Source organism: Pararge aegeria, chromosome 10 (genome assembly GCF_905163445.1).
Source record: "Pararge aegeria chromosome 10, ilParAegt1.1, whole genome shotgun sequence".
NCBI classification, from domain to species: domain Eukaryota; kingdom Metazoa; phylum Arthropoda; class Insecta; order Lepidoptera; family Nymphalidae; genus Pararge; species Pararge aegeria.
This window is the reverse complement of record NC_053189.1, coordinates 1753857-1825945: the sequence shown is the minus strand read 5'-3', so window position 1 is coordinate 1825945 and position 72089 is coordinate 1753857. Positions and strand designations below refer to the sequence as shown.

At 36.5% G+C, this 72089-nt stretch overlaps 1 protein-coding gene across 1 annotated transcript; it reads left to right on the top strand.

The window, feature by feature from the left end:
• Positions 1-24413: 24413 nt before the first annotated feature.
• On the top strand, positions 24414-30066 carry LOC120627007. The gene is made up of 2 exons (XM_039894845.1): positions 24414-26168; positions 30001-30066. Exons 1-2 carry the CDS (start codon positions 24414-24416, stop codon positions 30064-30066), a joined length of 1821 nt encoding a protein of 606 aa, XP_039750779.1.
• Positions 30067-72089: the final 42023 nt, after the last annotated feature.

Genomic DNA, 72089 nt, shown 5'->3' with positions numbered 1-72089 from the left:
ACAACAAGGGATGTGCTTACGTGCGGAAACGGCCAAGAAAGAAAAAGAAGAAGTTATGCTGTATTTTTCACAGTTCAAGTAACAACCCGTCTTCCTCACATCTCATTAGTGAATGCACGATGATCTGTTCAAATTTGGAACATTGATTAGCAACGTACAGCGGAAACCATTTGCTTGCGTTTAGTCGTTTCGTTAAACACGGTAAGTAGGCATTATGTGCCGGCTTTGTGTTAACAATTTGCCTGCTACCGTAACTTCCGGCTTTATCCTATCAAAGGATTGCATATTTACTAGGAGCCTAGCATTTAAATATGGCATTAAATAGAAAATATTTGTGCAGTGATTTTTCACTCTCTGTCATTCAAACAATCCTTACTCCACCATCATCATTACCGGACATTCATTGTGGAAGTAGACCTGAGTTATGTAGCGACACTGGTCTCCTTCCACAATGAGAAGGAGTAAAGCCCGTTGTCCACTAGGCTGGCCCGGATTGCTGGACTCCATTATGGAGATCTCTCAGGCTTGTAGATTTCCTCACGATGTTTTCCTTCACCGTTGAAGCTAGTGATATTTTAATTTCTTAACCTGAAACTGTTTTACTTATTACTTAACTCATATTATTAATGCGAAAGTGTGTTTCTTCACTTTTTGTTTGTTTGTTTGTCCCTTTTCAAATACGCAACCAATCAATATGAATTTTGGCACAGAGTAAGTTGAAAGAACGGGCTACTTTTTATCCCAGGAAAATAATCGGTTCTCAAGGAATTTAAAAAAAAAACGTAATAAAAGCATGCGAAGAACGCTAGTAAAGTATAAAAATAGAATATTTTCTTGCAAAGGCCTTCCGTCCATCAATTAAATTCACAAAGAAAAATTAACGAATCTCTCTAAGCAATAATTGAAAGCGTAAATAATAATATCACAAACGTTTAAAATGCTCTAATTAGATTCCTTTTGGGCTTGTCTTACTTTTTCCGTTCGTTTACTTACCTTTCGGAAAAGGCTCTTGAGTGTGATGAGAAAAGTTTGAATGCTTCAAAGCGTTTGCGTTTTTTACGTTCAGGAATTTCAAATCCCTAATTTTTAACCCCCGACGTCAAAAGAGGGGTGTTATTTCTATAATCCATAATAGTCGCACCTATTTGAATTGGTTGTTACATTTTAATGGGGTTCAAGAAGGTTATCATATATATATTTCCAACCGACTTAAAAAAGAGGAGAAGGTTCGAACAGGAAACAGGAAAAGGTCGTAAAAATTCGACCAGTTATATTGATGATATATTTTTTTGATTTCGTAAAAGTGGTTCCATTTTAATTTGATGAAGATCTATTGCCGGAAAAAGCTTAAGTTACATGAGAATTATTCAAATTGGTGTGCCTTTAAAACTTGAAAAGTTTCCGTCGATTTTACCTGTATCCTTCCAACAGATATTCACCAAACCAAATGGCACCACCTCGAGGTATATCATACCAAACAATCATCAAAATCTCCTTATTCAGTCGTTTAAAAAAAAAAAAGAAACTCAACTCAAACTTGATTATAAGTTCATAGATCCAATAAGCTTTAATGGCGATTTAACTCTAATTGATAATCCTCGCTAGTTGCGGTAATACCGAATAACCGTTTAACACGTTTCACATCTTACAACCCAGGAACTGTGGATACAATTACGGAGAGCTTAACACTTGTAATATAGACGATGATTCTGTGAAAGCGGCTACACACAGCCACACAAATCTGTGTTTCCGATGTAGCTCTTATGAAGCTCTAAAATATATATATTTTCAGAATCTTTCTTTAAAAAAGGAGGAGGTTCTCAATTCGACCGTATATATGCTTTTTTTTAGCGGATAACTTCGACGTTTATGAAACATTTTTTATGATTCTTTTTTTGTTGGAAAGAAGATATTTCAAAGGAGGTCCCATGATAAGGAAATCAGGGTTTGATGATGGCAGACCAGAGAAATCGAGGGGAACTTCCAAAAATCGTAGAGGTGACTAGCGCGGTAAGTTTTTCATTAAGTGTTTTATTCAGATGAGAACTTTGCACCATGTGGGTTATAATAAAGCTCTGCAGTAGATCTGATGATGGAGCCCATAGGCAGTTTAAGGAATTCCTCAAAAATTGAAGGCATGGAGCTGTGAATCGGTAATTATGAGCAGTTGACATTCAGTTACAGAACTTAGCTTTTATTAATTAGTGATTGCAAACCTAGCCACTAAAAAGCGTTAATTTTTTTTTTCTACAAATAATACCCGACTTTGTTATACAACTAAAAAGCAAGAAATAAATATTTTCTACATTTTTAAGTCGGTGCCACTAAAATAAAGAAGGTTCTTTTTTGTAAAAAAAAAAATAGGTCTTAATTTATTTACTATAGCTCGTTACGCCGTCGAAAATCGTATTGATTCATTCTTAATATCAAAGCGATTTTAAATGAGTAAAGAGTCTAGTTTCAAAACAGCATGCCTAAGATATTTTCTTCAACTATTTATATAACCTTCTGAAGTCGTGTGTAGCCACGCTTATGATCAAAGGCAATTATCGCTATTAAAGAGTCTAGTTTCAAAACAGCATGCCTAAGATATTTTCTTCAACTATTTATATAACCTTCTGAAGTCGTGTGTAGCCACGCTTATGATCAAATGCAATTATCGCTATTAAAGAAAATTACACCTGTTCAGTTACACTGTGTTACTCCAATTACTTAACTGAGTTAGTCCCGACCGGGGCAAGGGCATGTGACATTGATATAGCTTATTCTTAACGTTCATTATCATCAGCCTAGCTATTAACCCTAGAGTAGGCGTGTCTTGCTTTGAAATGTCAATGGGCGCGTGAAGAGCATTTTACCGGTCCTTTTCACTGACCATTTCAAATAGGAATCATTATCATCATCATATCAACAGATTACCTGCCCTGGATTGGTGGACTCCACACACCTTTGAGAACATTATAAAAAACCCTCAGGCTTGCAGGTTTCCAATTTTTTTTTTTTATATAAATGTACTACGACAATACACACATCACCACCTAGCCCCAAAGTAAGCGTAGCTTGTTGTTATAGTTACTAAGTTGACTGATGAATATTTTTATGAATAATATAGGTACATAAATAAACATCAATATACACATAAACACCCAGACACTGAAAAACATTCATACTCATCACACAAACATTTTAGAGTAGTGGGAATCGAACCCACAGACTTGGACTTAGAAAGCAGGGTCGCTGCAAACTGCGCCAATCGGCCGTCTCGAGTTCAAACCTATGCGTCTATACGACGTCCGATGTAGCGTTCAAATTTATGACCAATCACAAAACGCGATGGCTTTCTCGCTTGGTCGTGATTGGCCGCAAGTAGAACGCAACATTCACGGCAGCCAGACCCGGATTGAACGGGTTTGTTTGGCCTTACTTGTTAAAGTTTTACTGCCTTAGTATCTACTAGCTGTTGCCCACGTTTTTTTACTACAAGTTAGCCCTTGACTGCAATATGGATTAAAAGTAGGTAATATACCGCGCATGCAGCGATATGGTCTGCCATAGTTATTGTATACTTCAATTATTGATAAATAACAAAATAATCGAGTCAGTTTTGAGTCTATAATGTGTACGAGGCCTTTAAGTTGTAAGTAGAAGCCAGTTTAGCTCCAGATATACATGGAACAACAGTGAATATGTCAGCTAAGTTGAGTCCCGCCAACTATTACAACGTTGCAAGATAAACAGCACTGAAATTACTCGGCGTGCTGTGCAAACTATGAAGGCTCTCAATTATATGTACTAAAGTATGAGTATATCCGACGACATAGAAATAAAGCTTTAAAAAAAAAAAAAAATTACTTCAAGTAGGCCTAATACAAGCATTTTTGAAATGTCAAGTCTGACAGAGATTGTCCTTGGAAGTACTACTGCCGCTAAGCAGCTGTTATTTCTGCTGCCAAACAGCATTTCTGTGTTCCGGTGTGAAGGGTGTGGTGGCCGGTGTAAAAGTCAAAGTCAAAGTCAAAAATATCTTTATTCAAATAGGCCCACAGGTGGCACTTTTGATGCGTACATAAGAATTACACGGTAGTGTAATTACGGAAAGATGAGGCCTACTCCTCAGCAGCAACACACAGAGCGGCAATTAGCAGGAATTGTTCCTCCCTTATCTTGTAAAGTGTTGCTCTGTTGCGATAAGTTTCGACTTACGATAGGTAAGGTGCATGAAGAAGAAAAACATATGCTTTGTCTGCTACCAAAAATATAATATGACTAACAGCTGTTGTCCAAGACTCCATATGCGTTTATTTTAGGTTCATAAAAACCATTTTATTCCGCGGAAACAGAATATTATGGAGCTCTCAGTATGCATGTTTCCTCATTATGTTTTCTGCGAGCAATATTTTAATTTCATAAAACGCATATTACTCAGAAAATTTATAAGTGTTCGTTTAACTTTATATGCATGAAATGTTTTTTATCAGTTTCCTATTAAAATTGTTACTATTTCTTTATTTTATGCTTTTATTTAATCATGTTATTTTAGTTATACTATCTAATAATTTCAAATGCATTGATCAAAAATTTAATTTAACAAATATAACCTAAAATAAACTATTTAAAACTAAATAAAATCTAAAGCATTGCCCCTTTGGATGGCCAAAAAAATAAACATAGTATGATATATGCCTTTTTAGTTATTATTAATTTGATATAATGATTTAATGTTAGCTTTTTATGGTTACATAAAATAGCAGTGCCACATCTAGATTTGATGGCCTGAATGAAATTTTACACATTGCCTACACTGTATATACTTTTAACTTGTTTGTGTAGTTGTAAGCAAGTTTAATACTATTTCTTTGCATGCTTTGTTTACCTATATGTAGTTGAACATGTTTTCTTCAAATGTATAAGCTAGTTTATATTATTATTTTTGAAATGAAAACCTGTTAAAAAAAAATTAAAAAATTTCGTAATCCGGATCGAACTGGATCTTCCCGAAAGCAACAGAAGTTAACCACTTGGCTATAATCACTTCTTTATTAGGCACTAGCAAAAGTGCCTACTGTTGTATAAGAAATAAACTTTAACTTTAAACGTAGTCGGTCGAGCATTTCGGCGCAAAACTTTTCTATCCCAAAATCCACTTTGTGAATTATTTTACAGCCTTTCGATAAATTCATCCATTCGAAAGCTTTTTTCTACTTTTTGAATAAATTCAAAAGCCTCCATTACCACTTAGCGGATCGGAGACATGCATGAAAAGAACGATCAGGTTGTTGAACGGCGTGGACCGATCAATTATAAGGGATTCGTGGGAGGGGCTACTAACCCCCCCCCCCCCCCCCCCCCCCCACCATGTTCTTTCAAGCAATGAAAGGGCAATAGTTTTCACGCTTACATTATGGTAGAATAGAGATAAATAGGGTTTTCCGAAACGAGTGGTAGAATCTTTTTCTTCTTGCAGTGCTGACTCCTATCAAAGGTTGGCAACCGTTAACGCTATATGAACTTGTGACGCAGTTGCACGGAATAACGATCGGTTACCTTCCGGAACCATTCGCGTAAATTTTTTAGCCAAGACTTCTCCGGCCAGGTGGTCTTTTGCCGGCTATTTTCCACTGAATAAAGCTGCAGGATGTCATATTTACTGTTTTTCATAATATAACAAAAATACTCTGACTATCTATATGTTTAATAGTTTTAAGTATTTCCAGATTCTTTTCTGACAGCCGGTTAGCCTGTTTTCTGCATCCAAAGCCGTGAGTTCGATTCTCACGACTGGTAAAAATGTTTGTGTGATGAACATGAATGTTTTACAGTGTCTGGGTATTTATCTGTATGTTATGATTATTTATGTGTATTCATAAAAAAATATTCATTAGCTATCTTGGTCCCCATAACACAAGCTACGCTTACTTTGAGGCTGAAGGCGATGTGTGTATTGTCGTAATGTATTTATTTATTAATTTAATACAGTGGCGTTCCTTACATTCTCTACCCATAAAATTCTCAGCATTCTTCTATATGCTCAAATTTCCTATTTTCTTGCATAGGGCTTCCGTAAGTGTCCAGGTTTCTACCCCATATAGGAGGACTGAGAAGACGTTGCATCGAAGGACTCTTATACGTGGTGGAATGGTTTAGACCAAATGAACTGTTTTGTAATTTAACAAGACAATAAAACAAAGATTTATTGTCTCCACCAAACAACTAAACGGTTATTAATACTTAAATCTTTAAATCCAAACACCGCACTGGTGGCTTCTTAGGTGCTGCAGAAACGCTTTTAGTTTGTCCACATCTGTGTCTTCCTAAAAACAGAAAAACCTTTTAATTTTATCTGTATATTATAAGTATTTATGTATATCATTCATAAAAATATTCATCAGTCATCTTAGTACCCGCAACACAAGCTACGCTTACTTTAGGGGTAGATGGCGATCTGTGTATTGACGTAGTATATTTTTTTTTTTTTTTTTTATATTTCTATTAGCAGCATGACTTTTTTTAAACAAGTGTGGTTAAAATTTACCAAATCAATAACTTTAAGTGAGCGAAGCCGCGGGCAAAAGCTAGTTCCACATAAACTAGTAAGCAAACCAAATCTACTTTTTGCGTTACGAAATCGCCATCTTGAATCGTTGAATATTAATTGTTAACAGAAACAAAGGGAACTAACTAATGAATAGCTGTTTTTATCATTCGCCCTTTTATAGCAATATCACTCCCGGAACATTGTTTGCTCCTTGGGAGATGATTCGCTAATTACGACAAAAATGAGTTTCATTGTTGCGCGCCTTTTGTCTGACCCTGGCACAAAGGAACGGAGCTATTATTCTTTTTCTTAATAAACTAGGAAATAGATAGTTTTTTTATGCCTCGTGATAGACCTTTTATGTGATAGGTATAGTGTTCAAAATTCAAATACAAATACAATTTTAAGAATAATTCAGCTTTATATTAGCAGTTGTGGGAATAGAACCCACGGCCTTGGACTCAAAAAGCAGCGTCGCTGCCCACTGCGCTAGTCGGCCGTCAAAATTTATGAACGTAAATAACTTAAAAATCAGAAACTTTCAAATTTTCATTCCCTATTTGATGCCTTTGAAGTTGGAATTTTTAAAATTTGTGAAACACGTATGTATTTCTTTATTTTTAATCAAAACCTAAAATCAAAGTTTCATGGATGTAACTTGAAAAATAAAATGTTAATGAAGGATTTTATACAAACTAACATTTATCCCTCTAAGGGTAGGAATTTTCCTTTCTTAGCGGATGCCTCCGTTGTAATAACTATCTGTGTGCAAAATTTCGGCCCGATACGTCAAGTGATTAGAGTTGTGCGTTGATACATCAGCCAGTTCGTTTGTCAACTGTTTTTATCTCTAGGCACTGCGCCTATTTTATTTATTTTCTTTTATTTATTAATAAACTTACGATACCTACCTGGATTTAGGATACTTGTTATCCCAGAAAAGCACCCGAGTAACCCAGGGTTTTAAAAATAATAATACTAATAATAAATCTTTATTTGGAACAGTTACCATGGCCCTTAAAATATGAGCATGGCACAGCAATAATAAAAAAAGTGCTACATGTACTACCTTTGAGTAATGGTACACTAATTATGTTGTTCCACTAGATTTAGAGTATGTAAGTATGTGTCTCTGTGTGTGCGAGTGTGGGTGTGTGTGTGTGTGTGTGTGTGTGTGTGTGTGGTTATATTTATATTATAGATACGTACCTACTACGGGATGGCTATGGATGTCATATATTTGATTTTACCTACGCGTGTAGCAAACGTGAAAGTCCATGTGTTTGTTTGTTTTCTTGTTTGCTAACTATATATCGCTCAGCCGCAGCATGTAATGCCGAAGATTTAATAAAGCATACAATATGGAGATGGACATAGAGTACTTTTTATCTCAGCAATGCGTTAGGATAACATCTCAAGGAATTAAAAAACAATAGCTTTAGTTACCTCATGTTTCCGCTACATCAAAATTGTAAAAATTGGACAGACAATAACGAGTCGAAGGGAGTTACTAAAAACAAGCTACCCAAAACCGTGGATTTTGGAACTTCCTACAAAAGACCTATGGCCAGTAGTGGGCTTCAATCGGTTGAAGTTATGATGATGATGATTGCTAGCATCCTGATAACTGACATAAAATACTTCTTAGAACGCCAAGCATGTTTCTTATAGGCTTATTCGTAGCCCAGGAAGCTTTGGAACACTCATAGCTTTAGTTTCATATTTATGAATGTAGTTATCTGCATTCCTTCGTACATATTTTTATGTAACATACGCACCAAAAGTTGCAATCTATGGGCCCATTATGAATATAGACATATTTGACTTTGACTTTGACTTAGCCGCGGGATATTTAAAGAAACGTTTCTTTCATTTTTTTATTCTAGAAAATGTCTGACGCATACAACTCCGTTAGGGAAGTATTTAAAGATACCTAAAACGTGGGCTGGTAAAGGGTTTTGAAGGAGACAAAACCTGAGCTAAGTCGCGTGTGTATAGTATATGTATATAGGCATAAATTATTGTATTTCTAGGTTTATATTTAGGTTTACTTTACATTATTTAATTTTAAGTTGGCATTGTAATTTAATTTCACAATTTTTGATACCTTAATTTTCTGAAATTTTGTATAAATTGGAAAAAAAAAATTATAATTAAGGTGTTATTATAAATTGCATGCCATATAATGGCACGTAACTTGTTATGTTTTATTATAAGGTCAAATTTTTTAACCTGCAATCACGCAAATAAAGATTTGAATTTGTATAACCAGTAAAAGGCTTTTAAAGACGAAGGAAGCTAGACGGTAAGACCTTGTAGCTGTAACGTTATAAACAAGTTGCAAGCAAAAGTTAGTTAGCAATATCGCAGCAATGCAATCTGTATGGTAATACTCGTGGTCTGGCAAAGTGCTTATATCTTTATTCCCTTGCGACTAAACAGTTCCTGGCTTCTTGCATTACAGACTATTATGTACTTCTTGCAGCATCGCTGATACAGCAGTTTAAAAAAAAATACAGCAGGCTGTGCTATTTTTTTATCTATTGCAGAAAAACCCCCTTTTGCATAATCAGTTTAAATTACTAGAGCTTTTTTTGGCAAAGCTCATCTAGGGCAGTACATGCTTATTTCTAGCGAAGAAGAAATGCTGCAATCTGGTCTAAAGGGGATAGTTTCCGGTGTTAATACAGGCAGCGGTGATTGCCCAGTGGTTAGGAGCTCGACTACACTTTCGGGGCGCCGAGTTCGAATCCCGCACCTCTAACTTTTCTAAGTTATGAGCGTGTTAAGCAATTAAAAAAAAGCAATTGTTTTGTGAGAGATGAGAGCAGAGCGGCCTGCTTCCAAGCAGCCTTGTCCAATTTATTAAATGTGTTTTAATATATTGCTTAAACTTAGGTAAAGGTAGATCTAATATTACCTTCGGTATTATGTTATAAAAGCATATACCCAATAGAAAAACTTTATTGCAACATAACACAATAGGAAAAAAAAGGAAAACAGTAGTACTTAGTGCTAGGTTATATATGCTATAGTGTCATTTATAACAATATATATAAACACTTTATTAGATCACGTAGGTAAGCATGAAATCATAAAACATGTCTTGCCAAATCGTATAAAATATTTGACGTGTATTACCCGGGGGTGTCTCGACCCACCCACGTGCCCTATCCGAACCCAGCGTAATAAAAACCTGACGTACTTCAAGACGTGGATTGTAAAATAAGATTGAAGTGAACTATCTGCGCTGTGGAACATTTTCACACGGTGTGGGCTAAGTTAGAAGCGGATCAATATAATCAACTTCAGCCTATGTACATATCTCATATCTCACAACGTCTTACTCCAGGGCTGGTACAACGAATTTCTTGGCGAAAAATCCAAATTTCTAAAAGCTTTTGAGCTAACTCGGATAGCTATCCGTTCCCTATTGTTTCCTGTAGATAAGGATAGCAATGCTAAATTCAATCTGCCAACTGAAGATTTTAGATTACATTGATTATTCATATCTGGCGTACATAACAAGGCAGTTTGACGTCTCTCTAGGCACAACGTCTCACTCCAGGGCTGGTACAATGAATTTCCTGGTGAAAAACCCCAATATCCAAAAGCTTTTGAGCTGACTCGGATAGCTATCCGTTCCCTATTATTTCCTGTACATAAGGATAGCAATAATAAATTCAATCTGCCAACTGAAGATTTTAGATTACATTAATTATTAATATCAGGCGTACATAACAAGGCAGTTTGAGACAGCAGGTATAGTTGTATTTTATAATATAAATATATGAGAACACATGAGTATGAATAGTACATGATTAGTAACGTAGATATTTTTAAGAACTACAAAGAACGGACGGTACGGAGGAATAAAAAATCAAATCAATAAAATATTTAGGCTTCGAACTACGTGCACGGTCACCAGCTAACCTTAGGGTTTCAGAGGAATATGTTAATAAACCATTAAATTGTGATATCTACAAAGGTTGCCTGTAATTGATTGCTTGCAGCAATAAGGCCGCCTTTGCATGTCTACATTATGTACTGTGTACTCATCACTCTTTCTTTTCCTGTATGTTATACGTGCAATAAAGTGTTTATTCTTCTTCTTCTTCTTCTAAATATATCCAGCAGACTATGTCAATACACCTTTATCGAAACCCGCCGCCAACCCGCTATTTTTAATATACAATTGGTTCATTATATTTTTATATAATGTATAAGGATGTCAATGTGTAGCAAAGCATTAAGTGACCTCGTAGGCATAAAATAATTTGATCTAGATACTCATTACCACAAAGTCACAGTGAAACTATCGGAAACATTCTTATAAGTTTTAACGCGAAATGGACTAGAAAAACGCTTCAGCTTATCCCTTGTACCACAGTAAACCCTGGACGTGAACACAATATAATGAGGATGGGAGTAAAGAGAGTTTTCAGCGGACGCAAAAGTGCTCAAGTAATTTTTCCTGCTTGATTTAAAACGATCGCTTCGAAACCCAGTTTCGGCTCTTTGCGGTACTTTTCAATTGCGCTTCGGTGCTTATTTTTAATTATGTTAAATTTTACCAACTCGAAATGTTAGTTACACAATACCTTCGAACGGTAAACAAACAATGAGGTATTTTACACCTGAAGAGGTAGAGTTTATGCAGTTTTTAATAGTTTTTTGGTGAGAGGCTTCGGCCGTGGCTAGTAACCACCCTACCGACACTGACTACCCAACGTGTCACTAATCGATTTAGCGTTCCGAGACGAGTTCGAAGGTCCAATTAAGGGGTATGGCTGCCGATAAGCGGTTCAGCATTCTGGTACGATGACGCGTAGAATCCAAGTAAGGGGTACGGATTTAATATAACTGCCCGCCCCTAACAGGTTAGTTCGTTAATACTATCTATCTATCTTAGACTGCATTGTCACTAACCAGCAGAAGAGAATAAAAATAAACAACTAAAAAATATTAATATTCCTTCAGTGCTTTCAATAATTATTTGTGACTCCTAAACACTGAACTAATTTAATAAATAAATAAATAAAAATAAAAAAAAACAATAAAAAAAAATTAAAAAAATAAAATAAAATAAAAAGAAATAAGTATATGCATTTAATATTAGTCTTATAGCGACTGTAGCGCCATCTAGTAGGAAACATTGATTCGATCTATTTTTACAAAGGTTTTTATTGCAATGCGACACGTTTAAAACAAGAGATATCTACGTTTGAACCATAGAATAACTGCTTCTGTAGCTTTGCTTTGCGTTCGACAGCACCACCTGCCTTCCAAAAATTATAAAATCCTTTGTTATGCTGTTTAAGTCACCGGTATACGTAACAAGCAATTTGAATTTTCCGTGATAACAACCTGCAAAGTGATTTTCTGCTAGCATAATTCCTGCATAATCCGAACGAGTTTAAAACAAAGCGGACGGAGTTTGTATTTTGTTAGCTTTTACCTCGCTTGGTCTCATCCTCAGCATCTCCTCAATATCATATAGACGGCCGACTGGCGCAGTGGGCAGCGACCCTGCTTTCTGAGTCCAAGGCCGTGGGTTCGATTCCCACAACTGGAAAATGTTTGTGTGATGAGCATAAGTGTTTTTCAGTGTCTGGGTGTTTATATGTATTTTCTAAGTATTTATGTATATATAATTCATAAAAATATTCATCAGTCATCTTAGTACCCATAACACAAGCTACGCTTACTTTGGGGCTAGGTGGCGATGTGTGTATTGTCGTTGTATATTTATTATTATAATAATTATTATTATTATTATTATTAAACGCAGGCCACCCCTTTCATCAACATCTATAGCATATAACAGTCCACGGCTGGGCTAAAGGCCTTCCCAACGGGACAGATTGGTGATCGTAATAAATGGTGGTAGTAGAACAGCGAGCATCTGTTCGTTCTCCTTTACATTCCTGTAGTAGCATTTCAGTCCGAGTCACATCCAAACAAAACTTTGACGATCTCCCTGGCGCAAAAAAATACCGACTTTGACCAGTGGCATTCCATGTTGAATTTCAATTTCTAGGAGTTTGTTATTAAAGTTTTATCTCCGCGCGGTGCAATTAGTCGCCGTGCTGAAAGCGAGCGTCTATTTAGCCCGGTCTCAACATTGGTTCATCTTCTAATGTTAAAGATACTATTACTACTGTCCCAATGATAATTTAACTCGCAGCATTCAAAATTCATTAACTTCAAGTAGGCGTTATACAAGATAGATGATATGTATTTGATATAAGATTGTACAAATTATCAAGTACATACTACTATACTCATGGAATATACTTACCATGTCAATATGTTGTATGCCAGAAATGGTTGGATGCATGTCTAATGTATTCACAAAAATAAAAAAATAAACAAATTAGGACTTTTGAAACGTCAAGTATGTCCGTTTGTAGTGACTCTACACTGGTTCGGAAGGCAGATTCTTTCGTTCGTTTCGTTCGAAAGCTACGAGTGTTCCCAACGCGCCCTGGTCTAAGAAGAGCCCACAACAAACTTAGCCGGGTATTTTTTTTTTTGTTATAACCATCTTCCAGTAAATTTATATTAAGCTATGAAGCTAGAGCAATTCACACCCAAGCTTTTTTATCGTTTAAGTAATCCTTAAAATTATAATAGGATTTTTCTGTAAGCTTACGTTTTATATAAACTTTGAACTTATTGAGATAAATCTCAAAGATTTCATTCGGTAATTTGTTATAAAATAATATACAAATGCCCTTGAATGAATTTGCAATTTTGTGTAGGTAAACTGCACAACGAGTTTATTTTTGCTTCTAATATTAATATTGTAACAGTCCATTTTCTTTTTAAATTTTGACATATTTTTATGGACGTAAATTAAATTTTCATACATGTACTTCTGTAATGATACCTATATCTTTAAATTTTGCACGTGATTAAGAGATTCACGTGAGATTAGTTTGTATAGTGATCGGACAGTTCTTTTAAACTCATGATCACTGGCAATATAGAGGATACCTCTTTGGTCCGCTGACTTATATGATGGTTTTCAAGCTCAACATAATCAATTTTCTATCGCCCCACTAGAGGGCATGGGTCTCCTTCCTGATAGAGAGGTGTTTAGGCCATAGTCCACTACGCTGCAAAGTGCAGACGGGAAGACTTCTTAACACACTTTGAGACACACAACACAGACTATATTTAGACGGCCCATTGGCGCAGTTTGCAGCGACCCTGCTTTCTGAGTCAAAGGCCGTGGGTTCGATTCCCACGACTGGAAAATGTTTGTGTGATGAATATGAACGTTTTTCAGTGTCTGGGTGTCTATCTATATATTATAAGTATTTTATGTATATTATTCATAAAAATATTCATCAGTCATCGTAGTAGGTACCCATAACACAAGCTACGCTTACTTTGGGGCTTGATGGCGATGTGATGTCGTAGTATATTTATTATTATTTTTTTTTTTTTTATTTTTCCATAGTTACTGGGCTTCCTTCACCATTACCTGCCTATCATACCTGCAACGCTGTAGAACGTTCTCCCTGACGAAATTCAGAGTAGAAATATTTCGTACCTACTATAATTTATGCAATAAAATTATTATTATAAATAACTCCCAGTCTTGAAGGTTCCCTAACGATTTTCCTTTTACCATTGTAACGCGTAATTAAATTCCAAAAACTTTATAAATAAACAATATACAAAAATATGTAAAATGTAAATTATTTATTGATATTGGAAAAGAGCAACTGCTGAGATTCTTGCCGGCTTCTTCTCGGTAGAATCTGCCTTCCGAACCGGTGGTAGAGTCACTACACACAGACAGACTTGACATTTCAAAAGTGCTTTTATTAGGCCTACTTGAAATAAATGAAGTTTGAATTTTTGAATAAATATCTATACTCGGCAATACACACATCGCCAACTAGCCCCAAAGTAGGCGTAGCTTGTGCTATGGGTACTAAGATGACTGATGAATATTTTTATGAATAATAACAGTGAAAACCGTTCATAAAACAAACATTTTTCAGTTGCCACTCAGAAAGCAGGGACGTTTCTCACCGTGCCAGTCGGCCATTAAACTGACTAACTTAGTCGTGCATGTGATCGAATTCGGTCCCACGAAATGAAAGCCGAAACCTTTCCCACTAGGCTACCACCGCTTCCTCCTTTCAATATGGTTCAATAGACAAATTCCTAACATAGTCCACCCAACAAAATACCTATCAGCCTTTTGTAAACCATACCACAACATGTAAAAGCTTTTCTACTTCCAAACATGACACATAGGGATTCAATCCCGACAACTGTTAGATACATTACGCACTTCGTATAACAACAAAAGACGCGGCGGAGCAGAAGTGGAACATGGTCACATTGCGATGCGGGCAGGCGATCGGTCAGCCACTAATGACTACCAACAGGGCCAATCGTGATTTATTCCCTGCCGCCGACAAACGCTGCTTGGGCCCAAACTTGGCCCAAACTATACGATGTGGCGATTGCTTTATCCCTACCTGTCTTCATCATAATCAATTACGACTACAGTGTTTGAGTCTCCTTTTAGAATGAGAAGGCCGCTTTGATTGAGAATTGTTCTTCTTAGTCGTGCACTCTTGACAGAGTGGTCGTGGCTGCTGAGATGAATGATGTGAATGATGAAATCATGGCGTTAGGATTTATATATTGGATTACACGGCGAGTCTTCTCCACTTTTGGCAGATGGTAGCGTGTCACAAGCATTCCACCGCAGTTGTCTGGGTCAACGATTTCACCGTATCCGTCCAACGAGTAGGTAACCGCCTTCTTGCCCTTTTTCCTTCAACCTGTCCTTGCACCACCAATCGTTCAGTCGACCCCTCATTCCTTGAGATGTGGCTTAAAAACTTGAATATTCGTAACTGCACCGTCGACAAAGTCGTTCCTTGATATTCAGTTCTTTTAAAATGGAATATTGATATTTATTGATAATAGTATATAGACTAATTATCCTTATCAACCCATTCAGCAGCATTCGCAGACTTATACAAGCGTGAAGTAACATGCAGAAGGAATGCGCGATGCCAATCGATTCACAAATTCTTACGATGCATCGCACAAGCTCATATATTTCCAAGATGACACGTAAAATCTTAGATGTGTTTTTAACCTGCGACATATTTTTCGAATAGATTTTTTTGTGTCTTACGACTATATCGGTAAATAACTTTCTATATCGTTAGACCTACAACCAGAAAGCAGATTCTGTATCTCAGTTGTCACCAAGTTAAGCTAGCCATTGTGAAAGCTACCTAGTAAATCCATGGTTTGCATTCTAAAACCAAAGCTTCCAACTGTGACTGATTTCAACTCGTATGAAAGAAAGAAAGAAAAGCATTTATTCATATGAAATGTTACAAAATCTCTTATTAATATAGTAGCAGAATATCTGCCTATAGCACCAGACAGAAATGGTGTACAGCTCAGCTTTTGCTATGCATTATAGGTGCATGCATGACGCTGAGTGCCAGATACAATTCACAGCATTCAGAGCAATTCTGTGACATAATTACGTAATATATAATACTCGTTAATGCGTTTTCGATGACAACTTTCTACAGCGACTGGCTAAATTTGGTATTAACTGAGATACCGAATAACCCTACAGATGGCTAAAGCAAATTGATTCAGCTGAAACTTTGGTCTTATAAAGTCCGAAAATCTTAATAAAAATGTTATGTATTTTTACTTTATTTTACTTATTTCTTATTAAATTCTAAAACATTTAACCAATCGTGGTTACTTCACGATTGATGAACTCCTTAACGATAAGGCTGGAAGCAGGCCACTACGCTCTCATCTCTCGTAAAAAAGAAAAATTATAAAAAATTATAATGGAAAAGAGCAATCTGCCTAGTTTCTTGCCGGCTCTTCTTGGTGGAATCTGACTTCCGAACCGGTGGAAGAGTCACTACCAACAGACTGATTTGACGTTTCAAAACGGATTTTAAACTAGGCTTACTAGAAATAACAAGTTGGATTTCTGTTGGTTTCAGCATTTTTGATATAGTATAAATTAAATCTAAAAATATTAATTGAAGCGATCGCATGAAATATGAAAATTGTCTGAAACTTTTCCTGATTAATTTCTCTCATTAGTCATAAGCAAGACAAATCGCTCCCTCCCACATCTTGAGCGGCCCTGTTATTCACACCTGCTACAAACTTTCGATATCCGTGAAAACGATAATTGGTTTCGATTCCAGTTGTTTTCGTGAATTGGCTCACCAATTAAATTTTGTTTCAATGAGAATCTGTGACAAGGTCGTTTAAAAGTGTTCGGTGGAGTTTTAATGGAGTCTACGTACCGAAACACACTGCGCGTATCCTGTGCGATTCATTTCGCGCATATATTATATACAATAAACTACCGTTAGATCTCATTAAGACAAATAATTTTAATATATTTAAAAATAAATTGAAAGAGCATCCTCTGAATCAATGTTATTATGATGTAAATGAATATTTAGGTTAATTTAGAAATCATATAACATTAAGAAGAGTAATCAACTTGACTAAACATTTTGGTATTGGCTGACATTTGAGGACATGCTTTAATATTATGATATTAAATTTAGTAATAACTTTGGGAACCAAATTGTGTAATTGCGTTATCATTGTAATGTTATAATTATTATTAGTTTTAAAATAATGTTAATGATTTTGCACGCCAATTTTGGCTGAATATGAAGATCATGAATTATGCATAACATCTATTTTTTTTGTACCATGTTCAAGCAAAAATTTAATTAATAAATAAATAAACACATTAGCCTCCTGGCCCCAAAGTAAGCGTAGCTTGTGTTATGGGTACTAAGATGACTGATGAATATTTTTATGAATAATATACATCAAAGCTTATAATATACATTATACATATAAACGCCTAGGCACTGAAAAACATTTATGTTCATCACATAAAAAAATTCTAGTTGTGGGAATCGAACACACGGCCTTTGACTTAGAAAGCAGGGTCGCTGCCAACTGCGTCAATGGGCCGAATTAAAATAAATAGTTTGTACGCCGCACTAGGAGACCCGTATAGCGGCAACTAACTTTCATGTCTCTGTGTGTGTGTGTGTGTGTGTGTGAGTGTGTGTGTGTGTGTGTGTGTGTGAGTGTGTGTTTGTGTGTGTGTGTGTGTGTGGGTGGGTGTGTGTAATAAGTGTGCATACAATTTATATATTTTATCAATAAATCTGTTTCATCATGAATCTTGGCGATTTACCGTTTCACTTGTTTATCATCTCTTTTAATATTATCTTACTAATAGTATTGAATCGATTAGTGATTATGCAGCTAGAGGTCGAATACCTACGCTACGAAGATGCTTATTTAACTCTTGATTTGAAATTACTTTGATAACATTATGGAGAATTCTCAAGTATGTAGGTTTTCCTTCACCGTTGAAGCAAGTGATATTTAAATTGCTTAAATTAAAAACGCACATAACTCAAGAAAATCTGTTGTGCTTGCCGGGGCTTGAACTCTGTCTCAACGAAAGGAAAACCGAAGACTTACCCACTAGGCTATCACCGCTTCCTAACAATAACACCATTATAAATGTTATGAAGAGTCATTTCCAAACACAACAATTGCTTGTAAATAACTATAAACAAAAAACACTGTAATCATGGTCGTTAACTATGGGCCTCGTAAGAAGGCTCAGAGTCACTCAGCGGGCGATGGAGAGAGATATGCTCGGAGTATCTCTACGCGATCAAATCAGAAATGTAGAGATTCGTAGAAGAACGAGAGTTAGCTCAACGAGTCGCGAAGCTGAAGTGGCAATGGGCCGGGCACATAGTTCGCAGAAAGGACGGACGTTGGGGTCCCAAGGTGCTGGAATGTTTTAGTACCTACTTCTCCGGATATTGAAACACATGAGCACACATTGAGCTTATATCAGAAACGTCGTCCGCGTTTGTTTAGCTTCTTAAAAATTGCCTAGGAACAGTGTATTTACCCGGGCTTGAAGTTATACAATGTCTATCTCTAGCTAGCTATATACATGCCAAATTTTCTCAAGATAGGTTTTACTGTTAAGCCGTTTAAAGATAACACTTTTTTAATCATCCCAAACTCTGTGATTTACGGGACATAAATTACCCTTTGTTATGAGGATAAGGTTTACAAGTATATTTGTGCCAAATTCTATCAAGATCTGCGAACATTGATAGTATAGAGGCAAATCAACTTTTTGTACTACACAAAAAAAGTGGGCCTAATTTTAGATCGATAAAAATATTGCCCTGCCTTGCATATACATACTAGAACCATGCAAATTTGTAAGAAACATCCTAAATATATAAATTATAAAAAAAAAACTCCAAGACATGCCCCGGCAGGTTACGTTTGCGCATGCGCAAACACAACTTGGTCCTAGCGCCATCTTAATTAAAAGTCCACAGCCCTAAAATTTGATTAAAATGGTTTAATCCCAGTTAGCCTAGCACACCATCTAAGGCAATTGGGGATCCGTGGCAGCTCACTGGCAGCCAATATGCAGAAAGTGGTGTTGCTGGGGTCGGCTAGGATAGTCCGCCGATTTCTTAGCCTGTCGCCCTGACCCCCGGCCGTCTGGTCTCCCCTGCCGGGGTGTAATCCTCCGCCCGGTACAAATATGTATTTATGTACAAATATGTAATATGTATTTATCTCTATGTACCTAACTAAGTATATTAATGTTGTTTTGGCTCATTGTATGTATTTATTTTGTACACGGCAGTGAGAGTAAATCTCAAATAATATCATTTATTTTTCTAAAAAACAATGTAAACTGGCAATCAAAGGATTGACATTCTCTTTAATTAAAAAATAATTATTATTTAATCTATACGACATTGTAATTGAATAAATAAATAAACAAACAAATAACAAACCGCATAACTCACATACCTTCACCTGGGTGAAAAATAATGCTTGATAGATGAAATGAACAAGCTTCTATAAACTTGAACGACATACATTGCTTCACAAATCTGAAACTAGGTGACTCTCAATAGAACCCCTACAACAAGTCAAGCTATTGTAGGCTTGATCGAATGTATTTGTGCGGACGACAGACCACTATCTCTCTAACCTGTCCACAGCGCCACTTCCAATATCCGTAAACGAACAAACAGTACAACTACTTGACGAATTCAATAAAATCTACACTAAAAACCAGATGTTTCAAGAACAGTTCATTTTAGGGGGAATTTTTAGTATCTGTAAAATGACCTGACTTATTATGTTACCAATTAATAATATAATAATTGCCTAAATGTTTTATAAACGTGACAGTTTGTTTGTTTATTTGTCCTTTCTTATCTCAGCAACCACTCTCTCTCTCTCGACTCTATTTTTGGTTTAAAGTTACTTGAAAAGACGGAGAGTAAAATAGGCTACTTTTGACCCTGGAATAACATCAAATTCCTAAGGAAGGTTTAGAGGAACATTCATATTTATACAACAAATATCGTCATTCCTTCTGAGGTATTATTATAAATTGATAGAGTGTTGAAATAGGGTGACCAAGGTATATAATAATAAATACCTTGCTCACATGGGACTGAGGAAGTATCTCATAAATTAATGTCAATTAAATCTATTATTTTCATTCTTTGTACATACATAGAAGTACTAAAAAACAAATCCTCAGGTTTTTTCATATACTTATTGATATAATCGTATATTAGATATATATATACATATATACTTTTATATATATGTACAAGAACCCTGAACACATAACCTGACAATGAAAAATTTGAGCTCAATAATTATTTTAACTTGAAATAAAAACTTGTTTCGGTATATATCATGATAAATTACTGTCTACTGTCTTACGATCTTTACATAACAGCTAAGTAAAAACAAAGAGAAGCTCTCAAAAGCGAAGTGGGCCTGGAAAAGTGGACAGTCATTATTGGATCATAATATTACAATGGAGAAGGTATATTATGGACAATTATGGACCAATATGTAACAAATACATTTTGAGTTAGGCTGTGTGACATTTTGGAAACATCATCATCATCATTTCAACCAATTGACGTCCACTGCTGGACATAGGTCTTCTGTGGGGAGTTCCACAATTCACGGTCCTGGGCCGCTTGCTTCCAGCGGCTCCCCGCGTCTCGCCTGATGTCCATTGGGTCGCCATTCCAGCAGCTTAAGACACCAACGTCCATCAGTTCTTTGAGCTATGTGCCCTGCCCATTACCACTTTAGCTTCGCAACTCGCTGAGCCTCAATTTTGGAATAACTGGGATCACGAGGTTCTCAGTTCGGTTCTAGGGTCAGGGCTAAGAATTGGATTTCTTTTAGAAGTGAGTTTCTCTCAGTACCAGCTCGGAGTTAGGAAATGTAGGATTTTGATTTCGGTCGTTATGGTTTAAACGTGATAATCGTTATAGCCCACCAAACCGCAATGGAACAGCACGGTGGGTTTATTCTCTAAAAACCAATGTCCTATGAGAGAGGAAGCCTGTGCCCACCAGTGGGACGAAAATAGGCTAATAGTGACTTGGCTTGGGTTTACTCACTTAGGGAGTAAAAGAGTGACTGGTTTTAGCTTTTAGCAATTTTAGCTTACTCACTGATTAAATTTAGAAACCAGTCATAAAAATATAAAAGTTATAATGCATTAAAATATTAAACTCATCTCATATAGAAATTGGACTATATAAGAAATTGAAACGACTTCAGTCTAGACTTTTAACGATCAAACGTGACCTGAGAGACATCTGTTGACGTTGAAAAATCACGTGTGTTGAATCGTGCATACCATACACTGCTGGTTTCAGCTCGATTAGTATTATTTTCTTGAAGAAACTGAGCAATGTACGTAATGTATTGTTCGAGGGTAGTTTATTAGGTTAACATAGTGAGAGTTGCTAATGGAACACAGGAAGCGGCAGTCACGAAGGCTCAATTAGATAGGGACTGACTTTAGAATAGGGTGGCCAAAACATTCCTTATTTCTTGGGATACTTTCTACTTTCGGAATGCATGTGTACTTTATGCGCTTGTTCAATCGGTATATGTGGATTATTTATTCTTTTTAAAGCGATTTCTCCTCGATTTCGATTTGTGTGTAGCTGATTACCTGTCGGTTGTAAAAGAATAACCGGGAGGAATTAAAATCTGAAAGCATTTCATTTGAGGTTTGAAGAAGCAAGGGGATCTTCAGATTAAGTGTGAAGCTGAACCACAGCTTAGATGAATATGGGAATGACAGGGGTCGGGCCTCCGAGGCTGTTGTGTGAACCCTATTCCGCATGACATTATGTTGCGGGGACCTCGTCTTCGCTGGCAAAGAAGCTGGCAAGGGTGATTTGCCAGAAGTTACCTTTTCGTTAGGGTAGTGAGAATTGTACTTAAGTCACCTATTGTTGAGAGAGCCTGAGATACGGCGAGTAGAACGAAGCCTATATAGACTTATAGTCTTAGTAGCTTGTAGCGGAATTTCCATCTGATATCGCTATCAGATAGGAATTTCGATGTTTAAACAAAAAGCGACCAAGCTTACTAAACTAAGTTTACCTAAAGTGTATTGCAGGGTACCAAAGCGTTATTTTTTTAACGCTTTAACCTCCAGATTTCCGGCTACATTATTGTATTTTTTTCTTGTGTTTTTCGATTGTGTTTGATCGAGAGATAAATGTAACAACATTGCATTATACTGAGCATAAATTCATGAATTACGAAAACTCAAATAGACTAGAAATTGCGTTATATTTCACAAATATTGGAATAAACCATATTTCGGAAGAGTCCGAGAAAATCCAGTGATGTGGCCACCATGATTCGAAACCCTTTGCCGGCAATTTCATGTGGTTAGCGTAAAATGTAAGAACATTGAACCTCTAGAATAACTTCATTAGGAATTATGAGTGCAGTCTGTTTTCACGGGACCGTGTCAAAAGAGTTTTGTTAATTCGATGAAAAGCATGATCTTATTTAATGGTATGGACCTTGCTCCCCAAACTTTTACCCCTTAATCTCATAGGGGACAAAAGTTTGTAGGAAAGTCGTAAATTTTTCAACTTATATCAATGATAACAATTGTTATTTAAGCCAACAATTACCAGTTACCAGTAAGGCTATCATTTATTACAAAATTTATCATATGAATTTTGCTTCTCTTATACCAAATTTAAATTCAAATTCAAATTCAAATCTTTATTTGCGTGATTGCAGGTTAACAAATTTGATCTTATAACAAATTTATTTTTGCATTTTATACGTACAAAATGTCAGAAAATTAAGGTATCAAAACTGTGAAATTAAAATGTGTGTCAACTTAAAATTAATTAATATAAAGTCAACTTAAAATTAATTTATATAAAGTAAACCAAAAGCTGCCAAAAACAGGCTGAAAAGTGGTTCATGTTGTACACGCCCCCGAAGGTAACTATGTCCAGTCCAGTAACTAAACCAGTCAATTGCTGATGGAGATAGTTTAAGAGAATGCAACATAATAAAGGATTATTATTATAATATGACTATATTCAATTTATTTCATAATGCAGATGTTATAATCATGTTGAAAGCACTTTTGGCTCAACAACCCGCGCGGATTTGAATCCCGCCTCGTTTCGCAAATGAAGTTTGAATAATTAAGCGTTCTCGATAGGCTCTTCAGTGCGGCTTTGGTATACACGCAAAGGAAATTTTTTCATCAATACTTTATATGAAAGGATGTGCTTCAAATGGGAAATGGAATCGTATTACAGCTTATTCAGTTTTAATTTATTTCGTAATATTTTATTTTTATTCATACGGATCCAAACAGTTAATTAGACCTTCTTCTACATTTATACCCAACATCTATGTATATAAAAATCAATGCCACTTTTCGTTGTAATTTTATAACTCAAGAACGGGCTTACCTATCCAAACCAAATGTTTAGGCTTTGTTTGGGCTATTGAGTAGATGGTTTATGTGAAGTTTGCACAAAATCGGTTAAGTGGTTCTTCATTTAACACATTTTTTGTAACTAATATATTCAATAAATGGCGGATCATTTTGTTAATGGGGGCAAATTGACAAATTTAAATTTCAGATGGGGATTGTGCTGTCAAATTGGAACTTTTTTCAGTGTTGACAGTATCAGCATGTTGTTATGTCATTCATGCGGTCATTTAATTATTGACATGCTTCGATTAAAGCAAATTGTTTTTAATATGATTTCAATAAGAAATTCATCAAATGTAACCTCGCTGTATTGATGATGATGTTGATGCGTTTTTACATATTTTTAAAATTATGCATCGCTAGGTCTAGAATTACCTTAAGAATCATGTTGTAAAAGCGTATACTCACCATACTCGCAGATATCACTAATTTATGTCCGTTTCTGTTAAGTTGATTCTTAATATCAGCTTTTTGTTTATAAAGAGAATATTATTTTGTCTCACAAAGACTATCTATACCTACTTATAATAAATCTGTAGCAAATATATTAAATGTACAGAAATACATTCTGTACATTTAATATATTTTGAATTTTTGAAATTTTTGGGGATGTTTTTTAATCGATACTGAGTCCAAAACAGATTTTTATTGAACTTTTTCCGTCTGTCTGTCTGCCTATCTGTCTGTTCGGGCATCACGTGAAAACTACTGAACGGATTTAAATAAACGTAAAAAGACCATAACCAAACAAAGGTGGTAGGTTTGGTCCGTGGCTTGAAATACCACCCTGCGAGCAAAGCCGCGCCGCTAAATGATTTGCCATGTGTCACGATTTACTGTGTCATACGACTGGTCGTGTTCCGGAGCGATGCTCGTAGTAGCTAATTGAGGGGAAATGGGTTTGTACAGTTGTGCTGCATTTGATGATAGGTTTTGATCCGTGTTGTCATGGCGCCGGGCGTCTCGATTTGGAGAGCAGCGGGATCCGAAGCACGGTGCACCGCTGGCCGACCGCAGGTAGTAGGGGGCCCAATTAGTAGGTTAGCCACCTATGAAAGGCTGCCCCGCCACCTCGCGAAAAATCCTGGGATGGCCTTCATCGTGCCGGTTGGCGACCGGAGAGAGGTCCCGATGGCGATTCCCAGGGGGGTTCGGGCGTCCCCGCGGTCTCCAGTCGAGTCTACCATCAGCGTTGCGGTGACGAAGGTCATGGTATCTAAAATGCTGCATCTCGTACAACTTCCAATTCCCCTACCTATCCACTACCCCCACATAATAATGAAGCGTAACAGAAAAAGAAGTAAGGTTACACAGCGGCTGCACTACCTCTCATTCACAGTGCACCTCTCTAACATTCGAGGACTGCACTCCAATCTCTACGCGGTTCATCACCATCTTGAGACCTCTAAGCCGCATATGCTTTTCCTTACGGAGACGCAAATAGTCAGTCCTGCAGATGTAGGATACCTGCAGTACCCCGGGTACTCGCTTGAGCACAATTTTAAACCTCGCGCAGGGGTCTGCATGTACGTTCGAGACAACATCTGCTGCCAACGTCTCCGTAATTTGGAGGTACCAAACTTCTCTGTTCTGTGGTGCTTGGTAGATACGGGTTTGGAGCGTACGATTTATGCGTGCGTCTATCGTTCGCATAGCGGCGACCAGGAGACCACAAAGCTGTTCAACTATCTCTGCGAAAGGGCAGATACCGTTCAGCGTCGGTATCCGACTGCTAGGCTTGTATTTCTGGGGGATTTTAATGCCCACCACCAAGAGTGGCTATACCCGTACCAGAAAACCGATCATGCTGGGAGAGAGGCGCGCAAATTTGCATTATCGTTAGATCTCTCTCAGCTCGTTCACGTAGCCACGCGGATACCTGATGTTAACGGTCATACGCCCAATTGTTTGGACCTTCTGCTAACAACCGACCCAGACAGTTTTTCGGTGTCAGTTTCAGCTCCCTTAGGTACTTCCGACCACTGTCTGGTGAAGTCTGTATCTAACTACTACCCTCCCGCCTCTGATTCCACTGTTAAGAGACGAGTGTGGCGATACAGGTTGGCAGATTGGGATGAGATGCGTCATTTCTTTGCATCCTATCCTTGGCGGCAAATTTGTTTCTCTTCCAAAGACCCTTCGAGCTGTGAGAAAGCTATATCAGGCGTGATACGTCAGGCAATGGAGTTCTTCATACCATTCTCTGACGTATCACTAGCTGGCAAAACTCCCCCGTGGTACAACGCTGAATGTGCCAGTGCAGAGGCACGAAAACAGTCTGCGTTTGTAGCTTGGGCGGATGCTCGTGCTCATAAGGCTTTGGACGTCAGGGATAAGAAAAAAGAATTCAATATTGCCGCCAAATCCTACAAGCGGGTCCTCAAAAAGTCTCGCTTCGGCCGCACCAATCGCATTGGACGTAAACTAGCTGCTCTTCCCAGTGGTAGTAAAGCTTTCTGGTCACTCGCGAAGTCGGTCGAGGCAAACTTTTGTCGTTCTTCGCTGCCGCCCTTGCAGAAACCTGACGGGTCATTGGCAGTGTCTGCAGCAGAAAAAGCAAATCTCCTTGCATCTCTGTTTGCGGAAAACTCGCGTCTGGATGCTGGAAGTACCCCCCCACCGCGCCTTCTACCGTGCGACTCAGTCATGTCTGAGGTCCATATACACCAGCACGAGGTCTTAAAAGCACTTCGCAACCTTGACGTGAGTAAAGCCAGTGGCCCAGATGGTATATCTGCAGTTGTCCTGCGGAACTGTGCTCCTGAGTTGTCTCCTGTGCTGACACGCTTGTTTCGACTCTCTCTAAATTCTGCTCAAGTCCCAAAATCTTGGAAGATTGCGAATGTGCAGCCAGTACCCAAGAAAGGTAGTCGTGCGGACCCGGCCAATTACAGACCTATTGCCATCACGTCCTTACTCTGTAAAACTATGGAACGTGTACTCAATAACAAGCTCCTCTCATACCTAGAAGGAAACGATCTTATATCAGACCGACAGTATGGTTTCCGTAAGAACCGGTCTACTGGTGATCTTCTAGTGTATGCCACTCATACATGGGGCGAAGCCATTGAGAAACACGGTGAGGCACTTGCTGTCTCTCTGGATATCTCCAAGGCTTTTGATCGGGTCTGGCACGGCGGCCTTCTCAGTAAGCTTTCTGCTTACGGAATACCTGCTGGCCTTTGCAGCTGGATATCTGATTTTTTGAGGGAACGGTCTTTTCGAGTGGTTGTTGATGGCCACTCTTCTGACCTCATGGCTGTCAATGCCGGTGTTCCTCAGGGATCTGTCCTCTCCGCTACTCTCTTTCTGCTACACATCAACGATCTTTTGAATCCCAATCTTTTTGGGTACGCTGATGACAGCACCGTTACGGAGAGGTACTTGTCCAGCCCTAGGGCCAGTGCTAATGATATCCTTGAGCATAGAGAGTCCTTGGTGGAGCGTATTAACTTGACTCTAAAAGAGGTGTCTGATTGGGGCGACGCCAATTTGTTTAAGTTCAATGCTGCCAAGACGCAGTCGTGTTTATTTTCCGCAAAAAAGAGCCCTTTCACCTTGGCTCCCACTTTCCGGGGTGTATCCGTACCAATTAGCGACCATATTGAGCTCTTGGGTGTCAACATCTCATCCAATCTCAATTTTGGCAAATGCATCGAGTCCAAAGCCAAAGTGGCAGCTAAAAAACTTGGTATCCTCAATAAGGTTAGGCGGTACTTCACGCCAGGTCAACGCCTCGCACTGTACCAGGCTCAAGTGCGAACCTGCATGGAGTACTGTAGTCACCTGTGGGGTGGCTCTGCCAAGTACCAACTTGAAGCTTTGGATTCGGTGGATCGTCGCGCCAGGAGAATTATAGGCGACAATTCGTTAACGCAGGCGAAACTACATAGTCTCCAGCACCGACGCAATGTTGCCTGTTTATCGGTTTTTTACCGGATATACTTCGGTGAGTGTGCTCAGGAACTTCACAATCTTGTTCCCCCTTCCCCGTTTTACCACAGAACAGCGAGACACCGAGAGCGGTGGCATCCTTATGTGGTTGATATCCCATCAACACGCACGAAACGTTTTTTATCCACGTTTCTGATACGTGCCGCTAAGATGTGGAACGCCCTCCCGGTAACTGTGTTTCCTGCCACGTATAATTTAAGTACCTTCAAGGCTAGAGTGAATAGGCTTTTTCTAGGCAAGCGTGCTCCAACCTAGACCTCATCATTGCTTTCTAACGGGCATGATTGTCGTCAAACGCTGGCCTATCGTTAATAAAAAAAAAAAAAAAACCCCTTCTTATTGTAGGGGGAGACCCGTGCCCTGTAGTTGGCCAGTATTGGGTTGATATGATGATAATTAAAGAATCCCATATCCCTACTAATATTATAAATGTCAATGTAAGTTTGTTTGTAACGCTTTCACGCAAAAACTGCTTAACCGATCCTCATGAAACTTTGTAAAAATATTCTTGAAATGTTAAAATTAAAATAGGATACTTTTTATCCCGACATTAAGCTCAGTTCCTTTGGGAGAGGGGATGAGTGTTTGACGATTTTACACCATAACTCGGACAAATTATAACCGATTTAAATAATTATTTTTGTACTATAGAGGTTATAATATGTGTTTAATTTTGCCCAAACTATAGTTGGTAGAGGTCAGAACTCCTCACCGGACAGCAGTAAACCCCTCATTTAAGGCTTACCGATACTATTTTAGATCTACAACTAAATTTAATGCCACATCAAAAAACCAAATCAAACGCAGACGAAGTCGCGGGCAACAGCTAGTATAAAATAAAGAGATGGCTATAATGCAAGCGGGCATTGACAATTAAAAGTTATTAGCTCTGCAGGGCTCGAGATGATCAAAAACTAATTAGCTTCTGTGTGACGGGAAAAAAACTCATTACTCGCGAGACCTAGATAACGTTGATTTTAATAAAAGAAAAGAAAAGGAACGAGTGTTTGAACTCCCTGGCGCAGCGCTGTGTTTTTTTTAAGTTGGAGGTCCCGGGTTGGATTCCCAGCAGGGGAAATTTGGGAATTTACAATTTCTGTTTTTTTTAGTCTAGTAAAAGACGTGCCCTAAGCCATTTAGCGTTGTGGTACACGTATTACGGGTATGGGCTTAATATATCTGCATACTCACTAACAGGTTAGCCTGCTACCATCTTGACTGCATCATCACTTACCACCAGGTGAGATTGCAGTCGAGGGCTAACTTTTAGTGGAATAAAATAAAGATATAATCCCTATCCCTACTTAATATTATAAATGTCAATGTACTCGTAAGTTTGTTACGCTTTCACGCAAAAAACTACTTAACCTATCCTCATGAAACATTGTACACATATTTTAAAAAGTATTAGAAGTAATATAGGATACTTTAAATCTCGATATTAAGCTCAGTTCCTTTGGGAGAGGGGATGAAAGTGTTTGACGATTTTACACCATAACTCCGACAAATTACAATCGATTTAAATAATTATTTTTGTACTATATAGGTTATAGTATGTGTTTAATTTTGCCAAAATTTTGTGCAGATCTGATGAATATAGTTGGAGATAGAGGACAGAACTCCTTAGCGGACAGCAGCAAACCCTTCATTTAAGGCTAAGCGATACTGAATACTTGAATGCCAATTGAATGCCACATCGAAAAACAAAATCAAACGCAGACGAAGTCGCGGGCAACAGCTAGTTATTTGTAAAATAATGAATTTGTGTACTTCTAAGCTTTAAGATATCACCGGCATAGTGGTTTGATTTTTGATTCAATTGAATTAAGCAATTAAATTGACCTAAAATATATAAACAAAATTAAGGGAATAGTTAGTTGAAGAAGTATCCTATATTGGGTGTAAGCGGTGCGTTGCAGTAGGCGGTATCAGTTCAATAAATTCAATGGTTTCACGCAGCAGAAAAAATATTCGAATAGGTGCTTAATTTGATCAACAGCTTCCAAACTTAATTCAGAGTTCTGTTTATCTGTTTAAATTTTTTATTACTTTGTCGTCTTTAATTTTTAAGCAAGTAAAATAAGGTTATACTTTATTCTAAGAACGACAAAGTATACCGTATTTATTTATTTTATAACAAGTTCGTAAACAATATTAATATAACAATGTTCTAAGCGATGACAGTAAGCCCCTGAACTGGGAATCCGCGGGAGCCTTGATCCGTGGTTAAACATGCAAACGCCGAGGCACCTTTCCGTATTGTTATATAATATTTAATATCTACGCTTTATAAGTAGCGGATACCAATAACATTTTCCCTTTTCGTGGGACTCTTTGTGACGTATTGCTTTTGGAACACCCTCCAAAAAGGCGTCATTCATACCCGTTTTCTTTACGAATGGGAATAGATTTTCACCGTGCAACGTCTTGACACAATTTCCTGTAGATTTCACGTCTTTACATTCATTTTGAAAAGACGAATGTATTTCGTTGCCTCAGCCTATTAGCATCAATTTAAGTGACGCGAGTTCTTAAACCCCTCAATAATAGCAACCGTTTTAGCAGTCATTTTCTGTTGCAGAGCTTGTCCGTTGAAGTCCCACCGCCATGTAGATTTGCTGTGTTCGGGTCTGAAGGGCGTTGCTGACGGTGTAATTACAAACACTTGAGGCCTACGCCTTAGGTTGATAAATTTTATGACTTCTTTAATACAGCAGTGAGCGGTTTGGTTCTAAGTGGAACGTCCCACGGTTCGATCCCTTATTCCCTATTTTTTTCGCATTTGTCTTTCAAAATCCGCGCAACGGAGTTTTAATAAAGCTTTTGAGTTTGTTTAGTTGAACGCGCTAATATCAGAAAATGTTTTAGATTTTTTTGGCTATAAGGCTATATAGCATCACGCTACGACCAATGGCTACTATCATTCTGTATTAAACAGAAGTGAGCGCTGTTCTAAGTGAAACTTCCCAGGTTCGATCCCTTTTTAGAATTTATAATTTATGAATTTTCTATGAGTTGGTTCGGCCGTAGCTAGTTTGGTTTATTTTATACTTACCATGACGCAGGTTATTTGCATTGACAGTCAATTATTTCTATAAAAAAGGCTGGACTTTGGTTAGTGTGCTGAAGTGGCAATCCCGCAATGGTCTCTGCCAGACAGACAGACAGACGACATTTTTTGGTAGCTACTGCTAATGCATCCATCTCTACGCGGCATTGTACCCTAAATCACATGGTGATAGTGGGGTAAATAGTTTTAAATAACAATGTGAAATGATGATAACAAAAAAAATACCCGGTTCATTTGTTGTGGGCTCTTCTTAGACCAGGGCGCGTTTGGAACCCTCGTAGCTGAAGGTTAAAGTTGGCGAACGAAGTTATCACCATCCCCTTACAATTATGTAAGCATATATGTATACACGCTTCCTAAGTGCCTGTGATAGGCCTACATGAATGAAGAAATTTTGAATTTGATCATCAGGCTTTCAGCTTATCTATCACTTTTGAATTTATGAGAAGAGAAAAAAGTGCATACATTTCGTTATAACGTATTTAATTCATTACTAAAGCTTATAATTTCGTCTCGCATTTCCGAAAACTCCGCCAACCTCAAAATCCCGTAATATCCGCATTTCAAATTCCCTCTGATTGACGTTGACTGTCAGCGGCAAAGAGCCCAGTCGATGTGAAAGTGGTCTATTTCACGCGAAAACAGAATTTCAAACGTTCGGCTTTGAACACGTTACATCATTATTTTTTCATATTCGATTTCATTCAAAGCAGCTTATCGAAATGAATGGTATCATTTGCTAATTTCTGTTGCCAAAGCATTTCTGTGTACCAGTCTGAAGGGCGTAGTATCCGGTGGAATAACAGTCACGTGAGGCTTAACACCTACGCCTCAGGTTTATAATAATAATAAAAAAAAAAAAATTAAATCCGGTGGGAGGTATGCCGGTAGCTTACGAAATTTTAAAGCAGATATGTGACTTCAGTCATATAAATCTGAGATTGCAATGGGTTCCTGCTCATATAGGCATAAGAGGAAACGAGGAGGCTGATAGACTCGTAAAGTTAGCAATATCAAAAGGCACAGACCTACCTATTTTACCATTCTATACGGAAATATTAAATAATTACAAAACTATATGTTATGATAAATTTAAAGAGTATTTTGACATTAGAAGTAGAGAAAAGGGTATTTGGTATAAAACTATTCAATGCCAGCCTCCTCGTTTTCCTTGGTTTGCTAATATAAGATTAAGTAGAAAATGTATAGCATTAGCTCATAGCTTGCGTTCTGGACATTATCCATCTAATAAGTTCGCATTTCTAATGAAGAAAGCTAGTTCTGCCAACTGCGATATTTGCGGTACGATGGATGATGTCCAGCATGTACTGGTGGAATGTAGCAGATACAATTTGGAGCGACTAGATGTTATGCGGCGGTACAAAATCAACAGATTTGACGTGGGTGCTCTAACGAGCCTTCTCTCTCAACCGGCCACAGAAGGTTTCAGGTCTGTTGTTGAGATATTTGTGCAAAGGCAGTAATAACAGATTTTATCTGTTACATTTCCCTTATATTAATATAATTATTAGGTTTTTTGTTTACTAGTTACTTAAGGGATAATGGGGCTGGCATATCCGTGTTGGATAAAAGTCCCAAATAAATAAAGATTAAAAAAAAAAAAAAATCCGGTGGGAGGCTTTAAATTTTTAAATTGGCTTTGGCCATGTCTAGTTACCACCCTACCGGCAAAGACGTGCCGCTAAGCGATTTAGTGTTCCGGTGCAATGTCGCGTAAAAACTGATTAGGGGTATGACAACCATACTCCCTAACAGGTAAGCCCGCTCGCTACCTCTTAGAAATGCATCATCACTTACTACCAGGTGAGATAAGAGATTATAGGTAAGGGCTAACTTGTAGTGAAATAAAAAATCAGGCAATTATATAAAAAACCTACATACATACATACTACATTAACTCTGAAATCACAACACTCCTTTCTTGACAGTGCCGTAAAAAGAATACTTTGATCTCAGAAACAAAATAAAATCTTGCTCGATATTGCATATATCTCGTTGGGTAAATTGTAAAAAAAAAATAGTTGGAAAATCCAGAAGTGCAAGCCTCATAATCACATTCATTACAAAAAAATTGAGATTATTTGTAAATAATAATTAAACATCTAATTATACCGGGAAAAGAAATAGTCTTCTATTCCTCAAAATACTGAAGCCTATAAAAAAAAATTTAAGTTAACGTGACCACAAGATACGGGATCCGCACATACAGACACACGGACAGACACAATTTTTTAATTAGTTTAAATAATAAAAAGAGATTTAAAAATATCATTAGTGTTAAAAATAGTGTTTTTCTCAACATTTGATTATTTATATTCACTTATAAAAGCAATAAAGAATAAAAAGAAATAAAAAGGAAAAAGTATCTAAATAATTGGACTTTGCTCATGAGATTACCGCCTGTGGAGTGTTGAGTCGATCGTTATTATTCCAATCGTCGTTTCAGACAATGGTCTTGCGAAAAGCTTTTACCAACATCTTAATCTTAAGCTTTCACTTGGTTGTTGGATCGAGGGTCGAATACAGAAGGCAGTAGTCCTTGAAACGGCGCGCATTGTGAGGAGGTTCCTCACTCTGGAGCCCTGACAGCTGGTTGTTTTCGACGGTTTACAATATTTTGTGGTAACAGTGCATAATTACTTAATTGAGTGAGATTGCAGTCAAGGGCTGACTTTTAGTGGAATTTTAGAAAATATATTTGTAGTGGTGTCGCCCGTAAATTTTAGTTTTTTTTTCAGTACTGTATGTTTTTCTTCATAAAAAATATCAAATTTCCGTCCCTATATAAGGTGCTAAGCAAATGGGTTTTGCTGTTAAATGAGGCTATCGAATGAATAAATTCAATTGACCTTTAGCCAAAAACGAAGGCTAGGTATTATACAGATCAAATTCGATAAGTATTTAATCGCGCAGCAACTCCTGTCTTATATTAAAAGTCGGTTATAAATAGAAATCATCCCACAGGGGAAGCCGCGTGAATGCAGGCAGCAATTTAAAATTCTATTCATTCAAAACAACCAGCTATTCGTTTGAAATTGCGGAGTACGGGGAAAAATTAGATTACTAGTCGCCGTAGCGGGAAAAATGAATTTTCACCCGACTTACGGCAGACATTGACGAATTTCCTTTTCATTATAAGATTTTATTTCAATTTTCACAAGATGAGCGAGGAGTTTGTCCTTATTACCTTTTTTTAAGTTGTATGAGGAAGATAAAATGGAAATAAAAAGTTGAAAATATGATTGATGTCAATTGCAGAACGAATTAAGCGAGGCTTCCGTGTTTACTTGGATGGCTATCTGTTTGTTTGTCATTACCACCTCAACTATATTCATAAAACTTGGTTCTTTTGCTCTTAAAATTAAATAAAGAAATATGGGTATCACAGTTTCTGGAAGAACTGCCGGTAAAATGTTTAAATCGACTGATTTTGATGAATTAGCTAGCGCAACGGTGAGCACTGTGAATTTAAGAAGGAGGTCCCGGGTTCGGTTCCGTGGCCGTGGGTTACCTACCGACAAAGACGCGCCGCTAAGCGATTTAGTGTTCCGGTGCGATATCGCGTAGAAACCTCCTAACAGGTTAGCCCGCTACCATCTTAGACTGCATCATCACTTACCAGGTTGCAGTCAATGGCTAACTTGTAGTGGAATAACAAAATTCCAAAATTCAAAAAAATTCAAAATTCAAAATTCATTTATTTCAATTAGGCCTAATAAAACCACTTTTGAAACGTCAAGTCTGTCTGTGTGTAGTGAGTCTACAACCGGTTTGGAAGGCAGATTCCACCGAGAAGAAGCCGGCAAGATACTCAGCAGTTGCTCTTTTTCAACATCAACAGTTTACATTTTACATTTTAAAATTCATTTTTCTATCTTGTGAGAGATAATAGCGGAGCCGGGTGCTTCCAAGCAACCTTGTCATTAAGAAAACTCAAAGTTTTGACTGATTGTTAGTAACATCTTAATATATATAAATCTCTTGTCACGATGTTTGTCCGCGATGGACTCCTAAACTACTTAACCGATTTTAAATTAAATTGTCACACCGTGAGCAGCCTGTTCCAACTTAAGAGATAGGATAGTTTAGATTTTTAATTATAGTCGCAATTTTATTTTATTGCAAATTATTTTTCTATAATTAATTGACAGTCACATGTTATATACATATAATACTACTATACTAATTTAAGGCTTAGCGATACTGAATGCTTTAAAAACAAAATCAAACGCAGACGAAGTCGCGGGCAACAGCTAGTATATTATAAGAATTGCGGTGATAGACCAGTGGGTAAGGCTCCGGCTTTCCTTTCGTGGAGACCCAGTTCGAGCCCCGGCACGCACCACTGACTTTTCCCACTTGACTTTCCCCCCTTATGTGCGTTTTAAGCAATTTAAATATAACTTGCTTCAACGGTGAAGAAAATCATCGTGAGAAAACCTGCATGCCTTAGTGGTCTCTAAAAGGTTCTCAAAGGTGCGTCGAGTCCACCAATCCGCACTGGGCCAGCGTGGCCTTAACCCCTCCTCATTGTGTAGGGAGACCCGTGCCCTGTAGTGGGCCGGTAATGGGTTGATATGATGAGTGTTTGCATGTTCAACTACGGATCAAGGCCCGCAATTCCCAGTTCAGAGTCTTACTGCCATCGCTTAGAACATTGTTATTTTGATATTGTTTACGGCCTTAAATACATTATATAAATATGGAATACTTTGTCGTCCTTAGAATAAGGTATTTTAGAGACACCAAAGTAGTAAAAAACATTAAAAAATCATTTCTGCATGTAGTTTGCAAGCTGTTGATCAAATTAAGTACCTCTTCAGATATTTTTTTCTCTCTCATAATGATGATATATTCTTGTCTACGTGTGTTTGTCACCTAACCCTTTAAAATGGCTAGACCAATTTCAATGTCAGTTTGTCAAAGTCAAAGTCAAAGTCAAAAATATCTTTATTCAAGTAGGCCCATAGGTGGCACTTTTGATGCGTACATGAGAATTACACGGCAGTGAGATGATGGCGATAACCACATTCGTAAACTTAAAACTAAAGCTACGAGGGTTCCAAACGCGTCCTGGTCTAAGAAGAAGCCTACAACAAACTTAGCCGGGTGTTTTGATTTTTGTTATCACCATCTCACAATGTCATTTAAAATTATTTTTATATATTTGTGTGTGTATATAACCTCCCTTCCTGAATAGTTTGAAAAGACAATTGGTCCCAGTAGGTGACGCTGCTTTATCCGGCAGGAAAACGTTTGCAAAGTTCGCTAGTGTCATATAAAATCGACATTTTAAAATAATAGTGCTAGCGATGACAGCGAGGTCCCAGGTCAAAAGCATAATGTGTCCAAAAATAGTGTTGCGCGAAATGGGCCACTTTGAAATCGACTGAGCGCATTGCCGGTGACAGCTCGCGTCAATCAACGCAAGTTTGAAATGCATTACGCGGATTTTGCTCGTCAGCTGAGGGAGTTTTAGGAAATACGCACGAAATTAAGTTTCGTCATAGGTAATTAAATGCCTCGTTTTGTCCAGTGGTGGGCGTGCTTAACTAAGGATCACGAGGGTTTGGATTCGATTCTCGGATCAGTTTAAGAATTGGTCAAGTATATCTTTATTAAAATTGGCACATAGACGGCACTTCTGCTGGGTACATTACATATAAAATGACTGAACCTAAATTTGTATCCTAAAACTAAAGCTACGAAAGTTGCAAACGCGTCCTGGTTTAAGAAAGAGCCTAACCTAGCCGTTTTTTGTTATCACCATCTAACATTGTCAGTAAAAACTATAATAATAATAATAAATAATAAAAATCGTTTATTTCGTTTCTTACATTGTAAATGATGCATGTTGTGAAGACCTCCTAGTAAGCATCAAAATACCTGTGTCAGGAGGACTTACTCTTCCATAGCAAAAACAAGATAAAATAAAAATAAAACGATTGAGTAGTGTGTCTTGGTGTGTATGGTGTGCGCACACACACACAAACATGTTTATGTTTGTGTGTGTGCGCGCGTGAACTATAGACATCACACTAAATTAATAAATATATTATGATTATACACACATCGCCATCTAGTCCCAAAGTAAGCGTAACTTGGGTTATGACTTATGAATACTAAGAATCATGTTGTAAAAGCGTATACTCAATCCCACAAAAGTGTTCTGCACCTTTCGCAGACGATATGCTATCTACATACGGTATACATACGGTACTCAGGAGCCCCAAGTCCCGTCGTGACCACGATCCATGCAAATGGGTCGAAATATCGACAAATCCAAAAAATTATCGTGGTATGTACCCGTTGATCTATATTTAAGAAACTGGTATGGTAAACGATAAATAAAGTTTGAAGTTTAAACAATAATATAAATACATATCCAGGCTAATGCCTATGCTGTAAAAACGAGCCGGCGAGCACATAATAGATTAAGCTGCAGTGTTTATTGGGCGCTCGTAAATAAGGCTGCCGTATGCTGCGTTTTGCCGCGCCACTAACGGGCTATTTAGCGGTCACGTCTAAATGGCGTAGGCGCTAAAGCCACTGGAAGAGATATCGAATTATACATGCTAATGCCACAGAATTAGGGACGTACAGAAACCGAATGAATGAATGAATGTCATCATCATCATCATCATCATCATCATATATTGGATAGAAGCAGGCGTTACTCTGCGGAAATAAATAATATGTAAATATAAATATACTACGACAATACACACATCGCCATCTAGCTCCAAAGTATGCGTAGCTTGTGTTATAGCTACTAAGTTGACCTATGAATAATGTTTAATGATTCATATACATAAATACTTAATAATATATACATATAAACACCCAGACACTGAAAACAATCATGTTCTTCACACAAACATTTTCCAGTTGTGGGAATCGAACCCACTGCCTTGGACTCAGAAAGCAGGGTCGCTGCCCACTGCGCCAATCGGCCTTCAAATCCATGATATATTATGAAAATTAAGCTTAATTGGCTATACTCCGCGAAAAGCAGGAGAATCTGTATGGTTTAATTTATAATTTCTTCAATCAATGTGTATTATTACATGTAACCTATATTTAAACTTAGAGAATGTATTCGAATAATGAATTATTCTTCCTTTTTTATAAATTTAAAATGCATATATAAATTTTCGGAACCGACAGGATTTGAACATGCGACTCTCTAACAATCGCGGCTCTTTAGTCTCTGTGGGTTCGGTTCCTACAACTGGAAAATGTTTGTGTGATGAACATGACTGTTTTTCAGTGTCGGGGTGCTTATCTGTATTTTATAAGTATTTATGTAAATTATTCATAAAAATATTCATCAGTCTTCTTAGTACCCATAACACAAGCTACGCTTACTTTGAGGCTAGATGGCGATGTGTAGTATGATAGACATGTATTGTCATAATATATTTATTTAAGCTACGGCTCTCTTTTCGCCGAAGCCGAAATTAGTATATGCCTATTATATTATCAGTCTTTAGCGTGCGTTTTATCTTGTTCTAAATTACTCTCCATTCTCATATAAGATGCTTCCAGTAGACCACAGCCCAGTGTAATTGAGCATCGGTTTTGGAGCAACACCAAGCAATTTAACAGTTACAAGCCCGACGTTCCCTATCATTCGAGCGATTTGATGCTCAACCGGCTTGTAGAGAGATTTATTATAATTTTTTTACTCCACGACATGTTAAGCCTTAGCGCACTCACAACTGGTAGTAAGTGATAGTGCAGTCTACGATGGTAGCGGGTTAACCTGTCTTGTGTTTGGCAACCCAATTCGGCTTATAAGCGGCAACGTTACAGAACGCTAAAACGCTAAATCATTCTTTGGTTTTAGAGTAGCTACGCTCGAATCCTTTCACTGAACTGTCTGCACAAGAATTATAAATATACAACGTGTAACCGAATTACGAAATACTGTTGAAGGGTGCATGAGTATATTTCATAAGGAATCACCCTGTAAAAACATTAAATCAAAAGAAGCATATTTATTTTTCCATACAAACGAATTCAACACATTTTAATCGTTCACTTTTGACAACCCTATTGAAGATAAAAATCACCGATACGCGCGTAGTACCTACGCTACGCGACTGGTATATTTATAGTAGATTAAATAAGTGAAAGGAGTCACCTGATTTTAATTTTAGGGCTGTACCAAATGTTTTTTGCCCTTAAACTTATGGCAGTGGTTTACTCAAAAACTATTAGCGTTTAGGTTTCACAGATCATTCTCAGAAACATTAAATCAAAAGAAGCATATTTATTTTTCCATACAAACGAATTCAACACATTTTAATCGTTCACTTTTGACAACCCTATTGAAGATAAAACTCACCGATACGCGCGTAGTACCTACGCTACGCGACTGGTATATTTATAGTAGATTAAATAAGTGAAAGGAGTCACCTGATTTTAATTTTAGGGCTGTACCAAATGTTTTTTGCCCTTAAACTTATGGCAGTGGTTTACTCAAAAACTATTAGCGTTTAGGTTTCACAGATCATTCTCAGAAACATTAAATCAAAAGAAGCATATTTATTTTTCCATACAAACGAATTCAACACATTTTAATCGTTCACTTTTGACAACCCTATTGAAGATAAAACTCACCGATACGCGCGTAGTACCTACGCTACGCGACTGGTATATTTATAGTAGATTAAATAAGTGAAAGGAGTCACCTGATTTTAATTTTAGGGCTGTACCAAATGTTTTTTGCCCTTAAACTTATGGCAGTGGTTTACTCAAAAACTATTAGCGTTTAGGTTTCACAGATCATTCTCAGAAACAGTTAATAATGTACCTCTAAAGCATGTTAAGTAATATTTTATCAAAATATTTCTTCGTATCTGTATACCTACAAAGAAATACGGCTATGTGGTACGGCTACAGTATTCATCATGTTCATGACCTAATCTAATACTAATATATAAAGCTGAAGAGTTTGTTTGTTTATTAACTTGAACGCGATGCTCTCAGTAACTATTGATCCGATTTCAAAAATTCATTAAGTTTTGGATAGCCCATTTATCTAAGAAGGCTATAGGCTCATTATTGGTCTTATTGAGAATGTTTCAAAGTTGGGGTTTTTTTTTCTTTTTCGCCGCGTACGGTAAACGGTTAAAGTTTCTATAAATCATGTATAACAAAGTAGTTCCCCATTAAAAGTTTTAAAAAAAAACCGCGACTGCATGACTATCTTTCAAGGTCTACTTATACGGACGAAGTCACGGAGGATCGCTAGTATATATATAAATCGCCTGTAAATAGAGCAACATTTCGCAGGATATGCAAGGAACGAAATCTACAAATTGCCATGCTGTGTGATGGACATAAATGTTTTTCAGTTTCTGGGTTTTTATCTGTATATTATAAGTATTTATGTGTACTATATTCATAAAAATATTCATCAGCTATCTTAGTACCCATAACACAAGCTACGCTTACTTTGGGGCTAGATGGTGAAGTGTGTAATGTCGTAGGATATTTATTGCACGCCTAATAAGCGAAGCGTTGAGGTGGGTATTACTGTCAGTTTACGTACACCGAGTGATTCTCCAACTTAAAATGTCACGTTTTTTTATTCTTGATTGCTTTTAAAGTGAATATCAATAGACAAATGTTGAGAAAAAACACTATTTTTAACACTCATGATATTTTTAAATCTCTTTTTATTATTTAAACTAATTAATTTTTTTTAACGTTCTGTCTTGGACGTCTGTGTGTCTGTATGTGCAAATGCCGTATCTTGTGGTCACTATAACGAGCGAAATACTTCACTAATGGAGTTGGTTTTTTTATAGCCTTCATTCAGTATTGAAATGAAATGTAATGAAATGAAAATACACTTTATTGTACACCTAACAGAAATTTAATTATAAACAAAAACAACACAATTAAACACAGGTACAATGGGCGGCCTTATCGCTAAAAAGCGATCTCTGCCAGGCAACCCAACAAAGGAAAGGGAAAAAAAAACACAGACTTAAGTATTTTGAGGAATAGAAGCCTATAATTAGATGTAGTTTAATTATTTTTTACAAATAATCTCAATTTTATTCTAATGAATGAGGCGTGCACATTTCTATTTTCCAACTATTTATTATATACTTCCCCATACGAACTCTTTTTCAAAAAGCTCTACTACACACTATATACTAATAATAAAGTACGTACTCTGAAAATAATAACCCTCACTGGTTAAACCCAATTAATTCGTGCCCCCTTCCCCCCTAACAATTATAGATATTATCATAACCGCTGGGGGAGAAATAGTCAAATGAATTTGTTTACAAATAACTAAGATATCGCTCGCAATTCGATTGTAGCCGAGGGCGAAGTTTGTATCTAGTTTGTTTATTGCAATTCCTATTATTCTGGTACGATTTTCCCAATTTGTATGGATTTTCTGTGACCAGCAAGCACCGCAGTTTAACTCTTCAATCCCGTTACAAATACCTGTTACTGATGGCTTTTTTATATAAATAAGATAAATAAATACAATACGACTCCTAAGTATTCGTAGCTTGTGTTATAGATACTCAGATGTCCGCTGAATATTTTGATGAATAATATACATACATACTTACAACACCCAGACACTGAAAAATATTCATGTTCATCACGCAAACATTTTACAGTAGTGGGAATCGAATGTGGCCAACACTTAGGAGAGCATGCATATAAATTTGTTAAGCCGCAAGTGACACTGACAAATAAACCCTTTATACCGGAATACAGCATTGCAACAATGCTGCTTTGCTGTAGAAATAAACATGCCATAGTGGGTACTTCCCCGGACGAGCTCTGTTAGAAAAAGCTCTTAGATTACGTAAGAAAGCTTGATATCAATAAAGCCACAGTTTGCTACATTATTACCGTGTGGCCACGGCAGATAAGAATACATTTGTTACCACCGGACTTTGCGCTGAGGTCGTACGATGCGAGGGAATATGAAGAAAAACATGCAGCATCGTCCTCGGTGCAACTACTACCATCTACTGCAATCCCGTCTGCCCAGTGTAGTGATTGCGGCGTTGTGAAATATGTGTTGTATTGAGGCAAACAAAAAACAAAATCAATACAGCCCTTTTCAAGCACAGCCTTGGCATGATGAACTTATTTAAATCATAAAGTCTCAAATGACTAAACGAATTTTATGCTAAGTTCCTAACAAAACCTACAAGTCCTTTGAATGGCATCTAAACTGTTAACGCAATATCATCACGGGCAAAAGGCCATATCACAAGACCACCACAAATTGTCCACATTACTCCAGCCGTGTAGTCCATTAGAGTAAATTAATCAAGTGTCCGTAGCTATTAAGTACTCATGCACCTAACAACGAGCGATAGCTTAGCGACACACCACTGACACGTAGACGTACGTGTTGTGTAATAAATCATGTGTTGTTTCCCGTCTTAGCGTGTTTCTGGTGTTTGAACTGGGCGTTCTTGTTCACTGAGGGCAGCGATGGTAAAAATAACCTTTTGAAAAAGGTAATGAGTCAGTGAAATGTTACAGTATTGATAGTAAAGAAAATCTTCATCACAGATTTCTACATTACTTCCTATTATCAATACTTTTACATAAATTACATTACCTACTGTGTTTATATTTAGTGTGCTTATAAATGTGGTTGAATGAACTTAAACTATTTAAATCTATGTAGTTTATCACATTGAAAAAAAAAAGTAATTCTTGATAACATTTCTAATTAAATGACTGTCGAAACCACCAGCAGAGCTATTCACAATGGCCATTTTCATATATCGACAACTGAATCCGAGGTGAGATTGCGAAAATCTACTCTATCAAATAGTGCAGGTGCCGTCACACCTACAAATAAGACGATCAAAGAAAATAATTGCCTGGAAGTATACACTAAAAAAATGCATGATATCTGAAGCACGGCTCCACTAGTCAAATAAAAAAATATCCAAGAGCTATCGAGTTTAAAGTGAATCAATGGTTTTAGGGTTTATAAGAGTGTGATTGAAGAGAAATTAATAGCAGCCCAAAAAAACTGTAATTTACCTATTTCAAATTTTATCTTTCCGAAGTTTTTTTTTGCTAACGGTAACTGTCAATGACATGGCTTCGGATTTGTGGATTTTACAAATTTTCCACACACCGATAGCGTCCGTTATATTATTACGTATATCCAATACTGTTCTTTGTCTACAGAAATCTACGAATAAATACAATAGAATTGGAGATACAACTATAGCATGAACTCAGAAAGAACATAAAACAAATAAATAAGTATCAGCGCATCACAATAATGGGGCTAGATAGACATAAAGGCGGTAACTGCGTAGTCCAAATGAGAAATGGCTAAACAATAGTGGCGAATAAAAATAAATGACTGCCTCACTTCCTCGGACTAAGTTTTTGTGAGTTCATCGGAAGGTCTTTAGAATGAATTCTTAGTGCGGACCGTCCGCAGAAAAAACTAATTGTTAACACTTGATTACAATAATAAGCAAGGAAGTTTTCTGTCAAATGATAAATACTATAATCCTTTGATTTAAACTTTCTTACTGTGTACCTAACCTAACCTAACTATCCTTTGATCACATCAAGCTATTATCGACCCACTACAGGGCACGGGTCTCCTCCCACAATGAGAATGGCTATACTTTAAGCACCTGGAGTTCTCTTGAACGAAGATAAATTAAATCCGATAGTTAATTTTATAGTTATAACTGACGGACCATCCTAAACAAAAAAGGACGGCTCGAGAAATCATTCGAGGGCTCATCATAAGCTTCTTTGCGGAACATAACAAGGGTTTCATGCTCGTTGAAGATTAATATTGTTATTATAATTAATGACAGGGAAATCTGTGCCACTTACAAATGTTTTTCTAAGGATTTTTTTGTTGTCCGTACAACATCCGGCGCGAGTGGAGAGGGGGAGCTAAAGAAAAGTAGTGGGGGCTGATATCCGGCGCGGCGCCGGTGTGGCGCGGTGCTCTTCATAACTTCTTCTGTCAACCTAATTATTGTACCTACGACTGCCGGTGCACGGCCAGTACAAGGTAAAACATATTAAAAACCATTTTATGAATATAAATTGTAGCCTAGTGGTTAAGATTTCAGCATCTCTTTCGGAGGGACAGAGTTTGATCGCCAGGCAATATATGTGTCAATGTTTTGTTAATAAATACGCCATATTGTATTTGTCTTTACTTCATAAACTGACACTCAGAAGACCAAGAATGCTCCAACTATATTATAATATATTATTTACAGAACAATTGCTGACTGAACAAGGTACTTGAAACTGGTAAGGCATAATGGTAAGTACAGATTTATGTACACATTTAATGAAATCAACGTTGCTTTAGCGTGATGGAAAGCATCGTCAGAGTTATCTATAGTGTAAAGTCTACTAATCTATATTTAAACATAATACAATGAATTATTTTTAAGTCTTTAACAGTTATTCATTGTAAAGTCAACATATTGAAGAAATTGCTTTTAACACAGATTCTCCTGCTTTTTTGTATTTTGATATAATTCATGGAATTCCACAAAGTAACGCCCTGCTTCTGTCCAATATATTTGAACAGCCTACGGCCTAAACGCTTCTCAATCTGCTCTGGTGTCAAAGTCAAAGTTAACTCAAAATATCTCTATGCAAGTAGACCCATAGATGGCACTTAAAATGCTTATATTACAATATTAATCATGTGCTTAAAATGCTTATATTACAATATTAATCATGTGTACACGGTAGTGAGATGATGGTAATAACCATATTCCTAAACATAAAAATAAAGCTACGAGGGTTCCAAACGCTCCCTGGTCTAAGAAGAAGCCCAGGTCAAACTTAGCCGGGTGTTTTTTTCATTTAAAATTATTACCTGGTTCGAGCAATAATTCACACGCAAGTCTTTTATACTATAACTGGACTTTTCTTTCAGCTTACGTTTAATACACAATGGGTAGTTTATTGTAAAATTGTAAATTAATATCACAAAATGTATTAATATACTATATTTATAACACTGAATCTATCACCGTTTAGTATGTGCTGAAATAAAGTGTGAATAAATATGAATACGTCAGTTAGGAAAACGTTTTTGAAATTTAATTTTAAGGGGGCCAATAAAGATTGAAGTAAATATTAAGTTTAACTTAACGTTGGTGAAGCTGCAGACAAAACTAGTTGTTACCTAAAAGTTAAGTTCTTTACTTAAGCACACCAACCCACTGTGAAGCAATACGTTGGATTTAGAGCTTAGGCTCGTCCACCAATTTATGCGGAGGCCTAACCTCAGAAGTAGGAAGTTAAAAAGGCTAATTATGTGGCTGTTATTGCTATAAGTTTATAAAAGTATCAAACCAATCGCTCTCGATCTCACACAAGTTTCAGTAAACGAAGAATTCCCTCTATTGTTCGCTCACAAGAAACTGTATTATAAGAAAATAGGTATAAGAAACTTCTCTCTATTCCATTTCTATTCTTCCCGATACAATATTCTTACGTGGTTCCTTAATTACGTGCGGAGTAACAACACGCTCCCAGCTAAGAACCCTTACGATAAAACTAGCATATCAGTCCACGACAGTATCTCGCCTATTATATCGACCAATTAACGATAAGATAGGAAATTATTTACGCTAAACCGCGACCGATTCTGTTAGCGAAAATTCATTCAATTGCTTTCCCTTATGAATCCAATACAATAGTTAAAAAGTAAGTCGGTTATTTACCGGATATACTTCGGTGAGTGTGCTCAGGAACTTCTCAATGTTGTTGTTCCTTCAGCGTTCTACCACGAAACAACGGGACACCGTGAGTGGTGGCATCCTTATGTGGTTGATATTCCATCAACACGCACGAAACGTTTTTTTTCCACGTTTTGTGAAACGTACCGCTCAGTCGCGTGCATAGAGGGTATTCACGGGGTATGCAGATGACATAAAATGAAGGAAACCCCAGTACGCGTTATAAATACTCAAGGGTAGGCTTTTTATAACTCTTACAACGCCAATCCGTAAGTTTTTTATAACTCGTACTGGAGTTTTTTTTTTTCATTTTATATCATCTGCATACCCTGTGCATAACCTCTATGCGCGCCACTGGTACCGCTAGGATGTGGAACGCCCTCCCAGCAACTGTGTTTCCTGCCACGCAGAATTATAGTACCTTCAAGGCAAGAGTGAATAGGCTTTACTACACAAGCGTGCTCCAACCTAGACCTCATCATTGCTTTCTAACGGGCATGATAGCCATCAAGCTCTGGTCTATAGTTAATAAAAAAAAAGTCTGCTTTTTGTAGTTTCTCTATCGCTGGTGGTGATTATGAGCAAATCCTTTCCTTAGGAGAGGCCTTTAGTCCAGCAGTGGACGGCTACAGGCTATAGATGAATAATTTCCGAATATTCAAAAATTGTATTTATTGTACGCTTACTAGATGACTAAATGAGTTAAAAACTCTAAACGGTCTGTACCTCTTCACATTTTTTTCTCTTTTACTATAACTTTAAAAAAAGAACGTTCTTGAATAAGCTAAAGATATTTTTTTTTACATTTATTATATTATGTATTATTTTATTTGTGTAATCTAGTCCAAGTATTAGTGTATATGTAGTTATTAGTATGTTATTAGTTTTTGATATGCACAACCTGCATTATGTTATCCTAAGGTTGCCTGGAAATGATCGTTACGAAGCGATAAGACCGCCTTTTGTATACTCTCTGTGTTTTTTTTAATTCTTTTTCTTTATTTTTATTTGTGTGCAAATAAAGAGTATAAATAAATAAATAAAGATACAGTCAGAGTTTTACTCTGTTCAAAAATCGTAGATTCCTATTTACCAATTTTGGTTAACCTGTACAATTAAAATAAAATAACGTAAGCCCTTAAACAATGTTTTCTAAAGGCCAATACTGCGGCAGTTTAATTTCTATACATGTATTGTTAGTTGTTCTTATAACGTCAAATATTATCGTGTCGGTTATGCTAGACCTGCAGGTATGAATAAAACTATACAGGAAATGTTGTAGTAAAAAAGGTAACAAATAGTCGGGTCGGTACCTTGCGTTGTTGGCCACTAATGAAACACCATTTATCATTCTGACTGCCAAATAAAACCTTGGAACAAGTGATTGACCCCAAGCACAAGCGTCTAACCAATTAGTTCGACACCTTTTATATTTAAAAAAAAATTCAAATTCGGCAAAAATCGCATTAATTTAAAGAAACTGCGGAAATAAATTTTGAAAATCGGCCAAACAACGACGAAGAAAACATTTAAGATACCGTTAACGTTTAATTGTTTTTCATACAAAATACCTTGAACAGAAATATGTTCTTGCACCATGAGAAAACAAGGATTAACATAACATGAGGTCTCATCGTAAGAAGTGTAAAAAGTGCTTTTTTCGATTACTGGCTCTATGCGCATCGCATTTCAGTCTGTTTTTAATTAAAGTAATTATACATCAGTTGATTTAACGGTGAATCAAAACATCGTGAGGAAACCTGCATTCCTAAGAGGTCTTCATAATGTTCTCGAAGACGTGTTAAGTCTATCATCCGCATGGTGGACTACGGCCTGATGCCTTCTCAATATTCTTCATCTTCATCATATAATAATAATAATGTCGAGACAGTATGTTTATGTAGGTATATATTAATAAAATATGGCCTGTAAAAGTTGATCAATTATTTACCGGCGAAGGCGGAAGATCAAATTTTATATTTATTTATTTATATATTTCAAGTAGGGCTAAATATAATTTTATTTAGAATAAACTTAATAACCATTACAAAATAGCATTAATGTTTAGTAAATATATAAGCCGTCTAAATGTTCATATGGACATGGTACTCAAAATGCTGGCGCTATTGCCCCTTTGCGTTTTCACCTCCTAGGGATGAGAACGAAGCCGGTCTCCTGTATAAGAAAGCTTTAACAAAATTTTTTATTCCTTAAGTAAAAACGCCCTCGCTTGTGCTTTGCAACCGCGAAATTCCGCAATAAGTTTAATTAGAAGTCTGGACAAAGAAAATAAACCGGAGCTGGACTTTTTAGAAATACATCTTTACCGTTGTTTCGATCTGCTGCTTAACACAATACATCGACGTATTAAAACCTTGAGCTGTTTATTTTGTAAACAGCCTACTAAAAAGAACCTTTTCAAGATGTCGTAAAACCCCTCCGACCTGCATTTAACTATCATCATCATCGTCACAACAACCCACTACAGAGCACGGGTCTCCTCCCACAATGAAAAAAGGGTTAAAGCCGTAGACGCTGGCCCAGTGCGAATTGGTGAACTCCACACATCTTTTCTTTAGTTTTTTTTTAGTTGACTTTATTAAATTAGGTATTTTAACGCTACCTTGCCTACTCATTTATAGAAATAGAAAATATTTATTAGAAAAACTCAGTACAATATTGTATATATTTATTTATTATTGATATTAATTATATAGGTATATATTAATTATTATCACTATCTATATATTTTATTGTAAGTTTGTTATATGTACATATTATATTTGTATATATAGGTTTATGCATGTTTATTTGCAACACATTACAGTTAAATGCACCATCTACCTCTCTTCTTGAGCTGTTTTAAACGCCTTTGGTTGCCTGGAAGAGATCTATGTATCAATAAGGCCGCCAAATTGTATACCTTTTGTTAAATTTTTACTTTTAATTTGTTATGTTTATGTGGTGTACAATAAAAGTGTATTCATTCATTCATACAATAAGTCTTTGGAATCCTGACCCCTAAACTAGGAAATCCCGTATCTTAGGGGCCAGTGCCTTCCCAAACATTGATTCAATCATTGAGATAATATATTGTTCACTTTAACAAAGGAAACTTGCAAAGGTATGTTGAGTGTATAATGTAGAAGTATACGTAGCGCAGCACAGAAACGTGTTTGCCAAAAGGACTCATTGTTACTAACGGTACCCTCATAGACTTCTATCCAAATATAACAGCCTTAAAAAGGCAACAAAGACTGTAGCAGGCATGGGCCAGAAGTTTTTAATAGGATACCAGGTAGCATAAGAGATGCACCAAATAATAATTTATTCAGGAAAAAACTGAAGACTTGGCTTGTCGAGAAGGCTTTCTACACTTATAATGAATTCTTGGAAAGTAAAATATTGTGAAGATTGACTTTACTTATTTGTTATTATAGAATAACATTATAATGAATTTATGAAGTCATATACATTTGCATGAGATAATTTATTATTTAATAATTGCTATGTGACGAATAATATTAATATTTATGAATAAATGACTATTGACTATTGACTATTGAACATGATATAGATCTCTCAGGCACGCAGGTCTCACAACGTTTTCCTTCACTGTTAAAGCAAGTGATATTTTAACTTAAAACGCACATAACTTCAAAGTTTGAAGTGCGTGCCGGGGATCTAACTCGGTCCCAAAGACTTCGATTGGCGCAGTGGGCAGCGACCCTGCTTTTTGAGTTCATGGCCGTAGGTTCAATTCCCAAAACTGGAACATGTTTGTGTGATGAATATGAATATTTTTCAGGACTTCGTCCGCGAATGAGTCGTCTAAAAAAAATAGTTGTATGTCCAATATAAATGATTCCGAGATTCCAACATAAATGAATCCTACATCGATTTATCGCCCCCGAAACCCCCTGTATACTAAATTTCATGAAAATCGTTGGAGCCGATACCGAGATTACAATTAAATATATACAAGAATTGCTCGTTTAAAGATATAGATAAGTTTTATGTATATTATTCATAAAAATATTCATCAGTCATCTTAATACCCATAACAGAAGCTACTCTTACTTTGGGGCTAGATGGCGATGTGTGTATTGTCGTAGTATATTTATTTAAAGAGAAGCCGCAGCCCCAAACGCTAGGGTATCACCGCTTCTATTCGGTAAGTATTTGTGTTGTACTCTCTTTTTCCAATATCGTTGGGTCACTCGGCTCGCACGCGGCACTGTAGGCGTGCCCGCGTGTTAACTCAATCTCATACATTATTTGTATTGTATTTATTCAATAAAGTCATAAAACATATTGGGTATAGAGTATTGATAGTACCTTTGTACAATCTCAGAGTTAAAAAGTTTTCGTTGCTTAACCTCCTTGCCTCAGAGAGCATGTTAAGCTAAACACACACCTTTGACAACAATATGGAAAACTCTCAGTTAAGCAGGTTTCTTCACGATGTTTTCCTTCACCGTTGAAGCAAGTGATAAAACGCATTTAACTTATAAAAGTAAGAAGTGCGTGCTGGGTTTCGAACTCACTCTCCTGAAGTGAAATCGAAGTCCTACCCTCTGGGCTATTAGCTTTATAATACAATATTTAAAACAAATTAAATTATATAGTGTAACGTATGTTAAATTCAGTTTGGGCGCAGCCATTATTTTTAATTAAAAAATTCTAAGGATTTCAAAAACATTAACGTAAGGCATCGTATACTAGGAATACTGATTTTATTGGGGATGCGCAAAATCAAAAAACTTATTTTATATTCTGTGCGTTTTTAATCCTTACTAATAATATAATTGCGAAAGTGTATTTGTTTGTTTGTCATTTCTTCACGCCCTAACTTAGCAACTTGATTTTTGGCATAAAGTTAGTTGAAACATAGGCTACTTTTTATCCCAGCAAAACTAGTTTTAATATAATAGCTATAATATCACCTGGTTTCATTGTGAGAAAAAAAGTGTTTTCGTTCACCGTTGAAGTCACATTTTATCTTATATCTTTAAACGTGCAATTCTTGTATATACGAGTATATAATTGGAATCTCGGAATCGGCTTCAACGATTTTCATGAAATTTAGTATACAGGGGGTTTCCGGGGCGATAAATCGATTTAGTTAGGATTCATTTTTAGAAAATGTCATTTTATTTGTATTTTCCGGTAATAACCGATTTGGTGGAGACAAAGTTGCACGGGTCAGCTAGTTTTTTAAACACGCATCTGCTTAGAATAGTTAAAGGTGCGTGCTCGGATTCGAACGCGGCACCCTGAAAGTCAAACCTACCTGCTTTCACCGCTATCATCGGTAATATGTTAATAATCTTGATTATGGCTAACCTACATATAAAAGTACCTTATGTATCGCATTAATTTATCATTCACGATTTATAGTGTAAGTATATATATAACCCGTATTGTTATAGGTCACCATATTACTATCCTTTGCATCTTGGTTGTGTGGCATAGATCCCATATAAGAGATAAGGCCGCCATTTGTACCATTGTTATAGCTACGAGTATGTATTGTTTGCTTAATCATATTGTAGTGTGTTTCTTTGACTGCCTCGTTGGTTTAGTAGTTGACGTGTTCAAATGCGGTTCATGATATCCTTGGTTCGATTTATGTGTCAAATTCAGAATTTGTATTGTTTTCTTGATGAAGCCCCAACGTCCTTGTTATCTATCTTACTTAACGAGGACGGTGGGAAATAATAGCATCGTTTTTTTTTTGCATAAAAACATCTTATTACTAGCCTTTTAGGAATTAAGAAATTGACGGTGTCCACCACTAGGTTTAGGAAAGCACCATCAGCCTTCAGTACCCATTATATTCATTAAAATTTAATAATAAATATTCGTAAAGCCCACCACCTCTCATTATAGCAGCGTTGTGGGACTATGCTTTGAAGGTTTTTGAAGGTGTTTTTGAAGGTTTCATCAAATGATTTCACCACGTGATTTTATAGCTCGTATTATTCTATTTTATGCAATATATCTGCTTTATGCATACCCTTGGTAATTAATGTGTTATTGTGTGAAGAACAAAGGATACATTTTTTTTTTTGCAAAACAGTATAATTTAAATGCTTGAACGGGGAAGGAAAACAACGTGAGGAAATCTGCATAATATGTTTGAGCTTTTCAGAATGTTCTCAAAGGTATGTAAACCCTACTAATCCGTGGATTATTGTAAAACCTAAAGCTTTTTATTTCTGCTAGGAGACCCGTACTCTGTAGTGGTCTGATAATGATGGTGATAAATGCACCATAGATCACGCTAGCTCAGAACAAGAACTCTCTAAACAGGCCTATTTGAATAAAGAATGTTTTCTGTTTGACTTAAAAAGTGGTGCCCAAAGCAAGCTGACGTGCAACTGCCTATCAAAGAACTTTTATTTACTACCCACAGAAAGATTACACACGCTGTACAAGCACTATTTCTGCCAAAAAACTGCTCCGAACTCGTAGAAAACTTGCGCGATCGACGCAAAATGGCTGCCATTGAGTGTAGGAAGTGCTCTCATAAATAAAGATGTGGATTATTGATGTAAAGAAAACAGGATATGAAAAACTGGATGATTTTTTTACCGATCTTGTTAGTAAACCTGCATTGCATGCAAAACGTATTTGCAAAAGAGCCTGTAATGTTTACTTGAAATTGAAAATGTTTTATACGTTTTTGTATGCAGTCAAAACCTCCTTAATAATCAGATATAGATAGAACTTTGAGTTATTCAAGTTGGTTCTTTTTTTATTATTTAACTAGCTTTTGCCCGTGACTTCGTCTGCGTTTGATTTTGTTTTTTGATGTGGCATTAAATTTAGTTGTAGATCTAAAAAAAAAAAGTATTCAGTATCGCTAAGCTTTAAATGAGGGGTTTGCTGCTGTCTGCTGAGAAGTTCTGTCCTCTATCTCCAACCAAAGTTTGAGCAAATTTAAACACATATTATAACCTCTATAGGAGAAAAATAATTATTTAAATCGGCTATAATTTGTCGGAGTTATGGTGTAAAATCGTCAAACACTCACCCCCTCTCCCAAAGGAACCGAACTTAATGTCGGTATAAAAAGTATCCTATATTACTTCTAACACTTCCAAGAATATGTGTACAAGGTTTCATGAGGATCGGTGTAGTTTTTGCGTGAAAGCGTAACAATCAAACTTACATTCACATTTATAATATTACTAGCTATTGCCCGCGACTTCGTCTGCGTTTGATTTTGAATTTTATGTGGCATTCAATTTATTTGTAGTTCTAAAAAAAACAAAGAATTCAGTATCGCTAAGCCTTAAATGAGGGATTTGCTGCTGTCCGCTGAGGAGTTCTGTCCTCTATGTCCAACCACAGTCATCAGATCTTCACAAAGTTTGGGCGAAATTAAACGCATATTACAAATTCTATAGTACAAAATTAATTATTTAAATCGGTTATAATTTGTCGGAGTTGCGGAGTAAAATCGTCAAACACTCATCCCTTCTCCCAAAGGAACCGAGCATAATGTCAGGATAAAAAGTATCCAATATTACTTCTAACACTTCCAAGAATATGTGAACAAAGTTTCACGAGGTTTCATGAGGTTAAGTACTTTTTGCGTGAAAGCGTAACAAACAAACTTACATTCACATTTATAATATTAAGTAGGGATAGGAAGCCAACGTTATGTACGATGCTTTATATCTAGTATACAGTTGATAATATTATATAAAATCTTATTTGATAAATTGTATACCCCACTTACTGGCTAACTCGGCATGCATTATGAAATTTCATCATTCTTTAACTATAAAAAGGACAATAATATATAAGAATAAAAAAAATACAAAAAAATAAAAATCTTAAATAAAATAAAAAAAATAAAAGATTATGACAAACAAGTTTAAATCTTATAAGTTTAATTTAAGGTAATAAAATTTTTGGTTAAGAGTAATTTAATAAACATCAATTGCGTATAACCACTACTAGTTTAAAGGCGCATCATCACCACGCTGGGTTTGTATTTTTAATTTTGCACAACATTATATACAGCTTTTCTAAGCCGGGTATTATTTCTGTTATCACCATCTTGTAGTGTTATTATTACAAAGTGTATAAAAACCATCGATTGAGGAGGACCTAATTCTAACTGCGATTATTATTTACATAATACTCTACTTTAGGATTTTTTCTACTTTGTTTACTTCTTTGTATCTTAGAATTTTATATCCACGGCGTGAAGTCCAAAGTTGTGAATTACCACTTTACACGAGTTCTACAAGGCATATGATTCAACTGACTAAGCAATGAAAGTTCTGAGTTATTTGACAGTTCCAATAGCCTTTTTTTTACTTTGCATAAGTTGGAGCTTCGATCTCTTTCCAGTTGACGGTGATTTATGGTTCCGATATATTGACTTTTTTTTTTATTTTCTCTTACACACTACAAGTAAGCCCTAGCCTCCAATCTCACATGGTGGTACGCTAATCGGTTTTTTGCTACATCACACCTAAGATTATCAGCAGACTTTTATGCTGATAATCAAAAGTCAATTAAATTTTGATATGTAAAATGTAAATTGTTAATGTTGGAAAAAAGCAACTGCTGAGTTTCTTGCCGGCTTCTTCTCGGTAGAATCTGCCTTCCGAACCGGTGGTAGAGTCACTACACACAGACAGACTTGACGTTTCAAAAGTGCTTATATTAGGCCTACTTAAAATAAAAGAATTTTGAATTTCAAGGTCAAAATTTTCTTTGTTCAAGTCAGGCTATGATGGGAGATGATGGTGATCACTTCTTTCGTTAACTTGCTGAGTGCTGCTAAAGGAGGTAGCGAGAAATTAAACTGCTCATAATAATGTTCGTTCTTCGCAGAGAAAAATAGATATTCAAATTCAAAAATTCAAATTCAAAAATATTTTATTCAAGTAGACCTTATCACAGGCACTTATGAAGCTTTCATACATTAAACATGTTACCACTAATGTTAGGTTATGGTGATACCTACATTCGTTAACTTAAAACTATAGCTAGGGAGGTTCCAAACGCGCCTTAATCTAAGAAGAGTCCACAAACAACTTAGCCAGGTTTTTTTTTGTTATCAAATCATACAGTACAGTTTATGTTTAGCTAAGTTAGAATAATTCATACACAAGCTTTTTTATCATCCATGTAATCCTTAATTTATTTAATTATTGAAGGTTTATTGAAATTTATTGAAGGTTTATTAAGTACCATCATCATCATTTTAACTCATTGCCACACACACAGTAAGTAGAGTTTAGCCCGTAGTCCACCACGCTGGCCCAGTGCGGATTGGCGGACTTCACACGCTTTTGAGAACATTATAGAGAACTCTCAGGCATGCAGGTTTCTTCACGATATTTTTCGCCGTTGAACATTATATATTTTAATTACTTAAAACGCACTTAACTTAGAAACCGTAGATGTGCATGCTGAGATTCACACTGGGCCCCCCGGAAGTGAAGCCGAACTCCTAACCACTGAGCTATTAACGCTTTCGCTTATTTCACCTAATATAAATATTATAAATGTGTTATAAATACATGTGTTCTGATACAAGATCTAAATTGAACGTACCTCTTTTTTTGGCACGAATTTACGCGGGCGTTAGTTTCTTGAATAACAATACAGTGTTCTATAATTTAAACCAAGTGTAGACATAATATCCAATTACACGTACGGACTTGAACTATTCAGTTTGCATTCAATCGAAACGGTTAGACTATTCAAACTAGAACATGCACCAAGTCAAATGTACATTCGTAGCACTGGTAGACAAATACTAGCTACGCCAACGCTACGGGCTACGGCGTAGCACTGATTATGTAGCTCATAGCGTGGCTGGTTTGAGATTCTTGGAGCATGAACGATATAGCTCAAATACGTCAATGAGAACTAATATTATTAATTTAAAAACAGCAGCAGCTAGTATTGCTATTAGGTAACTTATTCCTTATTTCTCTACCTTAAGTCTAGTGACGTGCACATAGTTATTGACCTTGCTCAATTGATCTTGCTTGATTCCCGGCTAAGTTTGTTGTGGGCTTCTTTTTAGACCAGGATGCATTTGTGGTTATCGCCATCATCTCAATACCGTGTAATTCTTATGTACGCGTCAAAAGTGCCACCTTTGGGCCTACCTGAATTAAGATATTTTTGACTTTGACTTTTACCAGGGTAGACATAAAGCAGGAAGGTGACATAAAATGCAAAACCTGTACTGTAAGAGTAATATCAAAGAATTAGGGTAGGCAATGCTTTCACGAATGTATGAAGTGCACGCCAAATTGGTTCAACAATATGTAAACGTATGTTTAACTATCTTATTGCTCGAATAATTCATATTTTAAACATAAAAAAACATAATCAAAATCGGTTAATTCGTTTATATATAAATGTATCAATTTTGTCTCTTTGTTGCCTATATATAAAATTTTATAAAGTGGGTAAATAATTAAAAATTTGATAACTATAAATTTATATTTTCTAGATATTTTATTAAATTGATTAGGCTTTTTAAAAATACGCAAATAATTATTTATTAGTCGATAGTTAGTTTTCATGAAACAATTAAAATTATATTTGATTTTACCAATGTTCATGACATGGAATTGATGGGTATTTTGATATAAATGCGACTGCATTATCGATACACTCCAGTCTTTCATGGACTCAAACGATGCAATGATACCTCCCGGTGTCTTGACTTTGATCAAAATTTGCCGTACATGTAGCTTGCATACCAGAGGTGGACATAGGGAAATATTTATGTATGAGAAGCTGCTATATTATCTTGAAGGAATTTAGTATTGGAATATTTTCCATCAAGGAGACCGCCATAGTTGCATTCTTTCCCCGCGACATTAAAGAACGATCGGTGCACTCTTTTAAACACAATGTAAAGGAGCATTATCTATCGTTGTCATAGTATATTTATCACTGTTTACTTATTATAGATATATATTTATATTATATAAATACTAGCCGATTCCAGCCCGCTTCGCTGGGCGAATTGAAAAAGGAAATAAATTACATTTTATGTTTCATTTTAATTTATTTTTTTCATATTTTTATTATTCTCCTTTTTTTTTATTTTTGTATGAACATAAATAGGCCCCGCGGATAGAACTGTAAGCATCGATATTGTTTAGACTTACTCAAATTCCAAATTCCATCGATTTAGCCTGTATCTTTCATCCAGGTGATTTTTCTCACTAATATTCATTGTAACTTTCCGTCATCCATTTCCGTGCCTTTCTTCCAAAAATTCATAATAATTGACATGAAGAAAAAAATTTGAAATGAGCATTGAAAGTTTAAGTTAAAGTCATTGCAAGTCTCATATGTGAAGTTGAAATCTGTCTAGGTTCAAGTGCGACGAATTTTCTGTTAACTAAAATTTTCTCCGTGACATCAATTTTTTATAGAAAATTAATTGTGCATGTTTTTTATGAATTCTATTGGAATAAGTAACTAAATTTCTTTTCCACATCTTATGTGCTTGGAAAATGCATTCATTTTAATCTGTTACATTTCCGCGATCCCGCAATAAAAGAATTCGTCGGTTATGTAGTCTGCAAAAGTAAAATGAATGTAAAATTCTTAGTCCGTTGATTGGATAGCTACATGTAAAGTTAAGTTTTTGAAACCTCTCAATGACTTTTTCTCCGCTGCCAAAAAGACAATTGTTGTAAGGAAATACTAAGAATATCCCTACATACACGAAGATCCCCACCAAATTTGGAGTCTGTAGAAGTTACAGGTTAGAAATAAAAATTTTAGATTTTAACACCCACCCCCGCAATTCCTGTCGGAAGTAGACTTTATTGAAATCCATTTTGAGATGTTCTTTATGTGAATAATAAAAGATTCCTACCATATTTAGAATTTTTAGAAGCTATATTTCGAAATTGAAATTTTTTATTGTTAACACCCACCCCCGCGAACCTTATTGGAGGTGATTCATTGTAAAATCCGCTCGAAGATCATTTTTATATTACATATAATACTCTCACTAAATTTGGAGTCTATAGGAGCTATCGCTTGAAAATTGAAAATTTTCATTGTTAACGCCCCCGCAATCTTCTTTGGGATGGGATATCGTAAAATTTGTTCATAAATCATTTTTACATCACTTATACAATCAATTCCTACAAAATTTGGAGCTTGTAGGAGCTTTAGCTGGAAAACTAAAAATATTAATTGTTAATACCCACCCCCGCAACCCCCTGTGGGGTGAGCTATCGTAAAATTCGTTCATAGCCTATTTCTACACCTCTTACAGAAGATTCCTACCAAATTTGAAGTCTATAGGAGCTATAGTTTAAAAACGGGAATTGTTCATTGTTAACGCCCCCGCAATCCCCTTTGGGGAATGAATTTCTTAAAATCTATTCATAGCTGACCTCTACATAGCAAAAGTAATATTCCTACCAAGTTTCACGTTTCTAAGTCTTATGGTTCCCGAGATTTCGTGGTGAGTGACTATATAGATGGGAATTCTTCGATTATCATCGAAATTTTTAACTTTTTATCGGGCTTTTTGAAAATTTTCTTACATACAAAACTTTCTCCTGACAATTCTGAAGATAAAAAAAAGCCCAATTGGTCCAGCCGTTCTCCACTACCGTGAGTAGATTCTTAGCTGAATGTAAAAACCCATAATCCGTTTAATACACTCTGTTGAAATCCATGAAAACAAAAGAATCAAGAGAAAATGCTTATCTTTTGTTTTTATTAGCGGGATAAATGTTCATAAAAGTAAAACAGCAATAAAAAAATGAAGGAATGTTGGAATTCCAAAAGATAGCCATAAACCATCTAGGAAAAATTTCGCATCGAATGGTGGTAGTTTCATGTCGATACGATCAGTGGTTTAGGCGTGATTGAGCCTCAAACGAAGACCATTTTCATTATATATATATAGATTTATTATATTATTTTTATGTATTTTGTATATATAGTACTTATATTCAAATTTTATTGTATTAGTATGTAGATTTGTTTTTATTTAGATATATTAAATATACTTAGTAGTTATTATGAAGTATATTCTACCTTTATTTGACTATAGCACAATTAAATCATCTTACTCACATCCTGGGGTAGCTGGAAGAGATCTCTTATAGAGATAAGCTTTCCTTTGAACACTTCATGTATCTTATGTTCACAATTACAATTTATGGTACATAAATAATAAATAAATAAATAAGAAGTTTTAAAAAAATAAACTCGGTTTAAATCGCGGGCGAAAGCTAGTATAAAATAATTTAAATCCCACCATAGAATAGTAAGATCAAGAAGGAAGTAGCAAAACAATTCACATTTAACTTTTATTTTATAATACAACGAGCAATCAGCAAAGTACACAGCCATTCTATAAACATTTAACCTCCAAGGTAGCATCGCTCTTGGAAGACGTCCAAAGAGACTGTCATGAGCTGGATAAAGTAATAAGCATTTATTTTATTCTCACTTAGTTCTCTACTCCGTAGTAAGGCTAACTTTTTCTTTTTACCTTTTATGTTGCTTAAAATCAAATATGTTGGAGAACGTGGGGATAGGACTTTGAGTAATACTAGTTTTCACCTATCACATTTGACATACAATCGAGCAGAGTTTCCCCGTACAACTACTTGATACAGAATGAATGCTTGAAAACGTAATGCTTCTACTTTTATACGGCTCAGGGACCGTTCACAACGTTGACAACAAAACGAACCAATAGTGATAGTTTATGATATTAGTTCCCGGTAAGTTATTTCGCAAAATATATTGTTATTATTCCCGTTGGAAAACATTAAATATTTAGATAAGTATTATTACGAATTATATAAAGCAAAATAGTAACTATTATAGCAATTATATATTAATAAATCTTGTAGTGACGTCACAACATGTTAATGGCGTAGCGTAAGCGGAAGCTCTCAAAAGGAAAAAACCTGATTTTGAAACATTCTTCATTGGTTCTTTGCTCCCATTGGTCTAAGCGTGATGATATATAGCCTTCCTCGATAAATAGGCTGGATAGCCCATTTTCCCCTCCGGGTTCCTCCAGAAGGAACTGAAATAATTTTTCAAATCAGACCATTAGTTCCTTAGACCATAGCGTTAAACTAAATATATTTTTTATATATATTCAATATTATTATTCATATAGTACATGCTCATTGACCTCTTTTATTACCACTGGACTCACTTTTCTTTCATCTTCGATTGACCGGTGCCATTCTGGCGCTGTAAGTTGTGACACTACAATGTTGATACTGTAAAGAGTGTCTAAGGAACTAAATTAAAAAAAAAACATATTACTTCCAATTATACACTTAGTCACATATAGCCCTTGAAATGGGAACAAAATTTGTGTATTCATCTATAGATGCCGCCGCAGATCTCCATGACAGCCATCTGAACACCTAACAGATCTTCGTGTAATACGTGTATAAGGGCAGCATGGTCTGCGGCATGATCCGCCAGGGAGTCCACAGGGCCGTCCACACGGTCCATACATTCTGGATTTTTAGTGGATTTGTTGTTTTGAAGTGATAAAAAAGAATATTCAACGCTAATCTTGCGGTCTATTGCAAAATAATCCTAATAGATTTCTGTATCGCATATTATGTGTTTCTTATATGGACCTAGTTGCCTGAAGCAAATAAATAAAAAAAATAGGGACAGCACGTCCAATAACCAACGATCGATTTATTAATTTGAATACCATTTCAAAGCGGAACTCTAAAATCTGGCACAAAAATAGTTCAAGAGCCACATCGTGTGACACGGAAAATGTTTGCGGCCTGACTTTTTTACTACGCACTTTTTCTTAAATTAAATTTTGCTGACTTGAGACGAGAGAAATCCTCAAAATGTAGGGCTATCGCTATTGCTCTCACCTTCATTCCTAAATTTCAAATTTCATTTCACTCCAATTTTATTGGAAAAGTTAAGCAATATTATTGAGTTACACATTGACTCTGCGATTGGAAGGCAACATTATTTTACAAGCTGAATATAAACCCGACAACAATCAATATAATCAACGCGATATTCGGGATTACGATCATTATATGATTGTTGCGGTTTTATCACTGAGATAATGGAGTGATACGAGATACGAGACTCGAATCACAAAATTCCTAGCAGACTCAAAATTTAAAATTCATTTATTTCAAGTAGGCCTACTGTATAAGCACTTTGACGGCCAATTGGCGCAGTTTGCAGCGACCCTGCTTTCTGAGCCTAAGGCCGTGGGTTCGATTTCCACTACTGGAAAATTTTAATGTGATGAGCATGAATGTTTTTCATTGTTGGGGATCTTATATGCATATTCTAAGTATTTATGTATATTGTATATAATTCATAAAAATATTCATCAGGCATCTTACTACCCATAACGCAAGCTACGCTTACTTTGGGGCTAGATGGCGATGTGTGTATTGCTGTAGTATATTTATTTATTATTTATAATGATTTACTTTTGATACGTCAAGTATTTATGTTTGTAGTAACTCTACCACCGGTTCGGAAAGCAGATTCTATCGAAAAGAGCCGGCAAGAAACTCAGTAGTTGCTCTTTTCCAACATTACCTACATTCTAATGGCCCGTGTGTCCTGACTGATGATACAGAGAGCTTAAATACCACTCGGCTGTCGCCTTTCTTTTATTGACTGGCGCAGTTTATTAGTGAAATTTCACCTGAGGCGAGCAGTGTCAACAGAAGGTGGCGATTCAATATATATATAATACACTTGATGGCCTACTGGCGCAGTTAGCATTACCCTGCTTTCTGAGTCCAAGGCCGCAGTTTCGATTCCCGCAACTGAAAACTGTTTGTGTGATGAACATCAATGTTTTTCTGTAACTGGGTGTTTATCTGTATATTATTAGAATTTATGTATATTATTCATAAAAATATTCATCAGTCATCTTAGTACCCATAACACAAGCTACGCTTACTTTGGCCCTAGATGGTGATGTGTGTATTGTCGTAGTATATTAGTTTATTTCATTTATAATTTATATTTTTTTGGTGGTAAGAACATCTTATACTGTCACTTATAGCGTTAGATTAAGAATTGCCATATTATTCTAACGTTTATTTTCATGCTTGCACGTTCACAGTTTAACTGTGTTGGTTTTCACTACGCTCGAAAGCTGGATGCAAAGAGTCTTAAATTGAATTAAACCGAAAACTCATATAAAATTTTGCTTTTTATTACGCGGTCTCAAATAAGCAAAGTTTCAGTTGAAATGAAATATGCCGCGGGTAAGCCTCAAATTTTGCCTGAGTTTTGATGAATTGTCTTGAAACTCTCCACTCTGAATCGAACTTGGTTTATTTGACTGAAAGAAAATATTATTTATTGATCAAGTTATAGGAAATAAGCGGGCTATAATAATATTAATTGAATATCTTCTCGAATATCATTATTCTATGGAATGTGATGCTTTTTGTGATGGACTAAAAATAACTGATGTGGTAGTATGCAAACATTTTTTACAGTGTAATTAAAATAAATACTACTCAGCACATAACAGCAATTTTTTTTATTTTTTTTTTTTGATTTGCTATCCTTCTTTAGACAATAATATGTTTATATTTAAGATTAAAAAAAAAAAAAAATCTACTGATTTAAGTATACGATTGAAACTATTGAGGACAAATCAACAAAACATATCGATACTGCCCTACCGACAACGGAGGTCCGCCACGCAATTTAGCGTTCCGGTATGGTATTAACTTAACTTTCTTAAACATGATCCACGAGTTCGGTTTTTCCGAGATAACATGTACCCTTTATTCAGACCTTCAGCTGAACGAACCAGCGTTGATTAGAGTTTTTGTAAAATAAAACCATTTCTTTAAGTAGCAAAGTCGAACCCACGGCCTTGGACTTAGAAAGCAGGGTCGATGCCCACTGCGCCAGTCGGCTGTCAAATATATATTTGGAGGGGCGTGTAAATAACTCCTCCAGGGTTTTGTTTGCGGAAGACAGATTTGAATATGGCGGAGTGGGCCGAACGTAATACAAGGATTCCCAAGTATTTATCTATACCAATTACACACGATAAGTAAAATTGACAGCCACTTGGAACTCTTATTTACTCGTTCTCGGGGTTGGTCTGTCTTCAGGGCAAATCAGTCTCACAGCACTAAAACCTCCAAAGATTGTCGCGGTGGGGGATCGTTCTCCTTAATTATCGTCTTGCTCAAAGCGGAGTTCAAAAGACAACTGAATCGCCCAAACCGGCGATGCATAGACGCACAGATCAAGGTCATAGTGATAACCTGAAATTAGCAATAATTAGTCTTATAAATTAAGCCTTAAGTACTTATCAAAATTACAAAGCGTATACTTGTAATTGGCATACCAATGAAGTACGAGGGAAAACTCGCTGTAACACTATTGATTTATTTAAGAAACTCCCGATACAAATTTCAACATTTCCCTGTCATATCAATGTCAATCTACTAGCTTTTTCATTTGATGCCCATATTGAGGGATTTGTGACGTCACAACTCCCTCTATCATAGCTCACCACGCTGGCCAAGTAAGTAGTGGTAAACTACACAAGCCTCGGAGAATATTAAGAAGAACTCTCAGTCATTCAGGTTTCCTCACAATGTTATCCTTAGCAAGTGATACTTTAATTGCTTATATTAAGAACGCACATTACTCCGAAAAGTAAGAGATGCTTGCCGTGTATCTAACTCGTTCCCCTCGAAAGGGAACTAGAAGTAGGAGTGTTACCCTCTAGACTATATTTATATATTTATACCATATATTTGTACAAGTTGAAAAAACTAATGAAGAATACAAGAAAAAAATTGAGAAAAAAAGAACTTACTCTTAACCCGACTTAAGCAAGAAATAAAGATTTTCGACAACATTTATATAGTCGGTGCCAAGTGCCAAAAGTAATGCCTTATATATATAAGGCATTTCTTTTTACTTGGCACTATATATATATATATATATATATATATATAAGGCATTCGTTTTTACTTGGCACTATATATATAAGGCATTACTTTTTACTTGGCACTATATATATAAGGCATTACTTGTTACTTGGCACTGTATATATAAGGCATTACTTTTTACTTGGCACTACTATATAGTAGTAATTTTGTTCCTATAACGTTTGAAGAGTACCCTCAATTTTTCCATACCAAACAAAAAAAATACTATCAAAATTGGTGTATAATTGGCGGAGTAATGGCGTAGCAAAAAAGAAACATACAATCGAATTAAGAACCTCTTCCTTTTTTTAAGTCGTTTGAAAAGAAAGAAGCAGAATACAAAGGCAGCCTTATAGACTACATTAGCGTTTCGAAATATAAAGTTTTATTATGTAAGAATCTATATATAACTGCAAAATTAATGAAGCACTTAAATAACTTGATCCTCACAAACAATTTTCATACAAAAGCAATAACAGGGTCGTATGCGTTTTGTACGACATCCTGAGTAAGAAGCGGTAACTCATAATGCAGTTATGGAACTTTTTATTTCCTCCCCACTCCCCCGCTTCACTTACCCCCCCGCAACAACTCGGCATAAACTTGTAACACGAACTTGTAGATTGAGTTAGTGATCTCTTATACAAGTCGTAAGTAAAATGAGAGGTTGGAAATATCTAGTCGGTATATTGGTTTACCGCTCTTATAAATGGACTTCATTTTACTAGCAACTTCAGGGCGGGGTAAACTTCAACATCCCATTCCATCTACTGTAGAAGTTATTGGAAAAATCCTTGTATGTAATTTTTAGAAGCGGTGATAGCCTAGTGGCAAACTTCGGCTTCACTTTCGAGGGGCCGAGTTCGAATCGCACCCACTTCTAACTTTTACATTTTTTTTTATTCATCTACAAGTTAGCCCTTGACTGCAATCTCACCTGATGGTAAGTGATGATGCAGTCTAAGATAAGAAGAGAAACTGTCAGGGAGTATGGTAGTCATACCCCTAATCGGTTTCTTCGCGACATCGCACCGGAAAACTCAATCGCTTAACGGCACGTCTTTGTCGGTAGGGTGGTAACTAGCCACGGCATAAGCCTCCCACCAAACCAGACCAGAGAAAATTCAGAAATTATGAATTCTCAAATTGCCCCGAACCCGGGATAAATTCACAGCGCTCATCGTCGATCGTCGATCGTCAATATTATTCTAAATTGCGTGCGTTTAAGCAATTCAAATATCACTTGCTTCAAAGGCGAAGGAAAACGTCGTGAGGAAATTTACATGCCTTAGAATTCTCCATAATGTTCTCAAAGGTGTGTTAAGTCCACCAATCCGCACTGGGCCAGCGTGGTGGACTACGGTCTAAACCCCTTTCATGGTGGGAGGAGACCCGCGACCTGTAGTGTGGCGGTAATGGGTTACATGATTATGGTGATGAACTAGTTACTGTCGCGACTTCGATCAAGTCTTGAAATATAAAAGTGGCTCCTTAACATGCTAAAGCGAACTGCTACAGCGAAGCGGAAACAATTGCTAGTGCCGTGTCTGCGCATAATTTACTGCTCATGTAGAGAATTGCCTACTTACAGTCGCTATTTACTCTCTCCGATATTTTTGATGCAATATAAGTAGCGGTGTATGGAAAGCATAACAAATATATAGTTGACGGCCGACTGGCGCAGTGGGCAGCGACCCTGCTTTCTGAGTCCAAGGCCGTGGGTTCGATTCCCACAACTGGAAAATGTTTGTGTGATGAACATAAGTGTTTTTCAGTGTCTGGGTGTTTATACGTATATTATAAGTATTTATGTATATTATTCATAAACATATTCATCAGTCATCTTAGTACCTATAACACAAGCTACGCTTACTTTGGGGCTAGATGGCGATGTGTAATACACACACAGCAATGAGGAACACGATGAAGAGAGAGTGTCCATCAACCCGAAACGTAGGTGTTTAGCTTCATGCGACTGTAATTATAAACGCGCAACGGCAACCATGCGCATCAGACCAAAACACAACAATGCTGCTTGGTGTCCAAAAAAAGCATTTCGGTTGTTCAAAAGTAACTTAGAGTAAAAACTATCAGGCTGCGATTGCCAGAGACTAGCGTTACCTGGTTATATGGTTAAAAACAGCATCACGCAGCTCCTGTTAAATTTTCGAAAAATAATCTGATATAAAAGACGAAAGTCTTCGAACAGTGCGTATTGTCAGTGATGACCAATGTTTTTGAAACATTGTCGTTAACTATGGGCCTCATAAGAAGGCTCAGAGCCGAGAGGTAGCCGCTGGATCCAAGCTACACAGAACCGTGGAATTTGGAACTCCCTACAAAAGACCTATGTCCAGCAGTGGACGTCTATCGGTTGATATGATGATGATGATGAATCTGATATAGTCTGCAATATCCTATATCACTTTAAAGCTGGACTAAGCGCCTCTCCCAACGTGAGAATGCCCATAAACATCCAGCTGGGCTGCTTGTCCTTTCTCTATTGTATTCGTTTAGTCAGCTTTAAAGACACCCGCGAGAAGAGGATCGGTGGTGGACAAATGTATTCTGATACGCCATCACCCACAGCACTTGGGTGGCCCAGCTGTTATAGTAATATTTAATTTGCTAGATGAATTCTTGGATTATAGAAGAGGCGTCTTATAATTTTCGGACTGTTTGAGCGGAGCGGGAACAATGGCCGTCACAGTGTCTGCGCATAAATTTATTAACTGCTCATGTAGACTGCCTGCTCAGCGTTGTCACCCGGAAATTCGTAAAGGACAGTGGATTAGTCGATATATAGTGGTCTATGAATTACTTAATAGCTAATCAACGTATTTTTAGATATAAACCAAACAGTCATAGGTTTGCGTTCGTTTTTATGTTCAAACCAACTCTAGGATTATAGAAGCCAGAGAATACGCAGCGTATTATAATCCAAATATATAATTAAATAATAATAAAAAATGTTTATTTTGGAAAAGAGCAACTACTGAGTTCCTTGCCGGCTCTTCTCGTTCGTATTTGCTTTCCGAACCGGTGTAGAGTCACTTCAAACAGACATACTTGACGTTTAAAAAGTGCTTATAAAGTAGGCCTACCTTTTTTTAATTCCAGGCAACTTTTAGCTAAGGTCTTTAGCCTCGGTCTGAACTTCAAGATTGGGCAGCATTGTTGGTCTAAGCAAAAATGGCCTGAGTGGTGAATAGTGCTAATATTCATAATACATGTTTATGTAATGAATTCTGGGATGAAAGAAGCTATAATTTCGGCGCGGAGCGGGAACAATGGCTGGCGCCGTGTTCGCGCATAATTAACTGCTCACGTAGACTGCCTACTCATCTTTATTTACTCGCTCGGACATTCCTGAAGGACAGTGGATTAGTTACTTGGGTAACTCACTTTATAGCTAACTAATATATTGGTAGTATATACTACCGAAAGTAGTAAGTAAGTTTATTCTACCGAAAACACATAATGTGTACGGAAGAAGGAATTATAAATACATATTACCCAAAATATTTGAAGATCTCCCACCTGCTTTGCAATGTGTAAATGGAAAAAAAATATATTTTTAAGAAATTGTAAAAGACATTTTTTAGCTAATTTCACAAAAATGCAACTGTTTGACTAAGATTGTCTAAATATTTTTACATTAAGATTAAGTAGTTGAATATTTTTTTTTTTTTTTTAAGATATATACTTGCGAACCCGCCATTCACCATAAACGCATAGTTTCTAAGGGGATGGATAATTATGTTGGAAAATATTTGTTACTTTTATTTTGAGCAATAAATTTAAAAAAAAAAAAAACTACGCGAAGCGGTGATAGCGCATTGGGTAGTGCTCGAATTCACTTTTGGGGGACCGAGTACGAACCTCTGACTTTTATATATCACTTGCTTCAACAGTGAAAGAAAACATCGCGAGGAAACCTGCATGCCTGAGAGTTCAACATAATATTCTCAAAGGTGTGTCAAGTCCACCAATACACACGGAGCGTACGTGATGGACTGAAGTCTTAATCTCTTCTCATTGCGGGAGGAGACCCGTGCCGTGTAGTGGGCCGTTAATGGGTTGTTATTATAATAACAAAAAAAAAAAAAAAACACCCGGCTAAGTTTGTTGTGGGCTTCTTCTTAGACCGGGACGCGTTTGGAACCCTCGTAGCTTTAGTTTTAAGTTTACGAATGTGGTTATCGCCATCATCTCACTACCGTGTAATTCTTATGTACGCATCAAAAGTGCCACCTATGGGCCTACTTGAATAAAGATATTTTTGACTTTGACTTTGACATTGACTTGAATGATGATATACTACGCAGTCATAGTATTGAAACATAACATAACAGATGTTGTAACAAATTCCAGAAATAAACAAAAGAATACCCATCGTATTATAACAAGAGATTGCACAGGATACCTCAGTCTGAACTCCATGTTTAGGCAGCACTGTCGTTCTGAGCTCTATCCTATCTGTCCAAGAAGAAATCTGACTTTAGTTGCAAAAAGTATTTATACTTAATCGCTAAATGAATTCTGGGATTATAGAAGAGGCGTCTTATAATTTTGGGCCGGACTGTTTGAGCGGAGCGGGAACGATGGCCGGCGTCGTGTTCGCGCATAATTTACTGCTCATGTAGAACACTGCCTACTCAGCGTTGTTTACTCGCTCGGACATTCGTGAAGGACACCGGATTAGGTAATATGATGGGGATGTAAGATGATATATCTATGACACTGTCTGCATTGAATTAATATGTTATGACCACCGTGACCGCTTTGGGTAAAATTTAGCGGAACTCCTTTTGCTAAAAGGATTTTTTTAATATACATAATATAATTTAAATATCTGTTTGTAATGTTTAAATAACTGTTTTTTAATAAATGCATAAGATAGTTTAGTCAAGCACGGTATACATTTTTTTTTAATTTTTATGTATCTATGTTCTGTCACCATGATGTCTAGACCGATTTTGACGGGCTTCACAAACCTTACAAAATATCTGTTATCTGATTTGTAAAACCTGTAATTAATGCGGACAAAGTCGCGGGAAACAAGCAAAATTAGGTTCCTTTGTTAGACTACCGGATTGTCTTATTCGCTACCTTTGAAAGATAATTTTAAGTCCCGAATCAAGTTTAATCCAAATGTCGAAAAACGACTAGCATTGCTTAAAACCACTTGTTTCTTACTAAATCTGAATTATTGTCAGGCATTTTAAGGCAGTGACAGCGTCAAATTTTCACTCACCCTACATATTGTCAGTTCACGACAAGTCCAGGCAGACTTTTGTTTACTCAATAACTCTTACTCGAGGGGAGCTGGAAGTAACACGGACGATCTAGTCGCGCGCTGCAGACAGTTAAAGTGCGCGGAAGCCACAAGTTTGCGTATATATCAAGCTATCAGCTGTCGACGGCGCGGAAAAATAGCCGAAGTTCCTCACTAAAAAGTTCAATAAAAACACATTGTTTACTTTCTGCTAGCAAGAGGTTGCACACCATTTCGTTATAAATAAAACGTACATAATTCATATGCCGAGGGACACGGGTGGACTTTTATGAAGATAAGAGTTTCCTTCTCCACGTCTTTTCTTGTTAATAATAATATCAATTCCTTTAGTAGTAAATAAAAAAAGTCCGGAACGATTATCATTACTTCAATTTGTAGTCTTACTGAAACCGAATCGTTAGGCTTGTGCAAACAGTCACAGCGTCACATTTTAAAAGCTCTAGCCCGGCTTACATATTGTCAGTTCACGCCAACTCCAGACAGACTTTTGTTTACTCAATAACTCTTACTCGAGGGGAGCTGGAAGTAACACGGACGATCTAGTCGCGCGCTGCAGACAGTTAAAGTGCGCGGAAGCCACAAGTTTGCGTATATATCAAGCTATCAGCTGTCGACGGCGCGGAAAAATAGCCGAAGTTCCTCACTAAAAAGTCGAATAAAAACTTATACTCTAACACTTTATCAACACTTTCTCCTAGCAAGAATGCGATGCATAGATACTTTATTTTGTAGATATTGTTTATGCATCACATATATTATACAAACATATTTTTTTATTTAAGTAATGATAGCGCATTGGGCGCGCACATAACATAAAAAATTAAAATATCACTTGCTTTAACGATGAAGGAAAGCATCCTAAGGATACCGGCATGCCTGAGAGTTCTACATAATGTTCTCAAAGGTGTGTGGAGTCCACCAATCCGCACTGGGCCAGCATGGTACCTTCGACCTTAACCCCTTCTCATTGTGGGAGGAGACCCGTGCTCTGTAGCAGGCCGGTCATGGGTTGATGTGATGATGAAGAAATTAAATTTAATAGTGGTAGAGCTTTATGTGACAGAGCTCGTCCGGGGAAGTACCATTGCCATGCTTTTTTCTGCCGCTAAGCAGCATTGTTTCAATGCTGTGTTCTGGTCTAAAGGGCGTGGTTGACGGTGTAATTACCGGCACATGAGCCTCAACACCTACTTACATGCCCTGTGAAGTGTTGCTCTGTTTATAGCCGATAGTTTTCCACTTACCGACATACAGATGGGGCATCTGATTGTTCCGTCTATTATTACTATAAAATGAAATATATATATTTATATTGTAAGTCTTGAGAAGGAAAAGTGGTCTCCTCTTTGCAATATATTATGGTATAGTCTAGCGGTTTAGCATATTTTATAAATTTATTGTTGAGTCGAAAATTTTTAGGAACCTGGGGTTTTCCACACCCGTACCTACTTCGAAGAGTGCGTTAAGCAGTCAGGCAGTTATTATCAAAGCTCACCAACCCCGATCGGAGCAGCGTGGTGGGTCCATACTCTAAAACCGTCTTTTCTATGAGAGAGGAGACCTATGCTGAAGTTCTGTTGAAATACTAACACGAATAAACAACTAAAATTAGCATTAAAGTTAAATTAAACGCACGTTCTACTACAAAAATAACTAGTAACACTTAAGCAGTAAGTTAAATGCATAGAGTTCATAAATTGCTACAAAACATGGTAGGTAACTAGAGATTTATGTCGCAACTTTGTTCATATGAACAGCGAAGTTGCTGTTTTAAATTTTGTTGCGAAAATTCCAAGAGATGACTGTTTTAATTTTGAAAAATTGCGCTGCATCTATCTGCTTTTACCTGACTACAGCAAGTTTTAACGAGAGAAGCAAAAAACATAGAATTTGGTTGGTTGTCATGTTTATGTGATTGATAGATTTAAATGATGGGTTATAAGAACCAAAGCTATTGACTATAGACTTTAAAAAAAAAAAGTCCAGCTGACTTTCATCATATCAACCCATTACCGACCTACAGGGCGCAGGGCTCCTCCTACTTATCCCACAATGAAAAGCTAAGGTTAAAGCCTTAGTCCACCACGCAGGCCCAGTGCGGATTGGTGGACTTTACACACCTTTAATAATAATATGACATTCCCCACAAACACAATTAGCTTAATTAATAATTAAGTAATTAAAATTTGCAAGAATGTTTGTACAATATAAAGATGTTGGTAAACAATATAGTTGTTTTAGATAGCATAACGTTCTACTAAATTAATAGTGTGCAAATTTGGTTCATTGGATATTAAAAAGATCAACCTTAATTAAATGTCAAATTAAATTAAAATAAACACTACAATCACATGATAAAATTAAAAATGACAGTAAATAAATAAATAAATAACCAAATGAATGAGACTTTGAGAATATTATGGCGAACTCTTAGGCATGTAGGTTTCCTCACGATGTTTTCCTTCACCGTTGAAGAAGGTGAAACGCAAATAACTTAGAAATTCAGAGGTACTAGAGAAAATTAGGAGATACGTACTGGGATTCGAACTTGCCCCCTCGAAAGTGAAGTCGAAGTCATACCCACTGGCCGCTCACCTTAGTTGATTAAAAAGCAACGCTATTTTTACAATTATTTGTTTCAACTCATCTTTTCTTATAATTATATATAAAGCTGAAGAGTTTATTTGTTTGTTAACTTGAACGCGATTATCTTAGGACTGCTACTGGTTTGATTTGAAAAATTATTTCAGTGTTGGATAACCCATTTATTGACGAAGGTGTCATATATCATCTCGCTGCGAACAATAGGAGCATAGCATCAATGAAGAATGTTTCAAAATCGTAGTCATCTTCTACGCAAGCGCGCCCCATCTTAGGCCACATCTACACTTCTTTCCATCAGGTGAGATTGTGGTCAAGTCTATTATAGTTAAAAAATAAAAAGACGTGTGTGTCCTTACGTTCACGCGTTAGAAGTTACTCTGGCGTAACAAGATAATAATCTTTTAAAATTTTTTTTTTTTGCCTTATTCTACGTTTGTAGAAAAAACGAGACTAACAATAGAAAAAGGTATTTAATACATTAAATTAATAAATAAATATACAACGACAATACACACATCGCCGTCTAGCCCCAATTTAAGCGTAGCGTAAGTGTGTTACGGGTATTAAAATGACTGATGAATATATTTTTATAAAGATTACACATAAATACTTAGAATATACATATAAACACACAGACACATTCATGCTAATCTCACAAACATTTTCCAGTTGTGGGGATCGAACTCAGAAAGCAGGGTCGCTGCAAACTGCGCTAATCGGCCGTCAAATTGAAAGCATTATTGTAACGCATTATATAGTTAAATAAGTTTATTTAAATATCACAAAATAAAACTACATAATTAAAGAAAGTATATAAACACAATTAAACTTGGAATACTAATAGACTCATTATCGGACAACCACTCAACATTATAATTTGAGATTTTTGTACAATTATATCATCGGAATGAGTTCGCAGACTTTGATAATTGAAAGTGTACAGTCAAGCCT

What these genes read in the sequence shown, in the direction of transcription:
- LOC120627007 (XM_039894845.1), top strand. Translation starts at nt 24,414, where the DNA reads ATGGCGCCGGGCGTCTCGATTTGGAGAGCAGCGGGATCCGAAGCACGG. An exon ending in AAGCACTTCGCAACCTTGAC is followed by an intron (nt 26,169 to 30,000) that starts GTGAGTAAAGCC and finishes TTTCTGTTGCAG; the next exon opens with AGCTTGTCCGTTGAAGTCCC.